The following is a 72,089-nucleotide window of genomic DNA, read 5'->3' as shown; positions in this document are numbered from 1 at the left end:
TGCTGGGCTGCTGGATAGGTTGGACATAAGACTTTTTTTGCATGCTGTCTTTATTCAAACAATTTGAGTTGTCATAGGCAGTAGCTCCATACAGTGTGTTCATATGAGGTGCAGATTCCAACTGACTCATTACACAGTGCTGCCACCAGAGGCCACTGTCATACCATGGCGGTCTGGAGAAAGTGGTGGGAGAAGGACTCAGCCTGTGCTGAGCAGCTGGAGAGGAAGGAGTGTACTTTATTTATTTAGGGATGGATTTCACATAGTTTATTTATTACAATGCTTCAGAACACTCCCTCTGGCGTGCTTAGGGTCACACTACATAGCCTACAGACCTGCAGACTACTCATAAATCACAGAAATAATGCAGTGCACTGATGTTCAGATACGAAAAAATTTCGTAAATTGTCAAAATCATGCATGTAAAACACTCTGCAGACACGCTTACTAATTGTAAATTACCTAAATAAAATATAGCACAGCCTACAGACCTGTACACGAAGTAACGCAACAGATACGTTCAGTACACGTACAACTGTGAAAATAATGCCTACATAATGCTCTGCTAACATGCTCACAATGCTTAAACAGCCAAAAATAATGCAGTGCACAAACACTCATTGCACATATAATTGCTTTCGAACTATCATTAAGAAATTCGACCGCGACATATTAGAGGCACCAATGCATGCACACACCGACGCTGCCAACTCCGCACGTGCGCTTTGCAGGGCCAGCCAGATGCGAGTCACCGCCGGAAGACGAACGCCAGGCTGCGCGCCATCATTCTCATACCTCTGCCACCTGCAAAATGGTTCAAATGACTCTGAGCACTATGCGACTTCTGAGGTCATCAGTCGCCGAGAACGTAGAACTAATTAAACCTAACTAACCTAGGGACATCACACACATCCATGCCCGAGGCAGGATTCGAACCTGCGACCGTAGCGGTCGTTCGGCTCCAGACTGCAGCGCCTAGAACCGCGCGGGCACTCCGGCCGGCTGCCACCTGCAGCCGGCTGGTGAAAGTCACGCCTATTTTCCAGTATACACTTTGAGTGTTATACTTATGTCACAAGTCTATGTAAATAAGAGCCAAGTCTCCCTCTGGATGCACATGTTTTCACTCAACCATCGTTGCTGGCGTGATGATGCAGAGCTTTTGTACCTGTAGTCCAGCACTGAGAGAGATGTTTGCGTAGCGGTTCGTCCTCGCCGATGCAGCTAAAAGGTTCTCAGTGTTTTACTGACATCACATGTCAATGTAAATAAGAGCCAAGTCTCCCTCTGAACGCACTATAGAAATCTGTTGCAGTGCTTCCCAGAATTGCACAGGGTACATTCTCCATAGCGATCGTATTGGGACATGCGAGATGCCTCTGGCCGCATATTGTTTGCCCAGCCACCATGCGTACCTGCCAGTCCAGAGCAGACCTAATTTCGGAGTGAGAAATGTCTGCATAGCGATACACCCACACAGGCACAGCTAAAAGGCTGTCAGTGTTATACTGATGTCTTATGTGTATGTAAATAACAGCCAAGACTGCCTCTGGATGTGCTAATGAAATCTTCTGCAATGCTTTCAGAAGCTGTTAACGAAAATAGTCCAGAATAACAACTAATGTATTCTTCCTGATGCTCCTAATGGTGGTGCCCATCCATCACATATCAGACCCTTACAGAAATCGTTAAGTGTTGCAGAAATAGTTAACGGTCGCTTTTCTAGTTGTTGTAGGAGCTTTCGTGATTTCTCAGTTTGTCTGCATGGAAATTCTTGCCCTAACCAGAGCTGTTTAAGGAAATAGCTCAGAATAATACCGAATGCATTTATCCAGATGGTGCTAATGAGACATCCCATGCTACCCTTCCTGGAAATCGTAATGCCCTGCTTTCAACATACGTCGCAGAAATGCTAAACATTCCCACCACTATGTAGAGAGCCCTACGTCCCAGCCGGCCGCGGTGGTCTCGCGGTTATAGGCGCGCAGTCCGGAACCGCACGACTGCTACGGTCGTAGCTTCGAATCCTGCCTCGGGCATGGGTGTGTGTGATGTCCTTAGGTTAGTTAGGTTTAAGTAGTTCTAAGTTCTAGGGGACTTATGACCTAAGATGTTGAGTCCCATAGTGCTCAGAGCCATTTGAACCATTTGAACCCTACGTCCCAGCGCTAAGGACGTCTTGTGAATGACTGGAGCATTCTGATTGGTTCTTACTGAATTAACCTGTCATACTGCTGCCGCTGCTGCTGCTGCTGCCAGTGTGGGAGCATTGTCCGCCATTTTCTTCCTGCAGACTAGACTTTCAGCAGCAGAACTATTTTGTACAGATCGCCACTTTGCACTCACAATAAAACCCTGCAAAAGTGGTCTGCAGATCGTCAAATACCGAAAGAAACTTGCTCAATTACACTTCGCTGCTCCTGGGGATGAAAGCTTGAATATTACAGCGTGAAACCGATCTCCAACCTGGAAATAGATCACCGTGTACCTTGTCGATGTAGTAAACATACAATTCGTATCCTGCGCCATACAAAATCCCCCCTTGTGCATCATACATATAGCTATTGACCGCCAGACACTCATACATATACCACAAAGACAGAGAGCATAAGTACATGCTCCGTATATACTCCTCGCAGCAGTAGATATTTCCCGCGAGGTCAGGCAGTCATCCACCACATTCTATGGTGACAAGTCATCTACCCCTGACGTGTGACCACAGTTCCCTCAGCAGACTGAAGTCACTCTCTGATCAGTTGTACAAAGTCGGGACAGGTTCTCCTTGGCACAAAGGCGCTACTGTTTCTGGCCCCGTTCTGCTTGCTTGCATGCTTGCTTTCTACACCCATTTGGATTACAAGAACACATGTCATTTCATATGGTTTGCCAGAATATCATACATTTTCAGGATTCTTCTCGATATTAAGCACATAACAATTTTTCTTCCATAGCAGTATCACCTGCACATCATAATTCTGAAGATACAGACCAGAAATTATTTCTCTAGAAACTTGAAACTGTACCGAGGTTGAGCGTTCTGTAAACCGCTGAGTAACTAGAAACTTTCCTCGTATGTGAAAACCTTTACGCGAAACCTCTGAAAAACATAGAGGACAGTGATATTTCCACTCGCGAATACCAATGTTGGTGGTATAACTGATTTCAATCATCCTTATAATTTACAAAGCCAACTGAACCGTGATTTATTTTCAAAGAATATTCTTAAGAATTTATTTTATTTACTAGCGATTCATCAAGAACATTAACACATTTAATCACACTATGTAAGCGTGGAAGTAGTTGCCCGGGAGTAACTGATGAAATCATAACCAAATTCCTTTTAACAAATGGGAATTTTATTCACTTTAATAGTGCATAAAAGCGTTTTTTAAAAGAAACAGATTTAAAATTAGAAAGCACCCTCTAAATATCAAAGTTACAATTCATTCAGATGCAGAAAGAAACAAGTTTTGACTGTATGAGCTTTCGGGCAGAGAACCTTGCCACTCCCTTTTGACACAACCGTAGTTATGACTGCTCACAACAACCTCTGAAAGACTACACTGGTGCAGATCTGCAGCACACCAGATAACTTTAAACTAAGAGTTTAACAATTTGCACAAGCACACAAACTATGCACCCCCCGTAGGAGGGATGGGAATGGTACAAAACACTAACAATTAAAATATTAACCTTGCCACCGAAGGTACAACTTGATTTTAACTTCTAAGAAAAGTGTTACGGTGAAAGCCCATAAAATGCAATCTTATCTAAAAATTTTACAAGGGTGTCCAAACAATAGTTAAGAAGATCTACAGTACACAGATACCGCCTCTCAAGATCATAGGCAATAATATCAAAGTTTCCAAAGATCAAAACATATTCAGGTATTAGGCCGTTACACTCCAAGCAATAAATTCGTTAACACACCAAATCCGACAAACATGACAGAGGCAGCTAGTAACTTACGGTAGATTGATAGGGAGATTACCGAACAACCCATACCGCAGGTTGCTCTAACCTGCCTCTACTCCACAAGGGAAAAACGGACCACCCAATTTATAAACAACCACCTTCCCGCGGGTGGGCAAACGGAGAAAAATGGTGGGACAACCCCAAAGCAAAAGGCCGGCCGAAGTGGCCGTGCGGTTAAAGGCGCTGCAGTCTGGAACCGCAAGACCGCTACGGTCGCAGGTTCGAATCCTGCCTCGGGCATGGATGTTTGTGATGTCCTTAGGTTAGTTAGGTTTAACTAGTTCTAAGTTCTAGGGGACTAATGACCTCAGCAGTTGAGTCCCATAGTGCTCAGAGCCATTTTTTTAACCCAAAGCAAAACGGCTGGTGACCTCACCAAGAAAACAAGTAGAATTTAACAAGAGTAAATCACACAACATATCACCAATCACTTAACTTCTAATAAACTGCGATTTCTCGAGAAGGCGTGGCGCAGCACCCCCGAATCGCTCTCCCGAACCGTCCGCTGCCAGCCGCTTCAACGGACGCTGGAAGGCGCGCCGACCTCCCGTCTCACGGCGTCGCAGCTCGCACCGGCCAGACTGATGTCGTGGGTTGACTCCTGTTGCTCTCGTGTCGAACGCGAAGTCACTACCCCTCGCTATACGCCGCGGCCCACTGGACTCGCGTGGCGACCTCACATGCGCCGATGCTCAAGACGGAGAAGTCATCTTGTGTCTCAGTGCGCGACCGACCGGCCGAACGATCCAACAGCCAATGACCATTGCCTGACCAAACTCGAACAGTCTGGCGGCCTAATGTGCAGACTCAGATACAGGAACTAAGCCCCGACAGGGGGACCACTCGCTGAGTTCTCTTACTGGCGGAGTGGAAAGACTCTCATTTTGCCGGCCTTTAAGTTGATCCGAACGACAGACATACTAGCACTCCGAATGACTAGAACTGCCTAACAAATGCCGACGAGAGACAGACTAGCAACCTGGGGACGAGAGACTGACTCTCTGGCGAGCTCAAAAATGGCTCTGAGCACCATGGGACTTAACATCTGTGGTCATCAGTCCCCTAGAACTTAGAACTACTTAAACCTAACTAACCTAAGGACATCACATCCATACCCGAGGCAGGATTCGAACCTGCGACTGTAGCAGTCCCGCGGTTCCGGACTGAGCGCCTAGAACCGCTAGACCACCGCGGCTGCCTGGCGAGCTCATAGCGACCCTTAAATGCACGTGAACAGCAACCTTTCCCCTTTCTCAGCAGAGGGAGACACCAAAGCTGCGTTTGCCACAGCGGCGCCACCGCCAGAAACGGAGGGCGACTGCTTCACACTACAACCTGCAGCGCCCTCTTCAAAACAGCAATTTTTACTACGGCTCACTAACTAAAGCGTTTCTCATATCTAGAGACTCAGAAACATGTCTTACACCTGTCCTTCACCTGCTACATGCACACAACACACACCACAATCGCTGCTCTCTCTGCCAACTTAAGATGGGAAACGTGCAGAAGCACTCAACTGGACAATTTACATGGAAGGGAATAATGGTCCAGCGCAAACATACTTCCATATTGAATCTTGTCAAATTTCCACCGAAAACACACGAGATCACGTAGGCTGCCCAACACATACTGAGTATTAATTCCCTATTCAGCCGTCTAGAGAACGACACGGTTAGGTCAAGTACATTCCTACATCCCAACAGGCATTTCCATTTGGACAGCTCCTGCCGTTAGCGGCAGACGTGAATCATAGCCGCCACAAGCCACCGCCCCCGCTCGCCACTCGCCCCGAGACAAAATCGTTCTAGGAAACTGGCTACATACATATTTTATCACTGTACTTCAATTAACGAGCGCGGTCTCAACTGAACGACATCCGACAATGAGTGAAGTATCGTTAATACACGCTGCTGACGGCGGTGGCTTTGGAAATAGAAATACCTGTACCATTCTTATGACTTGATATACTTTTCCCTTTGCTATCACAGTATTCCACGTCAAATCCATACCTCCCCTACGACTGGACATAGTCATTTCCTCTGCACATGTCGGAACACACACACACACATACTTCATAAGCCTGATGCTCAAGGCGAACCTAACACGCATCCCCCACTATTAAGTATAAAACTTTGCCAGTAACTAGTTGCTCGAGATACGAAAAAATACCGACCGAAAATCAGCGATGGGTGGACATGTCTCATAGGTTTTTCTTGCGAGTGGTACCACTGCATCTATGAAAGAGAAACGTAATCCTCTTACAAATGGCCAGATGTTAAAAAAACATAATCGCAACAACTACCGCATGTTACTGTCACAAGCGGTCTTGGTTCTACAGGTGCTCACAAGCATCCATGTTAAAAACTATACTGGCTTTATGAATCGAGGTACTGCATTAACTGCAAATGAGGTGGTTTCTCCATACAAATTTCGCGACAGTGAATATAGACCGGTTATCACTGTAGTGTATATTATCAGACCAACAGTGTGGTTACACGTCCCCGACGATGCGACCTCGTAATAAAATTTAGGAAGTGATTCGGCTAAGGAAACAGATCCGAGTCCCTCACGGGCCATTCTCGCCTATCACCCCAACATTTTATCATCGTTATGCTGTACCATCCAACAGAGAAAAATTACGAACTATAAAAGCTCCACTAACTTCATCCGATAGAGAACTCGATTAGCTTTTTACATCTGTCTGCTCTCATATACTGAAAACAAATACTGTCTGCATGACGGCACATGAGACGATCCTATTAAATACACAAGTATTGATCCATTCCACAGACCAGTATAAAGTTGCATCGCCTGTACTGTAGGAGGATGACTGTATCCCACAAACTATACTATAAGCCGCCAGAGACGCTCCCTGTGAGCCTGTGTCGTTGTTTGAAACATTGTTTTTTTTTCTGCTGTAACACGTTTTGTACACTGCCATACATTTTGTTACTTCTCCCACGACTTTGAGGTCTGTGTCAGGTTCTTAACTGACATTAACACGTACTGATTCATTGCTTCTCACAGAAAACTAGACGTCGCACAGTTTAAATAATGTTGTTGCTGCTGCTACCATAACACTCCACACACGCTGGATGATTTTAAATAAAAGACAGTTACAACATATGGAAACTGGAAGAGTTTGTGGGCGTTGTGGAGTGTATCCAAACTGTTGTCCGAAGGTAATTGACGACATCTACTTTTAAACTTACCTGTCACAGTGACGGAATGGCTGATGGCTCTGCATTCCGTTTCGACTGATTTCTCTTATTGCAGTCATGTACACTATCACCGTTTCTGTCCTAGCCATCCCCAGAAGGTGTTTCCCCTCCACCATAACTCTTTCTCCATCTCAAACAAGCCATTTCAGTCGATCATTATGTGGTAACCAGCAGCGTACAATTGGACGGACGCGATGGAAAAGACATGGTCAATTTACTGTAGTAATAAGCATCACGATTGATAGTGAGAACAATTTTAGCACCTTTACAGTAATTTCAACACCGACCAATGATGCGACAGCATGTTTCCCAACTTTAGTATGATCGCTAAACCGCCCCTTTTCTACTTCGCGAGTATCATTCCGAATGTTGATAGATGACTGTGCAGTACGTCCATTCATTACTAATTCTCGAAGATATACATCATAAAAGTACCATATACCAGACAGCAATCTATATATTTCTAGCACTCGAGCATAGTGCATAATGATCTATTTCATGTGGATGGGAGTCGCAGGGAATGCTCGCAGTCTTAGGATAAATTTAGAGACTAAAAGACCCCCTCGCACTGTCTTTGACCAATCTGTCCTGCAGCACAGTTATCGATTTAATCTGCCGCTGACTAGAAGTAGACCACTACATTCCATGTCTTATGAACGAATGGACCTTGCCGAGTCCTCGCCAATTCAAGTTCACAAGATTTCTCCACATTCTCCCTTGTGGAGGAGGTTAGCGCCCCTTATTCGTATGTAGTAACAGGTTTGAAAGTGTTGTAATAGCTGACGATTAGGAAAAACAAGAAACGGGTGGTTTTTGCTTGATGGAGCTCAAATACATGGTGTTCGAAGCATTTTACGTAAATCAGTTACGCTATCAGTTTTAAAGTATTGTTCTAGTGTTTGGGATCAGTACCAGGAGGGTATTGGTAAGAGAGAACATAAAGACACGCACTCCTAGGGCTACACCGTCCTGCACTTAAAACAGGCTACAATGTTAGATCGCTTCAGTATCCGACCTGTCAGCCGTGTGGAATGCAGCGCTGTTAATATACCACTGTAAGAAATATACACTCCTGGAAATGGAAAAAAGAACACATTGACACCGGTGTGTCAGACCCACCATACTTGCTCCGGACACTGCGAGAGGGCTGTACAAGCAATGATCACACGCACGGCACAGCGGACACACCAGGAACCGCGGTGTTGGCCGTCGAATGGCGCTAGCTGCGCAGCATTTGTGCACCGCCGCCGTCAGTGTCAGCCAGTTTGCTGTGGCATACGGAGCTCCATCGCAGTCTTTAACACTGGTAGCATGCCGCGACAGCGTGGACGTGAACCGTATGTGCAGTTGACGCACTTTGAGCGAGGGCGTATAGTGGGCATGCGGGAGGCCGGGTGGACGTACCGCCATGTTTGCTCAACACGTGGGGCGTGAGGTCTCCACAGTACATCGATGTTGTCGCCAGTGGTCGGCGGAAGGTGCACGTACCCGTCGACCTGGGACCGGACCGCAGCGACGCACGGATGCACGCCAAGACCGTAAGATCCTACGCGGTGCCGTAGGGGACCGCACCACCACTTCCCAGCAAATTAGGGACACTGTTGCTCCTGGGGTATCGGTGAGGACCATTCGCAACCGTCTCCATGAAGCTGGGCTACGGTCCCGCACACCGTTAGGCCGTCTTCCGCTCACGCCCCAACATCGTGCAGCCCGCCTCCAGTGGTGTCGCGACAGGCGTGAATGAAGGGACGAATGGAGACGTGTCGTCTTCAGCGATGAGAGTCGCTTCTGCCTTGGTGCCAATGATGGTCTTATGCGTGTTTGGCGCCGTGCAGGTGAGCGCCACAATCAGGACTGCATACGACCGAGGCACACAGGGCCAACACCCGGCATCATGGTGTGGGGAGCGATCTCCTACACTGGCCGTACACCACTGGTGATCGTCGAGGGGACACTGAATAGTGCACGGTACATCCAAACCGTCATCGAACCCATCGTTCTACCATTCCTAGACCGGCAAGGGAACTTGCTGTTCCAACAGGACAATGCACGTCCGCATGTATCCCGTGCCACCCAACGTGCTCTAGAAGGTGTAAGTCAACTACCCTGGCCAGCAAGATCTCCGGATCTGTCCCCCATTGAGCATGTTTGGGACTGGATGAAGCGTCGTCTCACGCGGTCTGCACGTCCAGCACGAACGCTGGTCCAACTGAGGCGCCAGGTGGAAATGGCATGGCAAGCCGTTCCACAGGACTACATCCAGCATCTCTACGATCGTCTCCATGGGAGAACAGCAGCCTGCATTGCTGCGAAAGGTGGATATACACTGTACTAGTGCCGACATTGTGCATGCTCTGTTGCCTGTGTCTATGTGCCTGTGGTTCTGTCAGTGTGATCATGTGATGTATCTGACCCCAGGAATGTGTCAATAAAGTTTCCCCTTCCTGGGACAATGAATTCACGGTGTTCTTATTTCAATTTCCAGGAGTGTAAGTTGTGGGTAGCAGTAGTTAGCATTAATTCACCAACTAGTAATCATAGAAAGCAAGACCGTGCTCACTCTTACACACTACTGGCCATTAAAATTGCTACGCCAAGAAGAAATGCAGATGATAAACGGGTGTTCATTGGACAAATATATTATACTAGAACTGACATGTGATTACATTTCACGCAATTTGGGTGCATAGATTCTGAGAAATCAGTACCCAGAACAACCACCTCTGGCCGTAATAACGGCCTTGATACGCCTGGGCATTGAGTCAAACAGAGCTTGGATGGGGTGTACAGGTGCAGCTGCCCATGCAGCTTCACCAAGAGTATTGACTGGCGTATTGTGACGAGCCAGTTGCTCAGCCACCATTGACCGGACGTTATCAATCTTTGGGAGAACTGGAGAATGTGCTGGCCAGGGCTGCAGTCGAACGTTTTCTGTATCCAGAAAGGCCCGTACAGGACCTGCAACATGCGGTCGTGCATTATTCTGCTGAAATGTAGCGTTTCGCAGGGATCCAATGAAGGGTAGGGCCACGGGTCGTAACACATCTGAAATGTAACGTCCACTGTTCAAAGTGCCGTAAATTCGAACAAGAGGTGAACGAGACGTGTAACCAATGGCACCCCATACCATCACGCCGGGTGATACGCCCGTATGGCGATGACGAATACACGCTTCCAATGTGCGTTCACCGCGATGTGATCAAACACGGATGCGACCATCATTATGCTGTAAACAGAACCTGGATTCATTCGAAAAAATGACGTTTTGTCATTCATGCACTCAGGTTCGTCGTTGAGTACACCATCGTAGTTCTGTATGTGATGCAGCGTGAAGGGTAACCGCAGCCGTGGGCTCCGAGCAGATAGTCCATGCTGCTGCAAACGTCGTCGAAGTGTTCGTGCAGATGGTTGTTGTCTTGCAAACGTCCCCATCTGTTGACTCAGGGATTGAGACGTGGCTGCACGATCCGTTACAGCCATGCGGATAAGATGCCTGTCATCTCGGCTGCTATTGATAAGAGGCCATTGGGATCCAGCACGGCGTTCCGTATTACCCTCCTGAACCCACCGATTCCATATTCTGCTAACAGTCATTGGATCTCGACCAACGCGAGTAGCAATGTCGCGATACGATAAACCGCAATCGCGATAGGCTACAATCCGACCTTTATCAAAGTCGGAAACGTGATAGTACGCATTTCTCCTCCTTACGCGAGGCATCGCAACAACGTTTCACCGGTCAACGCCGGTCAACTGCTGTTTGTGTACGCGAAATCGGTTGGAGACTTTCTTCATGTCAGCACGTTGTAGGTGTCGCCACCGGCGCCAACCTTGTGTGAATGCTCTCGAAAGCTAATCATTTGCATATCATAGCATCTTCTTCCTGTCGGTTAAATTTCGCGTCTGTACCAACAGTTACAATCCTTATCGTTAGATGATTCAGTACTGAGATGTTACACTGTACTAAAGTTGGGCATGACAAGATTTATGACTTAACTGACATACAAATGCCACAAACAAAATTAAATAATACTACATATACATTTTTTTACTCGCATTTATGGAAAAGTATTAGATTCCTTTAGTGGCAATAATATTCCAAATATCTTTCTAATATGAAAAGAATATGGTGGGGACCCATAAATTGATACTGTCTCACTAGTCAAACTCTATGATTATTTCAGAAACAAAGTTCAATTCAACCAAAGTTAATGCTTAACCCCACTTGGAATAATTTATGTTTTCATCCTTTAAAACAAATTATTTAACACTGACCGTGAATAACATCAAAGTAAAATAATCGTTCATGATAGCAATCAATGCTAAATTTAGTTTCAAATAAATTTAATTTATGTGCCTTTTTCATCACCTGTGAAGCAGGTATTTTAGACAGTGATATTTACACACCCTGGGATTGAACTTTTCCACATTTAGTAAACAGAAACAAATCACTATTTTGTTAGAAACGGGATACTCGGTTTTCTGCACACTTAGGAGGATATCCTGCATCGGTCCATGATTGGGATAATGTTACTGTTCAAAACACAGGTGTATAGCACTTGGATTATTATTGGAAACACTCACACAAATTGCCTGGTCCATGCTATAATACATATCTGTGTGCGTAAAGTTGGTGGAGCAGTGGCGAAGTAGTGGTGGGAAGCGACATGGCGGGCTAACTGTACTCGCGGCTCTTGATGTTGTTGAATGCTCTTCATAATTTCTTCTTGGCGACGGATTTGTATCGTATTAGAGCCATTCCTTATGGCCAAGAGCACCATGGAATAGCCAAATCCACATCCGAGGCAAAATTCCGCAAAACGCCTTCCAAATAACTCCCTTGGCACCCTCGATGTATACCGTACAACGGCTACCCACTGACTGCGTACCATTCCACCAAGTAGCCGCCCAGATCGATCGCCAAAACGACCGCTTACTTCGCGCCAAGCCACATCCGTTGCGGAGGGACATCCCTACAGCTCTTACTTTTCACAATTTTTTTTTTTTTTGGTCATCAGTCTACTGACTGGTTTGATGCGGCCCGCCACGAATTCCTTTCCTGTGCTAACTTCTTCATCTCAGAGTAGCACTTGCAACCTACGTCCTCAATTATTTGCTTGACGTATTCCAATCTCTGTCTTCCTCTACAACACTACAGCTCCCTCTAGTACCATGGAAGTCATTCCCTCATGTCTTAGCAGATGTCCTATCATCCTGTCCCGTCTCCTTATCAGTGTTTTCCACATATTCCTTTCCTCTCCGATTCTGCGTAGAACCTCCTCATTCCTTACCTTATCAGTCCACCTAATTTTCAACATTCGTCTATAGCACCACATCTCAAATGCTTCGCTTCTCTTCTGTTCCGGTTTTCCCACAGTCCATATTTCACTACCATACAATGCTGTACTCCAGACGCACATCCTCAGAAATTTCTTCCTCAAATTAAGGCCGGTATTTGATATTAGTAGACTTCTCTTGGCCAGAAATGCCTTTTTTGCCATAGCGAGTCATGTAACCTCCCCCTCACTTATCGACCTTAATGACAGTGAAAAAGTAAACCGCGTGTACCTAATGGAAATTTGGGAAAAAGCAATCGTCACCGAAGTTAATCTGTCGGTAAAGACGGAGGAAAGGGTTACATCTAAATGAAAGGAAAAATGCAAATGAAACTGGTGGAAATTAATTTTGAAAAGGGGTAAAGTTAATGAAGAAAGTAAATGTGCGGCCGTTACGTTAACAATTAACTAGCGGTAATTAGATATTTGAGATTTGGAGGAAATTACGGTCGCCAGTCCTAAGGACAATTACTATAGTAACTGAAAAAGAAAGGTAATTACACATATAATTAACACTAGAAGCGTGGCAACTGAAGGTTGACACGTGTAGTGTGAAAACTGAAAGTTTGTCAGAAGTAATAACTTTCGCTGCACTTACTTAATTTAGCAAAAGAATTAATAAAACTGGAAATTGAAAGTTAATTTAGTGACTGAAATTAATAAGAAGCTTTCTTTCTGAAGCACATCGAAATTCAGTAAAATACGGTTAGTCTTGGATTACCTCAACAATCATTTCAAAAGCTACTTGAATCTACGCAATTTAGAAATAAGAGATTTAACTTTGAACTTGAATTAAATGATTCTGAACAATTAACAATAGTAAAATTTAGTACGAACCAAGCTGAGCTGCAGTCACAGGTAAGCTAAAATAAGGTAACAAAACTAGCACTCTTAATTTGTGCTTGTGTAATCTAAGTATTGTAGCCAGCTATGAATACTTAAAGTGAACTTTGAAATTAAAGCAGTGAAATGGAATTATGCTGGCGTTTGAATTTCAACGACACTCGGGTTCATTTCGGAAAAGGAAGGGACCCTGCTTGGCAATGCAATTGGGACAATGAGCAACAAAGGTTCATGCTACGTTGCTGTAATTTTGTGATTTGAACAGTTTGAAAAGCTGAGGTCTGCCATACAGTTCTGAAACTTTACGTGCTTTTAGTCTTCCTTGTTGGTTGACTGAAGGTTTGAAGCCGTCGATCGAGGACGTGGCGACAGTCACTCATTGTCGGCCGTCGCTGTTGCAGAAGCTGGATGTTGGCGCGCCTTCTTCTCAACACGGTCACCAGACGAAACGGGCTCTTGATGTGCGCCAGCTAATGCTTCCCGTCCGCGACACCATGTCAGAAACTATCATCGCAAGTCGAGCGCAATTACATGCTGCCAAACCCCGAAAGCGCGGCAACTCGCGGGAGCTTCTGACAACACACCTGCTCCACTCGCTACCCCAGCCAGACTCCCTCTTGCTCTGCCCGCGCTCCACGCGGCAGAGTTAACACTACCAAAGATCCTACACACTTTGATTCTTCACACGACCTATCGATGTAATCGTTCGATAGCAGTTTTCCCTAGGCAAGACCCAGCGTAAAAATACAAATAATCTTTACACAACAAACCAATTATACATCGACATAAATGCATAAATATATATATATATATATATATATATATATATATATATATATATATATACTAGTAGTAAAACAATTACAGTATGTAAAGACACAGTAATATCATATATTCAGGTAGCAAAAATAAGGAAAACAAATTATAGTACAATAGATGGAAGTAGGACGATATGCATTTCCGGCGTTACAGTCTGCTTTTGATGTCCTCCTTGCTCCGTCCATCATTGGTTATTGTACTGCCTAGGTAGCTGTATTCCTTAACTTCATTGACTTCGTGACCATCAATCCTGATGTTAAGTTTCTCGCTGTTCTCATTTCTACTACTTCTCATTACCTTCGTCTTTCTCCGATTTACTCTCAAACCATACTGTGTACTCATTAGACTGTTCATTCCGTTCAGCAGATCATTTAATTCTTCTTCACTTTCACTCAGGATAGCAATGTCATCAGCGAATCATATCATTGATATCCTTTCACCTTGTATTTTAATTCCACTCCTGAAACTTTCTTTTATTTCCATCATTGCCTCCTCGATGTGCAGATTGAAGAGTAGGGGCGAAAGGCTACAGCCTTGTCTTACACTCTTCTTATTACGAGCACTTCGTTCTTGATCGTCCACTCTTATTATTCCCTCTTGGTTGTTGTACATATTGTATATGACCCGTCTCTCCCTATAGCTTACCCCTACTTTTTTCAGAATCTCGAACAGCTTGCACCATTTTATATTGTCGAACGCTTTTTCCAGGTCGACAAATCCTATGAAAGTGTCTTGATTTTTCTTTAGCCTTGCTTCCATTATTAGCCGTAACGTCAGAATTGCCTCTCTCGTCCCTTTACTTTTCCTGAAGCCAAACTGATCGTCACCTAGCGCATTCTCAACTTTCTTTTCCATTCTTCTGTATATTATTCTTGTAAGCAGCTTCGATGCATGAGCTGTTAAGCTGATTGTGCGATAATTCTCACACTTGTCAGCTCTTGCCGTCTTCGGAATTGTGTGGATGATGCTTTTCCGAAAGTTAGATGGTATGTCGCCAGACTCATATACAGGGTGTTACAAAAAGGTACGGCCAAACTTTCGGGAAACATTCCTCACACACAAAGGAAGAAAATATGTTATGTGGACATGTGTCTGGAAACGCTTACTTTCCATGTTAGAGCTCATTTTATTACTTCGCTTCAAATCACATTAATCATGGAATGGAAACACACAGCAACAGAACGTACCAGCGTGACTTCAAACACTTTGTTACAGGAAATGTTCAAAATGTCCTCCGTTAGCGAGGATACATGCATCCACCCTCCGTCGCATGGAATCCCTGATGCGCTGATGCAGCCCTGGAGAATGGCGTATTGCATCACAGCCGTCCACAATACGAGCACGAAGAGTCTCTACATTTGGTACCGGGGTTGCGTAGACAAGAGCTTTCAAATGCCCCCATAAATGAAAGTCAAGAGGGTTGAGGTCAGGAGAGCGTGGAGGCCATGGAATTGGTCCGCCTCTACCAATCTATCGGTCACCGAATCTGTTGTTGAGAAGCGTACGAACACATCGACTGAAATGTGCAGGAGCTCCATCGTGCATGAACCACATGTTGTGTCGTACTTGTAATGGCACATGTTCTAGCAGCACAGGTAGAGTATCCCGTACGAAATCATGATAACGTGCTCCATTGAGCGTAGGTGGAAGAACATGGGGCCCTATCAAGACATCACCAACAATGCCTGCCCAAACGTTCACAGAAAATCTGTGTTGATGACGTGATTGCACAATCGTGTGCGAATTCTCGTCAGCTCACACATGTTGATTGTGAAAATTTACAATTTAATCTCATTGGAATGAAGCCTCATCCGTAAAGAGAACATTTGCACTGAAATGAGGATTGACACATTGTCGGATGAACCATTCGCAGAAGTGTACCCGTGGAGGCCAATCAGCTGCTGATAGTGCCTGCACACGCTGTACATGGTACGGAAACAACTGGTTCTCCCGTAGCACTCTCCATACAGTGACGTGGTCAACGTTACCTTGTACAGCAACTTCTCTGACGCTGACATTAGGGTTATCGTCACCAGCACGAAGAATTGCCTCGTCCTTTACAAGTGTCCTTGTCATTCTAGGTCTTCCCCAGTCGCGAGTCATAGGCTGGAATGTTCCGTGCTCCCTAAGACGCCGATCAATTGCTTCGAACGTCTTCCTGTCGGGACACCTTCGTTCTGGAAATCTGTCTCGATACAAACGTACCGCGTCACGGCTATTGCCCCGTGCTAATCCATACATCAAATGGGCATCTGCCAACTCCGCATTTGTAAACATTGCACTGACTGCAAAACCACGTTCGTGATGAACACTAACCTGTTGATGCTACGTACTGATGTGCTTGATGCTAGTACTGTAGAGCAATGAGTCGCATGTCAACACAAGCACCGAAGTCAACATTACCTTCCTTCAATTGGGCCAACTGGCGGTGAGTCGAGGAAGTACAGTACATACCGACGAAACTAAAATGAGCTCTAACGTGGAAAGTAAGCGTTTCCGGACACATGTCTACATAGCATCTTTTCTTTATTTGTGTGTGAGGAATGTTTCCCGAAAGTTTGGCCGTACCTTTTTGTATCACCCTGTATTCTACACACCAACGTGAATAGTCGTTTTGTTGCCACTTCCCCCAATGATTTTAGAAATTCTGATGGAAAGTTATCTATACCTTCTGCCTTATTTGACCGTAAGTCCTACAAATCTATTTTAAATTCCGATTCTAATACTGCATCCCCTATCACTTCTAAATCGACTCTTGTTTCTTCTTCTATCACATCAGACAAATCTTCACCCTCATAGAGGCTTTCAATGTATTCTTTCCACCTATCTGCTCTCTCCTCTGCATTTAATAGTGGAATTCCCGTTGCACTCTTAATGTTACCACCATGGCTTTTAATGTCACCAAGGGTTGTTTTGACTTTCCTGTATGCTGAGTCTGTCCTTCCGACAATCACATCTTTTTCAATGTCTTCACATTTTTTCTGCAGCCATTTCGTCTTAGCTTCCCTGCACTTCCTACTTATTTCATTCCTCAGCGACTTGTATTTCTGTATTCCTGATTTTCCCGGAACGTGATTGTACCTCCTCCTTTCATCAATGGTTCAAATGGCTCTGAGCACTATGGGACTTAACATCTGTGGTCATCAGTCCCCTAGAACTTAGAACTACTTAAACCTAACTAACCTAAGGACATCACACAACACCCAGCCATCACGAGGCAGAGAAAATCCCTGACCCCGCCGGGAATCGAACCCGGGAACCCGGGCGTGGGAAGCGAGAACGCTACCGCACGACCTTTCATCAATCAACTGAAGTATTTCTTCTGTTACCCATGGTTTCTTCGCAGCTACCTTCTTTGTACCTATGTTTTCCTTCCCATCTTCTGTGATGGCCCTTTTTAGAGATGTCCATTCCTCTTCAACTGTACTGCCTACTGCGCTATTCCTTATTGTTGAATCTATAGCTTAGAGAACTTCAAACGTGTCTCGTCATTCCTTAGTACTTCCGTATCCCACTTCTTTGCGTATTGATTCTTCCTGACTAATGTCTTAAACTTCAGCCTACTCTTCATCACTACTATATTGTGATCTGAGTCTATATCTGCTCCTGGGTACGCCTTACAATCCAGTATCTGATTTCGGAATCTCTGTCTGACCATGATGTAATCTAATTGAAATCTTCCCGTATCTCCCGGCCTTTTCCAAGTATACCTCCTCCTCTTGTGATTCTTGAACAGGGTATTCGCTATTACTAGCTGAAACTTGTTACAGAACTCAATTAGTCTTTCTCCTCTTTCATTCCTTGTCCCAAGCCCATATTCTCCTGTCACCTTTTCTTCTACTTCTTCCCCTACAACTGCATTCCAGTCGCCCATGACTATTAGATTTTCGTCCCCCTTTACATACTGTATTACCCTTTCAATATCCTCATACACTTTCTCTATCTGTTCACCTTCAGCTTGCGACGTCGACATGTATACCTGAACTATCGTTGTCGGTGTTGGTCTGCTGTCGATTCTGATTAGAACAACCCGGTCACTGAACTGTTCAAAGTAGCACACCCTCTGCCCTACCTTCCTATTCATAACGAATCCTACACCTGTTATACCATTTTCTGCAGCTGTTGATAACACCCGATACTCATCTGACCAGAAATCCTTGTCTTCCTTCCACTTCACTTCACTGACCCCTACTATATCTAGATCGAGTCTTTGCATTTCCCTTTTCAGATTTTCTAGTTTCCCTACTACGTTCAAACTTCTGACATTCCACGCCCCGACTCGTAGAACGTTATCCTTTCGTTGATTATTCAATCTTTTTCTCATGGTAACCTCCCTCTTGGTAGTCCCCTCCCGGAGATCCGAATGGGAGACTATTCCGGAATCTTTTGCCAATGGAGAGATCTTCATGACACTTCTTCAATTACAGGCCACATGTCCTGTGGATACACGTAACGTGTCTTTAATGCAGTGGTTTCCATTGCCTTCTGCATCCTCATGTCGTTGATCACTGCTGATTCTTCCGCCTTTAGGGGCAATTTACCACCCCTAGGACAAGAGAGTGCCCTGAACCTCTATCCGCTCCTCCGCCCTCTTTGACAAGGCCGTTGGCAGAATGAGGCTGACTTCTTATGCCGGAAGTCTTCGGCCGCCAATGCCGATTATTTATCAAAATTTAGGCAGTGGCGGTGATCGAACCCAAGACGTTTTGATTATGAATCAAAGACGCTACCCCTAGACCATGGGTCTTCACAATACAAGTTCCATAAGCATGGAGAAACCAGATGGCAGTTATAAGAGTCGAGGGGCATGAAAGGGAAGCAGTGGTTGGGACGGGAGTGAGACAGGGTTGTAGCCTCTCCCCCATGTTATTCAATCTGTATATTGAGCAAGCAGTAAAGGAAACAAAAGAAAAATTCGGAGTAGCTACTAAAATCCATGGAGAAGAAATAAGAACTTTGAGGTTCGCCGATGACATTGTAATTCTGTCAGAGACAGCAGAGGACTTGGAAGAGCAGTTGAACGGAATGAACAGTGAAAGGAGGGTATAAGATGAACATCAACAAAAGCAAAACGAGGATAATGGAATGTAGTCGAATTAAGTCGGGTGATGCTGAGGGAATTAGATTAGGAAATGAGACACTAAAAGTAGTAAAGGAGTTTTGCTATCTGGGGAGCAAAATAACTGATGATGGCCGAAGTAGAGAGGATATAAAATGTAGACTGTCAATGGCAAGTAAAGCGTTTCTGAAGAGGAGAAAATTGTTAACATCGAGTATAGATTTAAGTGTCAGGAAGTCGTTTCTGAAAGTATTCGTATGGAGTGCAGCCATGTATGGAAGTGAAACATTGACGATAAATATTTTGGACAAGAGAAGAATAGAAGCTTTCGAAATGTGGTGCTACAGAAGAATGCTGAAGATTAGATCACATAACTAATGAGGAGGTACTGAATAGAATTGGGGAGAAGAGGAGTTTGTGGCACAACTTGACAAGAAGAAGGGACCGGTTGGTAGGACATGTTCTGAGGCATCCAGGGATCACAAATTTAGCATTGGAGGGCAGCGTGGAGGGTAAAAATCGTAGAGGGGGACCAAGAGATGAATACACTAAGCAGATTGAGAAGGATGTAGGTTGCAGTAAGTACTTGGAGATGAAGAAGCTTGTACAGGATAGAGTAGCATGGAGAGCTGCATCAAAGCAGTCTCAGAACTGAAGACAACAACAACAAGCATGAACCAGCTTCCAGTATACAAATTTTTCTTTATGAAGATACATACATTAAAAAAATTCTCTCCAAAGGTCTCTCTAATTTTCCTGTAGGCAGTATCTATCTTACCCCTAGTGAGATAAGCCTCTACAGCCTTACTTTTGTCCTCTAGCCATCCCTGCTTAGCCATTTTGCACTTCCTGTAGATCTCATTTTTGAGACATTTGTATTCCTTTTTGCCTGCTTCATTTACTGCATTTTTATATTTTCTCCTTTCATAAATTAAATTTAATATTTCTTCTGTTACCCAAGGATTTCTACTAGCCCTCGTCTTTTTTCCTACTTGATCCTCTGCTCCCTTCACTACTTCATCCCTCAGAGCTACCCATTCTTCTTGTACTGTATTTCCTTCCCCCATGCCTGTCAATTGTTCTCTTATGCTCTTCCTGAAACTCTGTACAAAATCTGGTTTAGTCAGTTTATCCAAGTCCCATCTCCTTAAATTTCCACCTTTTTGTAGTTTCTTCAGTTTTAATCTACAATTCTTAACCAATAGATTGCGATCAGGGTCCACATCTGCCACTGGAAATGTCTTACAATTTAAAACCTCGTTCCTAAATCTCTGTCTTACCATTATATAATCCATCTGATACCTTCTAGTATCTACAGGATTCTTCCATGTATACAGCCTTCTTTCATGACTCTTGAATCAAGTTTTAGCTATGATGATGTTATGCTCTGTGCAAAATTCTACCAGACAGCTTTCTCTTTCATTTCTTACCCACAATCCATATTCACCTACTATGTTTCCTTCTCTCCCTTTCCCTACTCTCGAATTCCAGTCACCCATGACTATTAAATTTTCGTCTCCCTTCACTACCTGAATAATTTCTTTTATCACATCATACATTTCATCAATTTATATATCATCTGGAGAGCTAGTTGGCATATAAACTTGTACTACTGTAGTAGGCATGGGCTTCGTGTCTATCTTGGAGTTCCCATTGCTGTTTGTAGTACCTTACCCGCACTCCTATTTTTTTATTCATTATTAAACCTACTCCTGCATTACCCCTATTTGATTTTGTATTTATAACCCTGTATTCACCTGAACAAAAGTCTGCCACCGAACTTCACTAATTCCCACTGTATTTAACTTTAACCTATCCGTTTCCCTTTTTAAATTTTCTAACCGAACTGCCCAAATAAGGGATCTGACATTTCACGCTCCGATCCGTAGAACGCCAGTTTTCTTTCTCCTGATAACGACGTCCTCTTGAGTAGTCCCCGCCTGGAGATCCGAATGGGGGACTATTTTACCTCCGGAATATTTTACCCAAGATGACGCCATCATCATTTAACCATACAGTACTGCTGCATGCCCTCGGGAATAATTACGGTTGTAATTTTCCCTTGCTTTCAGCCGTTCGCAGTACCAGCAAATCAAGGCCGTTTTCGTTAGTGTTAGAAGGCCAGATCAGTCAATCATCCAGACTGTTGCCCCTGAAACTACTGAAATGGCTACTGCCCCTCTTCAGAAACTACATGTTTTTCTGACCTCTCAAAAGATACCCCTCCGTTGTGGTTGCACCTACGGTACGGCCATCTGTATCGCTGAGGCACGCAAGCCTCCCCACCAACGGCATGGTCCATGGTTCATGGTTCAAGAGCTCAGATGGAAACCCAGTCCTAAGCAAAGAAGGGAAAGTAGAAAGGTGGAAGGAGTATATAGAGGGTCTATACAAGGGCGATGTACTTGAGGACAATATTATGGAAATGGAAGAGGATGTAGATGAAGATGAAATGGGAGATACGATACTGCGTGAAGAGTTTGACACAGCACTGAAGGACCTGAGTCAAAACAAGGCCCCGGGAGTGGACAACATTCCATTATAACTACAGACGGCCTTGAGAGAGCCACTCCTGACAAAACTCTACCATCTGGTGAGCGAGATGTATGACACAGGACAAATACCCACAGACGTCAAGAAGAATATAATAATTCCAATCCCAAAGAAAGCAGGTGTTGACAGGTGTGAAAATTACCGAACTATCAGTTTAATAAGCCACGGCAGCAAAATACTAACACGAATTCCTTACAGACGAATGGAAAAACTGGTAGAAGCCGACCTCGGGGAAGATCAGTTTGGATTCCACATAAATAATGGAACCCGTGAGGCAATACTGACTCTATAACGTATCTTAGAAGAAAGATTAAGGAAAGACAAACCTACGTTTCTAGCTTTTGTAGACTTAGAGAAAGCTATTGACAATGTTGACTGGAATACTCTCTTTCAGATTTTAAAGGTGGCAAGGGAAAAATACAGGGAGCGAAAGGCTATTTACAATTTGTACATAAAGCAGATGGCAGTTATAAGAGTCGAGGGGAATGAAAGGGAAGCAATGGTTGGGAAGGGAGTGAGACAGGATTGTAGCCTCTCCCCGATGTTATTCAATCTGTATATTGAGCAAGCAGTAAAGGAAACAAAAGAAAAATTCGGAGTAGCTATTAACATCCATGGAGAAGAAATAAGAACTTTGAGGTTCGCCGATGACATTGTAATTCTGTCAGAGACAGCAAAGGACTTGTAAGAGCAGTTGAACGGAATGGATAGTGTCTTGAAAGGAGAATATAAGATGGACATCAACAAAAGCAAAACGAGGATAATGGAATGTAGTCGAATTAATTCGGGTGATGCTGAGGGAATTACATTAGGAAATGAGACACTTAAAATAGTAAAGGAGTTTTGCTATTTGGGGAGCACATCGAGTATAGATTTAAGTGTCAGGAAGTCGTTTCTGAAAGTATTTGTATGGAGCGTAGCCATGTATGGAAGTGAAACATGGACGATAACAAGTTTAGACAAGAAGAGAATAGAAGCTTTCGAAATGTAGTGCTACAGAAGAATGCTGAAGACTAGATGCGTAGATCACATAACTAATGAGGAGGTACTGAATAGAATCGGGGAGAAGAGGAGTTTGTGGCACAACTTGACAAGAAGAAGGGACCGGTTGGTAGGCCATGTTCTGAGGCATCAAGGGATCACAAATTTAGCATGAATACACTAAGCAGATTCAGCAGGATGTAGGTTGCAGTAAGTAGTGGGAGATGAAGAAGCTTGCACAGTATAGAGTAGCATGGAGAGCTGCATCAAACCAGTCTTAGGATTGAAGACCACAACAACAACAACATCAATGACCTTAACTAGCAACGAACAGACACACCTTTACATAACATAAACTTACAATCGATACTGGTGTTACAAACCGACTCAGCCTTTGTACAACAGTCTTCGTGGTATATGTAAGAGCACTCCGTCTTCAGGCAACAAGTGGCCCATCGGGACCATCCGACCGCCGTGTCATCCTCAGTTGAGGATGCGGATAGGAGGGGCGTGGGGTCAGCACACTTCTCTCATATGTAAGAGTGTCTCGCAAAAATGGCATGATATTCTGGGAGACCACGTGAAATTATATGTGTTCTTGTAATCCCAGAGTCTGGAGATGGGTGTAGAAAGCAAGCATGCAAGCAAGCAGAACGGGGCCAGAAATAGTAATGCCCCTGTGCCGAGAGGAGCCGACCTCGACTTTGTACAACAGTTCTCAGAGTGAGTTTGGTCCGCTGAGGGCGCTCTGGTCAAGTGTCGGGAGTGGATGACCGCCCGACGTCGCGGGAAATATCTAGTGCATCGAGGAGCATACCTATAGTGCATGTGCTTATGCTGTCTGTCTTCGGGGTATATGTACGAGTGTCTGGCGGTCGATGCATGATGCAAAAGAGGCGATTTTATATGGAGTAGGATACGAATTGTATGTGTACTACATCGACATGGTATGCGGTGATATACACTCCTGGAAATTGAAATAAGAACACCGTGAATTCATTGTCCCAGGAAGGGGAAACTTTATTGACACATTCCTGGGGTCAGATACATCACATGATCACATTGACAGAACCACAGGCACGTAGACACAGGCAACAGAGCATGCACAATGTCGGCACTAGTACAGTGTATATCCACCTTTCGCAGCAATGCAGGCTGCTGTTCTCCCATGGAGACGATCGTAGAGATGCTGGATGTAGTCCTGTGGAACGGCTTGCCATGCCATTTCCACCTGGCGCCTCAGTTGGACCAGCGTTCGTGCTGGAAGTGCAGACCGCGTGAGACGACGCTTCATCCAGTCCCAAACATGCTCAATGGGGGACAGATCCGGAGATCTTGCTGGCCAGGGTAGTTGACTTACACCTTCTAGAGCACGTTGGGTGGCACGGGATACATGCGGACGTGCATTGTCCTGTTGGAACAGCAAGTTCCCTTGCCGGTCTAGGAATGGTAGAACGATGGGTTCGATGACGGTTTGGATGTACCGTGCACTATTCAGTGTCCCCTCGACGATCACCAGTGGTGTACGGCCAGTGTAGGAGATCGCTCCCCACACCATGATGCCGGGTGTTGGCCCTGTGTGCCTCGGTCGTATGCAGTCCTGATTGTGGCGCTCACCTGCACGGCGCCAAACACGCATACGACCATCATTGGCACCAAGGCAGAAGCGACTTTCATCGCTGAAGACGACACGTCTCCATTCGTCCCTCCATTCACGCCTGTCGCGACACCACTGGAGGCGGGCTGCACGATGTTGGGGCGTGAGCGGAAGACGGCCTAACGGTGTGCGGGACCGTAGCCCAACTTCATGGAATCGGTTGCGAATGGTCCTCGCCGATACCCTAGGAGCAACAGTGTCCCTAATTTGCTGGGAAGTGGCGGTGCGGTCCCCTACGGCACTGCGTAGGATCCTACGGTCTTGGCGTGCATCCGTGCGTCGCTGCGGTCCGGTCCCAGGTCGACGGGTACGTGCACCTTCCGCCGACCACTGGCGACAACATCGATGTACTGTGGAGACCTCACGCCCCACGTGTTGAGCAATTCGGCGGTACGTCCACCCAGCCTTCCGCATGCCCACTATACGCCCTCGCTCAAAGTCCGTCAACTGCACATACGGTTCACGTCCACGCTGTCGCGGCATGCTACCAGTGTTAAAGACTGCGATGGAGCTCCGTATGCCACGGCAAACTGGCTGACACTGACGGCGGCGGTGCACAAATGCTGCGCAGCTAGCGCCATTCGACGGCCAACACCGCGGTTCCTGGTGTGTCCGCTGTGCCGTGCGTGTGATCATTGCTTGTACAGCCCTCTCGCAGTGTCCGGAGCAAGTATGGTGGGTCTGACACACCGATGTCAATGTGTTCTTTTTTCCATTTCCAGGAGTGTATTGTCGGGTTGGAAATACGTTTCACGCCCTAATATTCAAACTTCCGTCCTCTGTGGCAAAGCAGTGTAATTAAGAGCCTTTCCGTATTTGACGATCTGTAGGCCACTTTGCAGGGTTTGATTGTCAGTGTAATATGGTGATCTATAGAAAATAGTTTTTTAATGCTGAAAGTCTCATCTGCAGAAAAAAAAGGCGGACAGTGCTTCCACACTGGCTGCACCAGTAATTTGGAGAGTAAATTCAGTAAGATCCAATCACAACGCTCCATTCATCCACAAGACGACCTTCATGCTGAGGCGTAGGAGCGTCTACAAACTGATTCGAACAAGATGGAGGCAAGGTATCTACGGAAAGTTCTGAGAAAGCAAGTGTTTAATGATAAGTGGCAGCATACCATCCATCTCTGGTGGAGATGACATCACTCATCCGCCTCTGTGGCATTAGGACATCTCCATACCAGTAGCTGTAGTACACCAAAAATTCAAGCCATTTTTCTCTTCTGTAGGACAGTGCTTCGAATTCTGTTTGTGTAATTGTTTTGATTTTCCCGTCTTCACTTAGACAGTGCTCTCTTTCCAAAGAACGGGAATGCTTTTATGATTAACGGTGTCTTCGCGAGTGTGCAAGGACATGATGAGGGCTTTTAGTGATCAGAACGTTTACCGTTTCTGAGACGTATATTGAAAGCAGGACGTCACGATTTCGGAGAAGGGAATAAGTGATGTCTCGTTAGGACCTCAGGAACAATGCATTCGGTGTTATTCTGAGCTATTTTCGTAAACAGGTCCTGTTAGGACAAGAGTTTCCATGCAGACAAGCTGAGACATCACAATAGCTGCCCGCATCTCGTGGTCGTGCGGTAGCGTTCTCGCTTCCCACGCCCGGGTTCCCGGGTTCGATTCCCGGCGGGGTCAGGGGTTTTCTCTGCCTCGTGATGGCTGGGTGTTGTGTGCTGTCCTTAGGTTAGTTAGGTTTAAGTAGTTCTAAGTTCTAGGGGACTGATGACCTAAGATGTTAAGTCCCATAGTGCTCAGAGCCAGCCACAAAAGCGATCGTTAATTATTTCTGCGAAACTTTACGATTTCCGAGAGGTCGACTTGGCTCTTATTTACACAGCCATGTGACTTCAGTAAAACATTGAAAACATTTTAGATGGTGAGTCGCTTTGTGAACGGTTCGCGGCGATGAGTCAGCCACGCTGGGGAGGTAAATGTGTGCATCTCACGTGTCCCTTTAGGATCGCTAGGAACAATGCACCCTGTGCTATTCTCGGAAGCATTAGAACAGATTTCTGTAGCGCGATTTCTGTAGTGACGTCAGTATCCACAGGTAGAGAGGTATCGCGGCAGCAACTTTATCTACATGGCCCAGAGATGTGTCGCTTATGAGAGTGGCATGAACGCGCAGAGGGCGACTTGGCTCTTATTTACATAGACATGTGACGTCAGTATAACAGTCGAAGAACTCTAACTGTATACCCAAAAATAGACGCGACTTTCACCCGCTTTCTGAGGGCTGCAAAGCGCCTGTGTGGTGTCGGCGGTGTCGACATGTGCGCGCGTTTTAACAGTTGCCTGATACGTCGTGGCTGACAATACTTTGAAAGCATTTTTACATGCGCTGAGTGTTTGTGTACAGCATTAGTTTCGATTGTTTAAGCGTTGTGAGCGTGTTTGCTGGGCGTTTTACTTGCACTATTTTGACAATTTGCGAGATGTTTGCGTGTGTGGACATCAGTGTACTGCATTATTTCGGTTATTTACGTGTAGTTTGCAGGTGTGTATGCTGCGTACTGCATTATTTTGGTAATTTACGAGTTGTTTGTGTGGCTGTATGCTGTGTATTGTCACCCCAAGCACGTCAGGGCGAGTGTTTTGTATCAGTGTAATAAATATACTATGTCAAATCGGTTCCTAAATAAATTGTCCCTAAATAAATAAAGTACAGTCCCTCCTATCCAGCAGCCCAGCACAGGCTGAGTCCTTTTCCGGCCAATTCCTAGGAAGAGGTGGCGGTCAGATGACTTAGGTTAGTGGAGGTTGCCCAATTGACCTATCTTCCCGCCAAAATTTTTACTTCACGCCATAACGTGGTTGCGACGTTGCCATATGTATCGCCGCCACCTTGGATTGACCATCTTGAATAAATTTGGCAACACCGGAGACTGGGGTGACACACGCATTGTTCCACTACTTGTGTACAGTAGATACTTGTGCACAGTAGATTGTCTGTAGGTTACCTGAGAATGGCAGTAAAGCCAAAAGAGCTGTTGTAAAAGATATTAAACTTATTACAGCTAGTTTGGACCCTTTATTTCCAATGTGCATTGTTATGAGGTATACTATGCTGTGGGCCCAATCGAACGAAAAGTTCAGCCTGCTCTGCTCCTCCAGAGATCGATAACTCTGTAGACAACGGTGCTCAGTCTGATGCCGTGTTCCTTGTCTCCATGAAGGCATTTGACACCGTCTCAGCCCGCTGTCTAGTGAACAAGATGTGAGCTACCGAGTATAGGACCAGCTTTGCGACTGGGTTCGAGATATCCTTGCATACAGAACTCAAAATGTCGCGCCTAGTGGAACAAAATCGACAGATGTAAAAGTTAAGTTTTGGAGTACCCTGACGAGATGTTGTTCCACCCTTACTGTTTACAGTGCACATAAGAGATCTAATAGAAAGCGTCAGAAGACCTTTAACACTGCTGACAGGTGACACGTAAGGCGTTCGCCGTAGGCTGTACATAAGCAGAACAGCCTGGGTATAAACAAACGAACTAATTTTATGTGAATAGACCGAACAAAATTCAACTTAATAGTGACAAATCTTGGATATCGTGAAACAGACTAAACCTGTTGATTAAGCACCTACACTGTTTCAGCCCTTCGAACGCGAAAACAAAGTTTTGGAGTTCGAAACTGTCTTACTAAAGGAAAAACCCAAATGAAGTTGAGCCGTGACAAAAATTGCTGTTTTGAAGAGCGCGCCGCAGCGCGTAGTGTGAAACAGGCGCCCTCCGTTTCTGGCCGTGGCGCCGCTGTGGCAATCGCAGCTTTTGTGGCTCCTTCTGGTGGAAAAGGGGAAAGGTTGCCTGTTCACGTGCATTTAAGGGGTGCTATGAGCTCGCCGGGGAGTGAGTCTGGGTCAGTCTCTCGTCCCCAGCTTGCTAGTCTGTCTCTCATCCGAATTTGTGAGGCAGCTAGTTTCTGTCTGTCGTCCGGAGTGCTAGTATGTCTTTCGTTCCGATCAATCTTTAAAGCTGGCAAAATGAGAGTCCTTCCACACCGCCAGTAAGAGAACTCAGCGAGTGGTCGCCCGGTCGGGGCTTAGTTCCTGCATCTGAGGCCGCCAGTCTGCTCCAGTTCGCTCAGGCAATGGTCATTGGCGGTTGGATCTATCGGTTGGTCGGTCGGGCACTGAGACACGAGGTGACTTGTCCGTCTTGAGCGTCGGCGCATGTGAGGTCGCCACGTGAGTCCAGTGGGCCGCGGTGTATAGCGAGGGGTAGTGACTTCGCGTTCGACACGAAAGCAACAGGAGTCAACCCACGACATCAGTCTGGCCGGTGCGAGCTGCGACGCCGTGAGGCGGGAGATCGGCGCGCCTTCCAGCGTCCGTTGAAGCGGCTGGCAGCGGACGGTTCGGTAGAGCGATTCTGGGGGTGCTGCGCCAGGTCTTCTCGAGAAATCGCCGTTTATGAGAAGTTAAGTGATTGGTGATATGTTGTTTCATTTACTTGTTAAATTCTACTTGTTTTCTTGGTGAGGTCACCAGCCGCTTTGTTTTGGCGTCGTCCCACCATTCTTCTCCGTTTGCCCAACCGCGGGAAGGTGGTTATTTATGAACTGGGTGGTCCGTTTTTCCCTTGTTGAGTAGGGGCGGGTTAGAGCAACCTGCGGTTGGGGTTGTTTGGTAATCTCCCTATCAATTTGCCGTACGATAATAGCTGCCTCTGTCATGTTTGTCGTATTCGGTGTGTTAACGAATTTATTGCTTGAAGTGTAACGGCCTAATTCCTGAAATGTGTTTTTATCTTGCCTATCATCTTGAGAGGCGGTATATGTGTTCTGTAGAGCATGTTTGGCCAACCTTGTATAATTTTATGTAAGATTGCATTTCATGGGCTTTTATTTAAATGGTCATTTTAGTATATAAAGTTGCCACCGTTCCACTGTAAGACCTTTCTTAGAAGTTAAAATCAAGTTGCGCCTTCGGTGGCAAGTTAATCTTTTAATTTTAGTGTTTTGTACCATTTCCATCCCTCCTAGTTTGTGTGCTTGTGTGAATTGTTAAAACTTTTACTTTAAGGTAATCTGGTATGTTGCAGATTTGCACCTGTGTAGTCTTTCAGAGGTTGTTGTGAGCAGTCGTGACTACGGTCGTGTCAAAAGGGAGCGGCAAGGTTCTCAGCCCGAAAGCTCATACACTCAAAAATTTGTTTCTTTATACCTCTGAATAAATTGTAACTTGATATTTAGAGGGTGCTTACTGCTTATATTTTGAAATCTATTCTTAAAAAAAAGGCTTTTAGGAATAAAATTCCCATTTGTTAAAAGCAATTTCATTTTGATTTCATCAGTTACTCCCTGGCAACTACTTACACGCTCACATAGTGTGATTAAATGTGTTAATGTTCTTGATGAATCGCTGGTAAATAAAGTAAATTCTTAAGTAAAGGTTTTGAAAGTAAATTCACGGTTCAGATTTATTATGAGTAGTACATAAAAGTAGTTCAACTGTCTGGTAATGAGGAAAAAAAGTAAAAGTTAGGAAAACAACCGTATCGTAAGTACTTAAGACACTTCAGATAAATAGTGTCGGCGTAGTTCTTGAGACACTTAGAAAAATAAGTTCACAAACCTTTTAAGATAATGACGAAGTCCGACAGGAATCCTAGACCTGACAACACAGTCCGGCATGGAACAGTGTCTTAGTCTGAAAGAAGCGGCGAGACCGAAAAATAGGCCGTCACAAAGATATTACGAAATTGAGAATCCAGTCGGAGCTGCTTCTTCTGAAGAGAGGCCACGCTGCAGGATCCAGGACGAGGAGGCTGGTCCGGACGGCTATCGCAGCGCAGCGGCGACCTGGAGTGAGCTCCTGACTGTGGGAATGCAATAAGCAGTCGGCGGCTGGCCCAGTAACATCGCTCGGCAGAAACCGGCTGCCCAGGGTCCGTGCGCCGCCCTGAATGTAGCCTCGGTGCCGGGATGTATTAAGTCATGCTTCCTGTCACGTGGCTGGCTGCAGAAAGAGTTCCGTGGCGCCAGCAATCTCTGCTGACGCTTTGGTCACCGTCTGGTGGTGGAGTGTGACGTGGCACCTCTCTAACACCTTCTGCATGAAACTTAAAACTTCCTGGCAGACTAAAACTGTGTGCCGGACCGAGACTCGAAATCGGGACATTTGCCTTTCGCGGGCAAGTGCTCTACCAACTGAGCTACCCAAGCACGACTCACACCCCGTCCTCACAGCTTTACTTCTGCCAGTACCTTGTCTCCTACCTTCCAAACTTTACAGAAGAGCACTTGCCCGCGAAAGGGAAAGGTCCCGAGTTCGAGTCTCGGTTCCGGCACACAGTTTTTATCCGCCAGGAAGTTTAATATCAGCGCACACTCCGCTGCAGAGTGAAAATCTCACTCTGGAAACCTTCTGCATGGACTGAGGCTGCCCGTGTCACGTGGCTGTGGTTTACGTTGCAGTCCAGGTAAGCGTAAGGCCTACTCATAGCAATGAGGTTGTCTACTGCAAAGCAGCAACACCAGAAGATAGTATCGATTTCTAGGACGACCTGAAGAGGATGGTTGACTGGTGCAGGCTTTGGCAGTTGGCCTAGAACGTAAATAAATGTTACGTATTCCGGATACATAGGAAAAGAAATCCACTTTTGTATAACTACACTGTTGCTGACAAATTTCTGGAAGCAATATCTACCGTAAAATATACGGGAGTAATGATCCTGAGACACGGTAAGTCGAACGACCACTTGAAACAAAATAGGAAAAGGAGATACCATACAGACATTCAAAGGAAGAATCTTAAGAAAATGTTGCTCAGCCACGAAAGAAGTGGCTGATAAGGCGCGTGTTCGACCGATTCTTGAGTATTGATCATCAATCTGGGACCCTTATCGGGAAGGACTGGCAGATGAAGTTGAGAAGATCCAAAGAAGAGAGACGCGTTTCGCCACGGGATCGTCTGGTTGGCGCGAGAGCGTTACAGAGATGCTCAACGAAATCCAGTGGCAGACAGGAGAGCCGTTGTGCTTCACGGAGAGGTTTACTACTGAAATACTAGTTAGTACTTTTCGGGAAGAGTTGGACAACGTATTACTTCCTCCCGCAGACAATTCGCGAAATGAACACGACGAGAAAATTCGAGAAATTAGAGCCAATACAGAGGCTTACCAACAATCAGGCTTTCCATGTGAATGGAACAGAGAAGGGGGATCAGTTATCTGTACCATAAGTATCCCCAGAACAAACCGCATTCAAGAAAAACGTCCAAAAGTACCCGGAAACGCATTTAATTTTAACTACATTAAATTTCCTACGTAAAGGCCTTATTCATTGTTTCTGTAGGTGTAATAGTTTTCATGTAGAGAGCGCGCGAATATGAAAATCTCGCGTGTGGTCTTTGAAGGCATTGCGTGTTGCATAAAACCCTTAGGTAAGGGCACCTAAATCACTCAACTTTTCAGTCAGAGTCTTTTAAATAAACAGGAACATATTCGCATTTCTTGTGCCCCGACAGGAACTTTTTTCCTTTGGTTCTCTTCTTTTTCCTGCATATTTCCTCGTATGAAAAGAATTGTACTGGTCAGTAAAATTTAGATAGTTCACCTATATGAAACTAAAATAACGCAAATCTAATTTTATACCTCAGATGAAAGATTACGTGCAAAAAATTTTGCATGTGCTTCAGTACTACAGCATGGGATTCCCAGATGATTACGGAGATACTAGATAGCAAATTTCTCCGCGCTACGTTACTTTATAAGCTACCTTTTCGTCTCACCTGGGACTTTAGGTGCGTCTTTTACGCGTAGAAATAGGGTAACTTAGAACCTCTGTACCTTGGAAATCGATAAAGATATGAAGGAAAATTTCAAAGCCCTTCGAGATCGAAAACTTCTGAATACATCGTAAATAATACAGCCATTTGCTGTGAATGGCAGTTTCGAAATCCGCAGCTGAATTTTGGTACAAAAAGAAAATTCACGAGGTATTTATCGATAGCGGAAAAAGACTTTTAGAAACGGTATGACGGTTCTTCTAGATAAGTGCATAGAGAATATACCGTTGCAATTTGAGGAATTTTCTCTGATTGTTTATTACTTAGATTTCGCCTCATACCGGATTTTACGTGTGAGAAGTAAGGTAAATTTGAATATTTGTATCTTGGAAACGAATGAAAATGTGAAGATAATTTTAAAGGGTGTTCTAGATTAGGATCTTAGGAATGGATCACATGGATTCCAGTCATTTTCTGTTTGCACCCGTCTTGAAATCTTCGGCTGTATTTTGGTCCGCTGTTGATGACGAAAATATAGTGAAAACACTTTTTTGGGGTTTCCGAGGAACCGCCCGTAAACTAACGGTACCTCCACAAGTCCCATCAAGCCTACCGTAGACCACACCAAATGCAAAAAGTACTATCAGGTTTGGTAAGAAACAAAAGACGAACACACTCTGTTGGCTATTACACCGGTCAGAGAGAATTTCAACACTACACCAAGATCTACATCTACATCCACATCTACATAGACACTCCAGAAGCCACTGTAAGGTGGCGTGGAGGAGGGTATCCTTTACTACTGCTTGTCATTCCCCCTCCTGTTCCACTCGCAAATAGAGCGAGGGAAAAACTACTGTTTGTACGCCTCCGTATGAGCCCTAAGTTCTCGTATCTTATCTTCGTGGTCCTTACGCGCGATTTATGTTGGTGGCAGTAGAATCTTTCCGCAGTCAGCTTCAAAGGCCGGTTCTCTAAATTTTCTTAATACTGTTTCCCGAAAAGAACGTCGCCTTCCCTCCATGGACTACCATTTGAGTTTTCGAAGCATCTTCGTAACACGTTTTGTTCAGCCTACCGGTAACTAATCTAGTAGCCCTCCTCTGAGTTTCTTCGATGACTTCCTTCAGTCTCACCTGGTACGGATCCAAAACACTAGAGCAGTACTCAAGAACAGGTCGCACCAGCGTCCTATATGTCTCCTTTACAGGCGAACCACTCTTTCCTAAAATTCTCCCAATAACCCAAAGTCGACCATTTGTCTTCGCTACCACAGTTTTCACATGTTCATTCCACCTCACGTCGCATTCTAACACTACGCTCAGATATTTAAGTGACTTGACTGTGTTAAGCTGGACACTGGTAATACTGAATCGGAACATTACAGGTTTGTTCTTCCAACTCATCCGCATTAACTTACATTTTCCCACATTTAGGGCTGAGCCGTGGTAAAGTTCGCTGTTTTGAAGAGCGCGCCGCAGCGCGTAGTGTAAAGCAGTCGCCCTCCGTTTCTGGCAATCACAGCTTTGGTGTCTCCATCTGGTGGGAAAGGGGAAAAGTTGCCTGTTCACGTGCTTTTAAGGGGCGCTATGAGCTCGGCAAGAGCACGATTCGAGGGTTGGATTCCCTCACTTCTTCAACGAGGACTCGCACTGCCTGAGCTACTCTCAGGGTGTATCTTCGACGTAGAAGAGCCCCACCGTCTGCTCGCCGTCACTACTGCTCGCCGCCGCCGCCACCTGCCGGTGCTTGCCGCCGCCGCCGCCGCCGCCGCCGCCGCCGCCGTTCGGTCGCTGCCTGCTGCCGAAGCCTGGTCACCGCCGCCGCCGCCGCTGCCGCCGCCGCCGCCTGGTCGCCGCCTGCCGGTGCTCGCCGCCGCCGCCGCCGCCGCCGCCGCCGCCTGATCGCCGCCGCCCTTCTCGCGCGCCGCCACCATGTCCCAACCCACCATCACTATCATTTTCACCTCTCCCTCCGCTGCTCCAACCACCATCACATGGAGCTCATCCTCCACCCCCCTTCCCGTCCTTCCTTCTCTCCCTGTCCACCCCACCCCTGCGCCACTTTCGGCTGTAACCACCCGCAACTCCTCCTCCCCTATCACTGTCGCCCCATCGACAGCTACTGACTTTCCGCCGCTCCCTGCACCGCCTCCGACGGGCTCCAAGCCAGCACGGATTTCGGCTCGACGTTCCACAGTCTCTGTGACACCCACGCCCCCTCCGTCTGCGTCATCCGCTGCTCGGGGTCGTCCTGCCCCTCGCCATCTCCCCATGCAACCCGTCCCCCAGCCCCCTCTCCACCAGGTCGTGACCACAAAACCTTCAAAGCACCTGAATGTTGACCCTTCCCCCGATATCTCCTCCAAAAAACCCCCAATCCCCGTGACCCATCCACCCCCATGGACGCGACCCCGACCCTGACCCCCGCCCCCGCCCCCGCCACGCCTGCCACCCACACCTTTGTCCTCTCCAATCCTGACCCTCAATTCCTTGATGCCTGCTCCCTCACCCTCGCCATCCGGAAATACTACCCCAATGCCCCGATCTCCCTTCTGATTCCTCGCAAGGACTCGGTCCTCATTAAATCCCCCAATGCTTCCTTCCACACTGATCTGCTCTCCCGCATCCCCCATATCCAATTTGGCCAACGTGCAACCCTCACCCCCTACCACACCCCGTCCTCTCCCCGCCAGCCTCAACCTCCCCGACATCTGCCAACCTTCACCGCTGTGATCACAAAGCTTAGCCCCATGATCATGGAGGCTGAGGTGTTGGCGGAACTCAACTCCCGGCCCGACATTGAAATCCGCTCGGCCCGTCACATCTTCAATTATGCCGGGCCGACTTTTCTTATGCGGATATTCACCGAATCCTCCTCCTCCATTGACCGCCTCCTCACTGAGGGAGCCCTCATCTACAATCGCCATCATAAGGTGGACCGCTCCCATTCCCCAGTCCAATCCTACCACTGCCAACGCTGTCTCACATACAACGACCACATTACCTCTGCCTGCAAGAACCCCCCTACTTGTCCCCACTGCAAAGCTTCACGCTTCCTGAAGAATTGCCCCAACCTCACCTCTCCCCCCTCCTGCAACACTTGCAACAACCACATCCTACCTACTCCTCGAAGTGTAAAGCGAAACCTCCACCAGTCACCCCTGAGCTCACCGTCCCTGTCCGTCCTGTTGATAAACCCATCCTCCCCAACAACTCGCTCCACCCTCCACCTACTGCCTAGGACATCATCCGTTTCATCACCATTGCGCTCCAAAACATCCACCCCTTCCAGCGCTCCCACAGTCTTTCCCAAATCGCCCTCGCTGCCTGTTCCATCTTCCATCTTACCACCTATGCCACATGCTCCCACAACCTGGCCCACTTCACCTTCACCCCCCTCACCACCCTCGTCTAACTCTCCCCTCCTATGGTACAACAACCCTACCATCTCCTGTACCACAACATTCGCTCCCTGCCCACACACAAACTCCTCTTCCTCCACACCCTCCGTCAGCACCGCGTGGATGCCTTCGTCCTAAATGAAACCTTCCTTCAACCCCGTATCTCCATCTCCATGGCTCCTTACACCCTTCACTGCACCGATAACCTGTACCCTCTGGCATGTGGCGGAGTTGCTATAGGCCACCTCAAGCATCTCCCTGTACGGACCCAACCTCTCCTTAACAATCCTGCCGAGCATCTCACCCTCAGCCTCTTCTTCCCCACCCTTACCATCACCTGTGCCACTATTTATGTCCGCCCTCGCACCCCCATTCCATACGATTTCCTGGCCCACATTGACCGCACCTTCTCCACCTATGTGATTGCCGCCGACCTCAATATCCACAGCCGTGATCCTGCCGACCTCCAGCGGTGGCATCAGTTTCTCACCACCCTCCAGGGAGACCTGGTTCCCCTGCCTCAGCACAACTGACCCGAATCCAACACCACTCCTGATGTGGTCCTTGCCTCTCCCAATCTCCTTGGGTGCATCACCGCAGATGTCCTTGACCTCATTGGCAGTGACCATGCTCCTGTTCTCCTCACTTTCTCTAATGGTCGCCATCCCCGCAACACTCCTCGCCCTGACGTCCCTCCTAAACTTGTCCATGATTACTCCCGTGCCAACTGGGATGCCTACCAGGACTCCATTCACACCCAGGTTGATGGCCACGACCTTACCCTCCAATCTCCTGATGACATCTCTAGAACTGCTGCCTTCCTGCACCAGACCTTGTCTGACGCCGTCGCCACCCATATCCCCACCAAAGCCATCCACCCTCACCGCCCCGACCTGCCTCCACAGGCCGTCCTTCTCCTTCGAGAGTCCCGCCGCCTCTACCATTCTTTTCTCCACACTTGTGACCGGGATACACTTACCCACCACCGGCAATTACGACACATCCGCAACCTGCTTACTGCGAAGAAACACCGTGCCTGGCGCCAGACATGTACACAACTCAACACCACGCTCCCCATAAACTCTTCCGAGTATTGGTCTGCTTTCCACCGCCTTACTGGGAACTGCCCCACCCCCCAGTACCTTCTCCTCCTTAATGACTGTCCCTTTCCTGACAACCTCAGTACGGCCAACCACTTTGCCTCTCACCTCTCCGATGTTTTTCCCATCCGAGATGATCCCCACTTTGATTATTCCCTCTTCCCTGACATCATGGACTGTGCGAATACCTCTGTTCCTCCCCTTGCTCCTAGCTTCCAGTACTTGGGCCACACACCACCATCTGAACGTAATACTCCCATCACTACACAGGACATCAGCCTCACACTCCGCACTAAACGCAACACTTCTCCCGGCCACGACTGCATTACCTACCGCCACCTCAAACACTGCCCTCCATCCTTCCTTTCAATCCTTGCCACCCTCTACAATGTCATCCATGCCACTGGCTTCTATCCCAACCTGTGGATAACCTCCCATATCCTGATGTTCTCCAAACCCAACAAGCCTCAATCTGATGCCTCTTCCTATCGTCCTATCTGTCTCACATCGGTGTTCAGCAGGCTCTTGGAATCCATCCTTTCCCGGCGCATCCATCACCACCTCCGCCGAAACCACCTCCTCCCAAACACCCAATGTGGCTTTCGACCTTCCTTCTCTGCTGATGACCAACTCCTCTGCCTCACTCCTCTCCCTCCAGCTTAACTCCCGTCGGTCCGCAATTGTTGTCTCCCTTGACCTCGAAAAGGCCTACGACCGTGTCTGGCTTCCCAGTCTCCTGTTTAAACTCCAAACCTACGCCCTTCCTATCAACTACATCCGTCTGATGGCCTCCTTCATCTCCCACCGCCCCTCCTATGTTACCATCCATAATGCCAATTCCCACACCTTCTACCCCTCTGCAGGTGTGCCCCAGGGCTCTGTCCTCTCCCCTCTCCTCTACCTCCTGTACACTGCAGATATGCCCCAACCCCCCCCCCCCTCCAGTACACCTCTTGCAATATGCTGATGACACCACATTCCTCGCCCTCGCTCCTACCCTCCAATGGTCCCAACGCATTCTCCAGAATCACCTTGACCTTTTTGCTGCATGGTGTAACTAGTGGCTCCTGAAAATCAATCCTTCCAAGACCCAGGCAATCATCGTAGGTCATACTACTCACTCCTTCCGGCTCCTGGATTTCTCCCTTACTGTCTGCACCCATCCTGTCCGCCTCACCCCCACCCTCACCTACCTTGGCCTCACCATTGACCATCACCTCACCTGGATCCCTCATCTCCGCTCCATCCAATCCAAAGCCCACAACCGCCTCCAACTCCCCAAACTCCTCTCTGGCCGGACATGGGGGTTGCACCCCTCTACCATCCTCCACACCTACAAATCCTTAATCCGTCCCATCCTCTGTTATGCCAGTCCTGCCTGGATATCTCCCCCCCAAATTCTATGAGTCCCTCCAAATCCTGGAGCATCATGCACTCCGTCTCGCCTTCCGTATACGCTCCCGTCCCCCATGCGGATCCTCTATGATCTCATTCCTTTCCCCCATCTGCTCTTATTCCTCGAACATATCCGCAGCCTTTACACCTCCCGCCGCCGTGAACCCCCTCATCCCCTGGTTGCTCCTCTCCTCTCCCACCCCCACCCCCTGCCACGTCTTCACTGTTGCGTCCCCCCTACGCTCCATCTCTACACCCTTCATCCCCTTTCCCAAGGTGGCTTCCATCAACTCCCCCTCCCGGATGATGCCCTCTCTCCCTCCATTTATCCCTCCTATCAACTATGATCCTCACTCCCCCATCCTTTCCTCTGTCCTTTTCCCGGGGTCCCTCTCCCCCCCTTCCATCCTCTTTCTTCCCCACCTCCCCTCTCTCTGTCCCCTTCTCTCCCCCGAGTCCTTTTGCATTTCCCTCCTCTTCCTCTTGTCATTCCCTCTCGCGTCTGCCCTTCTCCCCCTTTATTAGTCCTCTCCCTCCTTGATTCCCCCCTTTTCGTTTTTTCCTCTCCTCCCTCCTTGTTTTTCCCCCTCCTCCAGGTCCACCCCTCCCCCCCCCCCCATCTGCCTTGGCTCGGGAGTGTCATCTTTGTGCCGCCATTTTCGTGCAGTGTTTTACAGTGAGTGCTTTACAGTGGGTGTTCTGTGTTGTGTCTTTTGGGAAGTGTTGCAAACGGCCATCATACTGTCGCTGGGTGTGATTGTTTTATCTCTTGCGAACAGAAACCAGACCGTCGCCATGTTTTTTAATTGTGTGTCTACTATGTTACTTGTCTGATTCCTGAGTCTTTTATTAACTTTGCCAACCCCTTTTGCTTTCTGTTTTAACTTTCCGCATTTTTCCGCCATTTTTACACTTTAAGTCACCGTTTTATCGCCTGTTTTTTTTTTTGTTTCTTTTCTTCTTCCGTTTTTTAAAAAAGTCTGTAGGCTGTAGACCAGCGTACTAAGCTGCTGCCAGCCCGCCCCCTTCGGGGGGAATTGAAAATCAATAAAGGAAAAAAAAAACCGGCAAGAGGTCAGTCTGTCGGTCAGTCGGAATGAGGTCAGTCTCGCGTCACCAGTTGCTGGTCTGTCTCTCGCTTGCATTTGTGCGGCAGTTAGTGTCTGTCTGTCGTCCGGAGTGCTAGTATGTGTTAGGCCGCTAGTCTGCTCGAGTTTCTTCAGGCGATGGACATTGGCGGTTGGATTTATAGGTAGGTCGGTCTCTTCGCGGGGTAGGGATGTCGGGTAGCCTGAGGGCATGTTTCCTCTGCAGGGGTGGGTCCGACTGAGTGTATCGCTTAGTTAATGTCGGTCTGCCGTCTAGAGTCCCAGGATGTCTGTCGTTTGGATCGACCTTTAAGGCCGGTTGGATCGATCGATTGGTCGGTCGTGCACTGAGACACAAGATGCCTTGTCCGACTTGAGCGTCGGCGCATGTGAGGTTGCCACGTGAGTCCAGTGGGCCGCGGCGTATAGCGAGGGGTAGTGGCTTCGCAGCCGGCACGAGAGCAACAGAAGTCAACCCACGAGATCGGTCTGTCCGGCACGAGCTGCGACGCCGCGAGACGGGAGATCGGAGCGCCTTCCTGCGTCCGTTGAAGCGGCTGGCAGCGGACGGTTCGGGATAGTGTTTTGCGGGTGCTGCGCCAGGTCTTCGCCAGACATCGCAGTTATTAAAGGTTAAGTGATTTGTGATATGTTGTTTCATTTACTTGTTAAATTCTATTTGTTTTCTTGGTCAGTCTCTCATCCCCAGCTTGCTCGTCTGTCTCTCGTCCGCATTTGTTAGGCAGTTAGTGTCTGTCTGTCTGTCGGTCTGCCGTATGTTAATAGCTGCCTCTGTCATGTTTGTCGGATTCGGTGTTAACGAATTTATTGCTTAAAGGCCGAATTCCTGAAATATGTTTTATGTTGCCTATCATCTTGCGAGGCGGTATATGTGTAATGTAGAGCATGTTGTACATTTTATGTAAGTCTGCATTTTATGGGTTTTATTTAAATAGTCATTTTAGGTTATAAGGTTGACACCCTTCCACCGTAAGAGTCCTTTAAAAAAATTGCACTTTCGGTGGCAAATAATTTGAGTGTTGGACCATTTCCATCCCTCATACGGGCTGCATAATTTACGTGTTTGTGTGAGTTGTTAAAAATTTTTAGTTTAAAGTAATCTAGTGTGTTGCAGATTTGCACAAGTGTACTCTTTCAGAGGTTGTTCTGAGCGGTCATAACTGCGGCCGTGTTGAAAGGGAGCATGCAAGCTTCTCAGCCCGAAGCCTCATACTGTTAATATTGTTTCGTCTGCCTCTAAATAAAATTGTAACTTGATATTTCGAGGGTGCTTTACTGCTTATAATTTTAAATCTGTTTTTGAAAAAGCTTTTAGGAATAAAATTCACATTTGTTAAGAGTAATTTCATTTACCAACAGTTACTTCCTGGCAACTACTTCCACGCTCAGCTAGTGTGATTAAATGTGTTAATATTCTTGATGTATCGCTAGTAAATAAAGTAAATTCTTGAAGAAAATATTTTGAAAGTAAATTCGCAGTTCAAGGGCTAGCTGTCATTCATCATACAAACTGGAAATTTTGTCTAAGTCGTCTTGTGTCCTCCTACAGTCAGTCAATTTCGACACCTCACTGTACACCACGCATCATCAGCAAACAACCGCAGACTGCTGCTCCACCTGTCCGACAAATCATTTATGTATACAGAGAACAGCAGCAGTCCTATCACACTTCCCTGGGACACTCCTGATGATACCCTTGTCTCTGATGAACACTCACCGTCAAGGGCAACATTCTGGCTTCTGTTATGCAAGAAGTCTTCGAACCACTCACATACCTGTGAACTTATTCCATATGCTAGTACCTTAGTTAATAGCCTGCAATGGGGCACTGTGTCAAATGCTTTCCGGAAATCTAGAAATTTTCAATCTGCCTGCTGCCCTTCATCCATAGTCCTCAGTATATCACGTGAGAAAATGGCCAGCTGAGTTTCACACCAGCGATCCTTTCTAAAACCATGATGATTCGTGGGCATTAGCTGCTTAGCCTCAAGAAAGTTTATTATATTTGAACTGAGAGTGTGTTCAATGACTCTGTAGCAAACAGAACTTAGGAACAATGGTCTGTAATTTTGCGCGCCCGTTCTTTGGCCTTTCTTATGTACTGGAGTCACCTGAGCTTTTTTCCAGCCGCTTGGGACTTTTTGCTGGGCGAGGGATTCACGATAAAGCTACGTAAGGGGCCAATGGGGTAGAGTACGCTTTGTAAAATCGAACTCTCATTATTTACACGCCCTTTGATTGTATGTACACATATGAAAATACACTGATATCCACCCGTGTCTTCTGGGTGCTTTTCAATGAAAAGAAGGAAGAAGGAAGCAAAAGCTTTTTTTAAATCTGTACCCTAAAAATTTATAAATGGTCTTCCGTTAGAGCCAAATCTCGTACGATGTCGCTTTATCTACCAAGTCTATGATTCTTTGCTGAAAGTGTGAGGTCATTGAGCCCGTAGCAAGGAAATGAAGCACACTCATATTTTATGTCGTTGGAGAGAAATGTCTCCTCGCATTTCATCAGCTGCGTACACTATAGGTGTTGCAGGTATCGCACGGTATACGTGGAATTGGTTCAGAAACTGAAGTGTTTCCTGGATAGGATACTTGGCGAAACCAAGTTAACAATAATTAAATGTTAAAATATTTCTGTGTGTGCAATTCAGTCACATCGATACTCTAAACAAAAGCTAAATACAGCACTCTTTCTGCTGAATGGTAATATGCAAAAAGAAAAAAAAAATTCAAATGTGTGCGAATGCCTATGGGACCAAACTGCTGAGGTCATCGGTCCCTAGACTTACACACTACTTAAACTAACTTATTCTAAGGACAACGCACACACACACACACACACACACACCCATGCCCGAGGATAAGACTCGAACCTCCAGCTGCAGTGGCCGCCCGATTCGTGACATGGCGCCTCGAAACGCGCGACCACTTCGCACAGCGATATACTAAACTATTTCCTTCTATTAGACACCGTTTTTGGGAAGTGTGACGCCACGGTTTATGTATGTGTAGATTATATCATGGGAAACAACACTCAGGCAGCAATTTCGCTACACTTTTTTACTATCATAAAGCAACATTCTCACAGACATAGTCAGCTGGTATACATATATGAACATAGTATCTGTTCTTTCGAAAGAACAGATACCACCGGTGACCATGCAGCTCGTTAGAATGAAATTACAAATAAATCAGTACAAGGAAATGAACACCCTTAGCTGCATACAGGCGTTGATATACGTCAACGGGGACAGTTGAAAATGTGTGCCCCGAGCGGGACTCGAACCAGGGATCTCCTGCTTACGTGGTAGAGCTCTATCCATCATTTTTTAAATCTCATTTCTGTTCTTTATATTGTTCGTTGAATTTGTTCGTGGCAGACGTCCGATGACACTCGTTCAGGTTGTTCGTTGATCCGTTTAGTGTTTTTTTTTTATTATTACAGAGGGTAACTAAACCCTCTGCAGGGACTTATCTTTGGCACGCCTCCCGTGAGACCCACATTCTCAGCTTATTGTCCCGCACTATATTCGTAGTACCACTGCCCATTATACTCATTACTCCCGGCTTTACCGATTCCCCTAAGAGTTCGGGCACTGTTTGTGCATCCGCACAGATGATGGTCAAATGGCCGGTGAGACTCAACTATATATATATATATAATTAGTAATGGGCAGGAATAAGTTGGGAATTTGAGTCTCACGGAAGGCGTGCCAGAGATAAGTCCCTGCAGTCGCACTCTCCTCTCTGTCCTCGGTGGCTCAGATGGATGCCATGTAAACAGGAGATCCCGGGTTCGACTCCCGGCCGGGGCACACATTCTCAACTGTCCCCGTTGACGTATATCAACGCCTGTAAGCAGCTAAGGGTATTCATTTCATTGTATTGATTTAATTGTAATACTCAACTAGAACATACGTCCTTAGTTTATGATGTCTTTGATTTGTATTTTTAGCTGTAAATTTGAGTTTGTGCTGATTAGCTGTGTCAGTTTAAATGTTCCAGCAGTCAGCTAACATGGCTGCAGTTAATCGATCCTGAAGATCTGAGTTCATAATCGACTTGTCCTGGTGAAAGTGCAGCTGACGTAACCTAGGCTCTCGGACAATGACATGTTGAAGGGCAGGTATTTGTACATACTAACATTCTTCTGCACAACACTCATAAAATCAGCAGATATATAATTTCCAAAGATGTTGGCTGCGCCACGCATGAAGGTATTTTTGTAGTATGCTTTGAAAGTCGCTGTCCGCAATGATCTTCGGTTTTTTTTTTTTTTTTTTTTTTTTTTTTTTTTTTTTTTTTTTTTTTTTTTCCCATCTATAACTTCACCTGATCTCCGTAAACTTGAAGCTCAGGTACCGAAACAACCTGAGGCTGTCTAGCACCTCTACGAAAATCTTCATAAGGACCATGTTTATACAGTAACATGATAATTTCGTTGCTTTCAACCAACGGCAATTGAAGAAAAGTTTTAATTCCTCTGACTAATCGGCCATTACTTCTTTCTCTCTGCCGTCCCGCTTGATGGATCCTGCCTGTATTCCCACGAGAGTAGCGATTACTTCCAAATCGCCACAGATACTCCAGTTGTATTCGGGATGGCGTATTATTTTCAAGAAGTGGTGACGCGCTTTCGTCCATCTCCTTCAGGTAGACATAATATCCATCCAGTACTGATGCATGTCTCTTTCTTGTGCTTAGTCGTGCTGCCTTCAGATTAATCTTAGACTGATCGATACACAGTGTTCCATCCCGAGGCTTGACATAAAACCTTGAGGGAGCAAGAGGTAGCAAGTAGTGCTAGGTACACAGTGCAATGAACTGCACAAGTTCTTTGATTCTTTGTTGAAAGTATGACGTCACTGTGCCCGTAGCCGGGAAATGAAATTGCGGAAGACGTGAGCCGAGTAGGTGTGCTTGGTCTTCCGTTAGAGCCAGATCTCGTACGCTGTCGCTTTATCTACCAAGTCTATGATTCTTTGCTGAAAGTATGTGTTATTGAGCCCGTAGCAAGGAAATGAAGCACACTCAGATTCTGTGTCGTTGGAGAGAAATGTCTCCTCGCATTTCTTCGTCAGCTGTGTACACTAGAGGTGTTGCTTGCATTGCACAGAATACATAGAATTGGCTCATAAACTGAGGGACTGTCTGGATAGGATACTTGGCGAACCCAAGTTAACGATGATTAAATTTGAAAATATTTCTATGCGTGCAAAACTCGTATGCGGAGGACGGTTTTACTGCATTTCCAGCCAGAGTGCTAGTGTTGACTGGAAAGTAACCAGAAAAAGATAAAAAAATTCCGACGAACGGTATTTCGTGAAATATTATAAACTTTGTTCAGTATCTTAAAAATTAGAACTGACACAGCAAAACGATTTTCGGATTGTGTCATGAAAAACACCACCACGAAAATTAAAAATTAAGTCAGTCACTTACAGTTTTCTTAGCAATTAATCACTGCTGTTAATGAACGCAGTTTCCTTCTCACAATTTCCTGATGCTAATCTTATCATACACCTCACATCAGATCTACAGTCTTTTAAAGAACGGAAAAAGTAGAACGGAACGTTGGACTCTTACTTTTTAAACTTTAGGTCAAAAACACGCTTCGACCATCGTAATTTACGTTTGTTGTGTTTTTAGATAATTACATGTAACTGGCAGTAAAACTGAACAATCCGTAGGTATCCTTACGAATTTTCCTTAAGCATTTTGGTCATTTCTCTCGATAGCTGATGGCTAAGCTTAGCCTTAATTGTTGGTACAAAATATAATGTGGTTAATGTTGTTCTTAATCAATTCTATCACATCGCACGATGACCATTCTAGCAACGACAGAGGAAATAAAACGCGATACCTCGTCAACAAAAGAGAGGTAGGCTTCCGCGCCGCAAGTTTGAAGCAATCAGACGAGAGGAGAAAGGCTGCCCCATTTTCATGCTTCCCTGCGGGATGAACGCTGCGCCCATGCCACAATTCAAAGAAGAATACCTGGACTGGAGAACGGCGAAAGCTGAACAAAGAAGGCAGCAACAAAACATCTGCTGGAGTTTACAGAAAGAGTGAGACCCACCAGTCCGCCTGACGCACAATTTTTCTCAGTCAGAAGTTCACAAACAAATTAACGTCTGTTTTCGTCGCAGTGGTTGTTCCTTTCTTTTTCGTTCCTTTTAATTCGGCAAACTTCTCCTTACTTATCGCGAACGAAGATTTTTCAGAACAAAACTGTGTCTTGCGACCAATTCGTTCCTATCGCGAAGCTGTGAGCCGAAGAAGCACATTACGGCAATGACCTTTTCCTTCTTTGGTGTTTAGAGGACCGAATGGCAGTGATATCTGTAGGAAAGCACTCGCAATAATTACCTGGCTCTACTATGGACGAGTCTGCAGTTCGTCATTCATGTACACGGACATCGAGCAGTTACTTCCATCTGTTTTCAGCGCTGTCCCGCTCACTTCGTGGATAACCAAACAAATAGGCCTGAAGCTAACTAAAACATCACTTAAAACCAAGCCTCCAGATGTCAGACATTCAGATCGGTACCGAACGTTGCATGTCGATAGAGAATCAACCAAACCACCGATGTAGTTCGTGCTCTGTTCTGTTGTCCTGTAGAAGATGCGTAAACGGCAATTAAAAGTAACACCAGTACTACGGGGCATTGGAGAATAGAATCTGTTAGTGACTGATTCGTGGGTGAGATGGTACGGCGTGCGGTCGTCGTATTAACGTCCTGCGATGACAATTTTTTTTTTACCTATTTACACATGAAACTTATGTGGGAGGACATTTTCCTGACATGTGAAAAGACTTTTCGGAGTTTGTGGCGGTGTCGTTTGGGCAGTCTGCTTTTGCTTCTAGTTCAAAAAATGGCTCTGAGCACTATGGGACTTAACATCTGTGATCATCAGTCCCCTAGAACTTAGAACTACTTAAACCTAACCAACCTAAGGACATCACACACATCCATGCCCGAGGCAGGATTCGAACCTGCGACCGTAGCGGTCACGCGGTTCCAGACTGAAACGCCTAGAACCGCACGGCCACACCGGCCGGCTACTTCTTAGTTGAACGTTGTGTAATTATTATTGATTGTATTATTTTGTTTATTATTACTTCTATTATTATTAATATTACTTCTGCACGTGTAATGCAATTTTTCTTCATTCTTCTCTTCTGGTTGTATATTCTGTGAAACTACAAATTTACTCTATATGTTTACTACTTTCAAAGAAACGAATCGAAGACAAACTACCAAGAGCAAAAAAAAAAGTTAATAGTCGTAATTCGGGTTTGAACCCAAGACCCTTTGTCTCATGATCCAAAATTCTAACAACATCCTTTTCTTTTTTTTTCTTTTTTTGGTTCGTTATTGCTCGTTGTATTCGGTCGTCGGTCGTAGCAGACCTCACATGCCATCCGTTGAATTTCTTTGTTGATCCCTTCACTCAGCTCTTTTTTTTGTTACATAGACCAGCCTGCCGTCAGACCGAACACGTTTTCCCTGTGCTCGGTAAATTTGGTGTTACTTTTAATTAACGTTTACGCCCGTTTAGCTGGCCGACAGCATATAGTACGAACTAAATCGTTTTAGTTGATACTCAGTCGTCACACGACGTTTGGTACCGATCTGAGTGTCTGACATCTGGAGGTTTAGCTGTTAACATACACGAATAAACTCAAGCCTCTGGTGTAATCAATTAATTTTGGGAGCCCGTTCTCTGATTTGTCTTAGTGCGTCGGTACTGTCTCTTATTTTTCTCGTGCATTGAGCCAACTCTGAAAAGTTTGAAGAAATCACTATCTTCAGACTTTAAGCTTTGAGTTCACAAATTACTAGGAGGCCGGTTTTAATGCCCTTAGAAATAATCCTATCAACGAAATCTGACCCAGAAGTAATCAATAACGCGAATATAACTACCTTGTATCTTCTATTTTCAAGTAACAGGGACTTTCTCTTAGAGCAAAGGAATGCTAAGAGTGGGAGAATTAACATAAGCTAAACAAGAGAAACTGAAATTACAATTTTTTCAACGAATCTGATCTATTTGCTGTCAGTGCACGGGAATTATACCTTACAGATATAATTCATGGAAGACACATATATGTGCACTCTGTCTCCTACAACAGTTAATAAACTGGGGCGAGTTCGTATGGTAGGTAAACATCCACATCTTCGTCATGACAAATACGTGTCTTGAAACTCCACTGCGATGAACACCTACATTTTGACCAGAAAATTGCACTGAAAGACAAAGGCGCGTTCTGCTGCAGGCAGATCACTCTTCTTCTTCTTCGTGAAATAAGACTAAATTTAAATATCCCGTGAACGAAGTTCTCAATGCGGTACATAATTGGATTTAAACTAAGATCAGAGGAGTAGAAATTAACTTCCTACAACTGGCAAGTTACCAGAAAACAGAAAAGGAATACAGATCCTTTTACTTTATATACAAGTGCCCTTCAACGGATCACGTGATATTACATAACTATAAATTTACAAAAGAAACAAGAAAAACAGTACTATGTTCATAGTAATATCCTTAATATTACTTAATGGGATAATGTGCTCGCAGGCTCGCATGAATGAATGAATGGCCAACGGATATCAATTCCCTCGTGTTCCATCCAAGCTGTGAAGCCGAACTAAGATTTAACACTGTCCAAATGAAAAGTGTATCACTTGAATATATGTGTAAACCACGTAACGGATAATTACGCGAAGGCAGCGCAAGACAGCAACTATCTCACCAAAACGCTGGACGACATCGCTTCATTGTGTCGATTTTCACATCACAAGACAGATGTCTTAGTCGCAAAGTTCGGTACGTCCAAAAATGAGACGTGGCACCTTTGCTCCAAAGGCCATGCGAGTAGGGGGACAACCTTCGTATCAGCGCATGTTGCGTTGTTGCCAAATTTATTCAAGATGGCGGCGATGACGTCATCCAAGATGGCGGCATGTAGATTTGGCAACATCGCATGACGTCATCCAAGATGGCGGCTTTTGGCGGGAGAATAGTCCAATTGTGCTACTTCCACTAACCTAAGCTCAAGAAAAAATGGCAGGAAGTTTGAATATTGGCGGGAAAATAGTCCAATTGAGCTACGTCCACTAACCTAAACCTCCAGAAGGAAAAAAAATGGCGGGAAGTTTGAATTCCAACAGGATAATGCATGCAAAGACCTTACTTGTCATTATTAACATTCATTAACATTCATTATCATTTATTAACATTCAATATCATTCATTGTCATTCATTATCATTTATTATCATTCATTATCATTTATTATTATAGGCCTGCCTCCACTAGAAAATTGCGCCAAATTCAAATTCCAACACGATATTCTCTCGAAAACTGTACTCCTATGTATTATTATCGTTTATTATTTATTCAAGATATCCGATTTTCTCGGCTAGAAACCCATTCTCCTTACATCCATAACAAAAATCTATCACAAGTTCAAGTCACCAACACCATTACTGATCACATGTACAAGCTTTCTCCGTCACTTATCTGTTTTCACTGGTAGCCTATCACAATCATGTCAAATAGTAAACTGCACTTACAGTAACGTAATTCACTTCCTTTGATTTTGCACGGGGGAAGGGACTAAAGACTTAATTACAAGTAGTACTGTCGACCGCGTGCCGTACAAATGATACGTTTGGCGCCAGAGTTTGACCGACAGTGGAATCCACCATGACCATACAACAGCGCGCTTGCTCATCGCGAGAACGCTCGCTAATTCACTCTCACCATGCCGCTGTATTAAATAATTCCATTTACAATTTCATATACATATTCAAACGTGTTCAACTCCCTAATATCAACTACTTTAAGAGGATCAGAACGCCACCACCTCCTCCTAGGAACCAGTGCCAAGTTTGAAATCTGCCAGTAAACAAAGCTCACTTGCGCTTCCGCCACCAACCTAAGAAAATTGTTTCAAACTAAGCCACCAGCACTCAACCTCTTCCTACATGTTTCTGGTAAATGGACTCACCCTGCACTAGGTCCATGGACCGAGGAACGAATTTACTTTACTTAGGAATGGAGTATATATATCACACTGACATGTCTCACATCATACAGACCTGCAAAACACTCCTACATAACTCATTTATAATGTTCTAGACACACGCTTGCTAATTGTAAACAGTTAAAAATAACTCATAGCACAGCCTACAGACATGCGAACCGCTCGTAAATAATGCAAAACATTTACCTCCAAATAGCCAAACAACTGCTAATTTCCGCAAATAATTTCAGTGCATAGGCTGATGGAAGGAAGAACAAGTGTACTTTATTTATTTGCTACATATCTTTTTCAAACTTTTACTTCTCGTAGGTTTCGATATGTAAGGCTGACATAAGGCAGTTTCTGAACTCCAGTAGTGCATTACACTTGGCAACACAACCACACCCATCAAGATATTCATTCCATTCCAGACCTGTAACTCCTCTACAGATAAATTTGTCCAGTTATTTGTCTACTCACTCACATTCTGACCAGATTGCCGTTATTGCGCAAAAACAGCTCAGACTGTGCTGTGTTGTTCGGGGAAGTAAGGAATTGCTGCACTCTATTTCTTTGTCGCCCTTTCATTTAGTCGTGGAGTATATTTGTCACAAAACACCCGCACTGATCCGACTGTGGTCATCTGACACGGGCCACAAACACGTAAACAATTCCTAATTTCACCACACAATAGCAAACAGCTCTTAAATAATGCAGTACACAATATCAGCAGATGAGTTCTGTACTCTTAAACTCTCCAATGCAAAGGTGCTGTTATATAGTCATGGCGGATTCCACTGTCGAGCAAACTTTGCTGCCAAAAGTGTAGCACTGCGTTCTCGCTCGCACAGGGACACGTGGCGAACGGCTGTGTGAGGTCGGCATCGACAGGTTTGAACGTGGCGCCGAAAGTGTTGCAGGGAAATGGCCGACCGTTGTGTGATTCAGCTTGGAGGGAGACAATTTTGGCGGGAAACGTGTAGAGGCGACGAATACACGTGGTGAATGGACAAGGGGCTGCTGTGACGTCAAACTCGACTAGTTCCAGCGTGTCCAGCGAAAACATGTTTACGACGTGGGAGCGATTGCTGGGCTCGCCCCCCGCCTCACGTGACAGGCGTAGCCAGTGTCTCCGCGCACTGGCCAGGGGGTGGCAAGGATTTGAACTAATTCAGTTGGAGTGCGTACGTCATGGTGACTGCACTGTGATATCAAAGGTGTGTGTGCTGACTGTGTTGGAGAACAAGTGATGACCGTATTGCTTGAAATAAAGTCTTCAGTCCCTCCCCCCCCCTGCAAAATCAAAGTAAGTGAATTACGTTACTATAAGTGCAGTTTATTATTTGACGCGATTATGATAGGCTACCAGTGAAAACAGATAAGTGACGGAGAAAGCTCGTACATGTGATCAATTATGGTGTTGGGGATTTGCACTTGTGAAAGATTTTTGTTAGGGATGTAAGGAGAATGGGTTTCTCACCGAGAAAATCGGACATCTTGAATAAATCGTAATAATACATGGAAGTACAGTTTTCGAGAGAATATCGTGTTAGAATTTGAATTTGGCGCAATTTTCTAGTGAAGGTAGGCCTATAATAATAAATGATAATGAATGACAATGAATGATAATAAATTATAATGAATAATAATAAACAAAAGTAAGGTTTTGCAGCCATTATCGTGTAGGAATTCTCTAGTGGAGGCGGGACAATAATAACAAATAATAATAAATAATAACAAATGACTATGAATGACAATGAATGATAATGATAATCAATAATAATAATAAAGACAAGTATGGTCTTTGCATGAATTATCCTTTTGGAATTCAAACTTCCCGCCATTTTTTTTTTTTCTTCTGGAGGCTTAGGTTAGTGGACGTAGCACAATTGGACTATTTTCCCGCCAAAATTCAAACTTCCCGCCATTTTTCCTTGAGGTTAGGTTAGTGGAGGTAGCATAATTGGACTATTCTCCTGCCAAAAGCCGCCATCTTGGATGACGTCATGCGATGTTGCCAAGTCTACATGCCGCCGTCTTAGATGACGTCATCGCCGCCATCTTGAATAAATTTGGCAACAATGCAAAGTGCGCTGACACGAAGTTTGTCCCACGACTCATGCAGGCCTCTGAATGAGCTCTGTGTTAAGTAATTGCATTGGATTACCAAACTCAGTGCTTAACTAGCGTGCTTGAGATATGGCTCTTCGATTCTTAACCAAAGATGTTCTGGCAGACAGAACAATGACTGTAAGTTCTTTGAGACATACAAGAACTTTATGATACACGTATGAACACGCAGTATGAAGGACGTTTCTAACAAACGGCTTTCAAGGTCTGAGTTTCGTTTTCCTTTGCGATCGCTGAAGTGCTGTGGTATTTCACGGTTACGCACGATCTTACAGACTTCCAATGGTGTCAAGTTCTCAGTGGTCTCTTATAACAGTTTGTACATTCAAATGCATTTTAAAAAGTCTGTGACATGCATATCTATTTGTAACGTTATGTTAATATTACACTAAGGCTGAGACAAGGTTACAGTACGCCACACATCGTTGTTGAGATCTACTGTTATCTTTAGATACCAGCACATTCTGAACGGTCACTACATATCGTGGAGTCGAGAGAACCCCTAGTCACTGAAGATCTGTTCAACGTATGCCACCTGACGCACAAAACGTCACATTTATCCTTATTACACTACTGGCCATTAAAATTGCTACACCAAGAAGAAATGCAGATGATAAACGGGTATTCATTGGACAAATATATTTTATTAGAACTGACATGGGATTACACTTTCACGCAATTTGGGTGCATAGATCCTGAGAAGTCAGTACCCAGAACAACCACCTCTGGCCGTAATAACGGGTTTGATACGCCTGGGCGTTGAGTAAAACAGAGACTGGATGGCGTGTACAGGTACAGCTGCCCATGCAGCTTCAACACGATACCACAGTTCATCAAGAGTAGTGACTGGCGTATTGTGACGAGCCAGTTGCTCGGTCAGCATTGACCAGACGTTTTCAGTTGGTGAGAGATCTGGAGAATGTGCTGGCCAGGGCAGAAGTCGAACATTTTCTGTATCCAGAAAGGCCCGCACAGGACCTGCAACATGCAGACGTGCATTATCTTGCTGAAATGTAGGGTTTCGCAGGGATCGAATGAAGGATAGAGCCACGGGTCGTAACACATCTGAAATGTAACGTCCACTGTTCAACGTGCTGTCAATGCGAACAAGAGGTGACCGAGACGTGTAACCAATGGCATCCCATACCATCATGCCGGGTGATAACGCCAGTATGGCGATGACGAATACATGCTTCCAGTGTGCGTTCACGGCGATGTCGCCAAACACGGATGCGACCATCATGATGCTGTAAACAGAACCTGGATTCATCCGAAAACCCAGGTTCGTCGTTGAGTACACCATCGCAGGTGCTCCTGTCTGTGATGCAGCGTCAAAGGTAACCGCAGCCATGGTTTCCGAGCTGATAGTCCATGCTGCTGCAAACGTCGTCGAACTGTTCGTGCAGATGGTTGTTGTCTTGCAAACGTCCCTATCAATTGACTCAGGGATCGAGACGTGGCTCACGATCCGTTACAGCCATGCGGATAAGATGCCTGTCATCTCGACTGCTAGTGATACGAGGCCGTTGGGATCCAGCACGGCGTTCCGTATTACCCTCCTGAACCCACTGATTCCATATTCTGCTAACAGTCATTGGATCTCGACCAACGCGAGCAGCAGTGTCGCGACAGGATAAACCAATCGCGATAGGCTACAATCAAACCTTTATCAAAGTCGGAAACGTGATGGTACGCATTTCTCCTCCTTACACAAGGCACCACAACAACGTTTCACCAGACACCGCCGGTCAACTGCTGTTTGTTTATGAGAAATCGGTTGGAAACTTTCCTCATGTCAACACGTTGTAGGTGTCGCCACCGGCGCCAACCTTGTGTTAATGCTTTGAAAAGCTAATGATTTGCATGTCACAGCATCTACTTCCTGTCGGTTAAATTTCGCGTTTGTAGCACGTGATCTTCGTGGTGTAGCAACTTCAATGGCCAGTTGTGTACATTTTAAGTTCACACAGTCAAAGATGAAGAACAATCAATCCAGTTTTTCTTATGAACTTCGTGGCCTCTTTCCTGGCAACCAGAATGATTTCAGAGTATTTAGCTGTTCCAGGAATATCTCGAATTAAATGTTTGAGGTACCACTGGAAGATGGCGAGTACACTCGCGACCCCCAACGAAGTCTATTGTACCCATAAAGTGCAAAGGGCTTAATGACTAACACTTCATGGGATTTGGCGTCCCATTAGAGCTGAAGATCTGTGTCGCAAAGGTTAAGTTTCGCAGGAACTTCGATGGGCGTCGCCCATATTCTGTTGCAGACTGGCTTCAAGATACCCTCACCTTGAAGATGCTGAATTTCGAGACTAACGTGTCTTGAAGAGAAAGCGGCGTATTCTGTGGTTAACGAACTTTTTGGACTGCTCTGGGAAACAGGGTGACACGTGCCACTAAATCAGTGACCCCAGTGGAAGGAAACTTGGGAAAGAGTACAGAGGTATATGTACTGTGACCTAAGGTGTTGATGGCTGTTTCAGCGTCGTGAATTTTCAACACATGGGCCATATAAAATTAGAAGCTCCAAGGACAGCTTCTACAAGGATACTGACTGTGGCCCACGAGATCCTGTGATTACTATGAGATTACTGCTGAAGCTTCCGAGGGCCACATCGAATGGCTGGAACGAAGGTGCTCCCGTCTTTTGATATGTCGGCCAGTTAATAATAGTGGTTCGTAGCCAGTATCAATATGTATTTCAACAGCGACCCCGCCCTACATTACAGTGATCAAAATTAACTTATTGGAATGTGGAAGCATTGACTAAACAAACTACACGTCGTGAACGTCTGATTCCTCGACTGCAACACCAGGGTCCCAAAAATCCATTTTCGTCCAATCGATGGAAGTGGCCAAATAGGAACGACAAAACCGCTGCTTTGTGGCCACGTTTCCGACACGCAGTGCATTTCGTCTGTCGGTGTCCACATTGTGGCTGTTGATGACTGGTCTAAGCACTGGCTACAGGAGTGAAGTTGGTGAAAGTGTTGTGAATATCGTGGATCTTTATCAGACTTCCGGGATTGGTTGACTGTGGAAGAGCCACCGTGGGAAGAGCGGGAGGCTAAGACAAGCGCTGGATGCTGCAGCGTCAACAAAGAACGTGACGACTGTTCAAAAGCACAGATAACAGGGCGGCACACCTCCAATAGGGGCTCTTGAGCTTAAGCAAATCATAGCGTAAAACCTTGTCTGGGGAGCAGGTCAACACTATGTCTCTGATGAGGGAGGATGCTTAGGACTGTCTGCACTGGCCATTGGCGGAATGGAAACGACACTCTCGAGACAACCCACGCAGTGAATTCCCAATAGTGTTGGGAAACAGTTTGTGACCAATTAAAATTTTGTGCTTGGCTGCTGCCGAGTGGGCCTGGAAATCAAAATAGTCTAAAAGACTCGCTGTCAACATGGCGTAAGGGAGGCCATGCGGCTCAGCTTCTCGATGTAATTACTCGATCAACTGGTAGACAGAAGGCCCCTCCGTCACTGGCCAGCAGGAAAGCACTCTGCTGTGCGTCACCTACAACGTCGTGGACGAGGAAGAGTTTTTCCATTCTGGCGACGTAAAAGGACCAAGATTCCCTTTTGTGGTCGAACAGTTGGACGGGCTGTTGCATCCACCAGATGTTGCAAACAGAGGAGTCAGTCTGTGAGAGGTGCCTGTGGAATTATGGAGCCAGTTGGGTGATAGTCTCCAGCCGTTTGAGGAGGAATCCATTTGTGTATTCTCTGCAGTAGAATGATCACTAAAAGGGTTAAGTCCACTGGGTCAGCAGTGGTTACCATTTTGGAAATTGTCCTCCGAATATAGACTACTTGGAATGAGACACGTGGAAAAAAATGACCTTTTTAGATGCTCGTCGCCGTCTGATATGTCTGGTTCCTCGGAGATATCCACTGGGGAGCAAGATAGACACAATATAACAAGCGCATTTCTCAGATCCGACTACGAAAAATTCTTGATTGTATTACGGAAGGAAAACTCCTTCAAAACAAAAAAAAAGATCATCAACTCGCGAAAATAATCAACTGATGAGTGTGAAAACAAAACTAAAGGCGAGCGAATTCGTGAAGTCTGAATAAAGTTAAAGTTCGAGATAAAAGAAGTTTCTTAAATGTTGGGTTTGAAAATAAACGAAGTCTGCCCTCTACCTTAATTCGCAGAAGAAAACACTTTCAAAATATCTTATAATCATACTTCACAGGAGAAGTTCTGACACTCAAACAATGTAGAAAATTTCTAAGTCATGGAAGGACAGAAGCACAAACAAAAGTCTTCGTACCATCTTGTCAGTGAAGTAAAACAGTAGAATTTATACCACGCCCCAGCTAGCAAGTCGCTGATCAGAGTCCAGACGGAGGGGGTTACCTGCTGGAAAATGGTGACAGAATCCATAGCACGGCGTTGCTGAAATCTTCTTGGTTGCTAGCTGTCATGGAACTGTTTTGGCAAGCTCGTGTAGTAGCCTAATAGCTGCCTCGTTCTAGGATACATGTGGGCCTACTTTTGGCATGTGACACTGCGGATGCAGGAAGACGTGCGGCACGACAGTGACTTCTACAGTCAGCATGCACGGTGAATGGTGGCCTGGCCAGTTCACTGTTGTTGCAGCCTGCTGCTCTCGCCACTGAGTTCTGGAACTCAGATTTCCCGCGGGGTATCCTCCGCAGGAGTAGAGTCCATGACACACAAACTACTTAGACACTGCAAATGTTGCTGTGGACACCTGATATCTAGGGAGCCAGGGCAGCATGAATCACTGGTATAAGACGAGGAGAACTGGAGAACGCATGGGCTGCAGTTTACAGTTCATCCTTTCTTCCAACACCAGGCAGCGTCTGACTCTACAAAATGGTTAATCCAGTTTCATTTGCACTACTGCTACTGTCTGCTGGACACATGAGGTTTTACAGACATCTTCTTTTTTCTTGGCCATCAGTCTACTGACTGGTTTGATGCGGCCCGCCACGAATTCCTTTCCTGTGCTATTCTCTTCATCTCAGAGTAGCACTTGCAACCTACGTCCTCAATTATTTGCTTGACGTATTCCGATCTCTGTCTTCCTCTACAGTTTTTGCCCTCTACAGCTCTCTCTAGTACCATGGAAGTCATTCCCTCATGTCTTAGCAGACGTCCTATCATCCTGTCCCTTCTCCTTATCAGTGTTTTCCACATATTCCTTTCCTCTCCGGTTCTGCGTAGAACCTCCTCATTCCTTACCTTATCAGTCCACCTAATTTTCAACATTCGTCTGTAGCACCACATCTCAAATGCTTCGATTCTCTTCTGTTCCGGTTATCCCACAGTCCATGTTTCACTACCATACAATGCTGTACTCCAGACGTACATCCTCAGAAATTTCTTCCTCAAATTAAGGCCGGTATTTGATATTAGTAGACTTCTCTTAGCCAGAAATGCATTTTTTGCCATAGCGAGTCTGCTTTTGATGTCCTCCTTGCTCCGCCCGTCATTGGTTATTTTACAGCCTAGGTAGCAGAACTCCTTAACTTCATTAACTTCGTGACCATCAATCCTGATGTTAAGTTTCTCACTGTTCTCATTTCTACTACTTCTCATTACCTTCGTCTTTCTCCGATTTACTCTCAAACCATACTGTGTACTCATTAGACTGTTCATTTCGTTCAGCAGATCATTTAATTCTTCTTCACTTTCACTCAGGATAGCAATGTCATCAGCGAATCGTATCATTGATATCCTTTCACCTTGTATTTTAATTCCACTCCTGAGCCTTTCTTTTATTTCCATCATTGCTTCCTCGATGTACAGATTGAAGAGTAGGGGCAAAATACGAGCACTTCGTTCTTGATCGTCCACTCTTATTATTCCCTCTTGGTTGTTGTACATATTGTATATGACCCGTCTCTTCCTATAGCTTACCCCTACTTTTTTCAGAATCTCGAACAGCTTGCACCATTTTATATTGTCGAACGCTTTTTCCAGGTCGACAAATCCTATGAAAGTGTCTTGATTTTTCTTTAGTCTTGCTTCCATTATTAGCCGTAACGTCAGAATTGCCTCTCTCGTCCCTTTACTTTTCCTAAAGCTAAACTGATCGTCACCTAGCGCATTCTCAATTTTCTTTTCCATTCTTCTGTATATTATTCTTGTAAGCAGCTTCGATGCATGAGCTGTTAAGCTGATTGTGCGATAATTCTCGTACTTGTCAGCTCTTGCCGCCTTCAGAATTGTGTGGATGATGCTTTTCCGAAAGTCAGAGGGTATATCGCCAGACTCATATATTCTACACACCAACGTAAATGCCCGCATCTCGTGGTCGTGCGGTAGCGTTCTCGCTTCCCACGCCCGGGTTCCCGGGTTCGATTCCCGGCGGGGTCAGGGATTTTCTCTGCCTCGTGATGGCTGGGTGTTGTGTGCTGTCCTTAGGTTAGTTAGGTTTAAGTAGTTCTAAGTTCTAGGGGACTGATGACCATAGATGTTAAGTCCCATAGTGCTCAGAGCCATTTGAACCATTTGAACCAACGTGAATAGTCGTCGACATCTTACAACAATCTTAATACACTGCCAGTACTTCACCCAGTTAAATGCTGAGGTACGGAGAACAGAAATTCCACATGCCCTACGCATGTATCGAGTATGACTGTGACGTTTCAAGATAAGATCCAGCCTAGGATATCCGGCCTCATCCTGTTCACATGGATGTTCAATACCAAATTTTAACTGATTTAGAATGAAACCATAACACTTTCCGCCATTGTTCTCAGTACGGGAGCACCTTCCGAACTTAGGTGGTATTGCATAAGAAGATGAGACTTTATCCTCTTTGTTTCAATTTTCAAGACTAACTGGGGCACAGTGAAAGTTTTTTCCACCCTGAGAGCACCAATTTTTCCTGCTCAAAGTTCCATTGCTTGTACCCTGCTGATGTCGTCTCACTGACTTCTTCTGCTATTCGAGCGTAGTTCGGCATATTTCTGGGCTTTCTGATAAAAATGTCGATTAATATTGGAGATTTTGACATTATGGTCTAATGTTCCACTAGGAGTCGACAAAAGCATGTTCTCGCTTTTAAGGCTACATACGGAACAAAAACGAAGCCTCACTAACAAACTTCAATATATTTTAAAAACATAGAATGTGGTTAGCATGTTGTTGTTGTTGTTGTTGTTGTTGTTGTTGTTGTTGTGGTCTTCAGTCCTGAGACTGGTTTGATGCAGCTCTCCATGCTACTCTATTCCTGTGCAAGCTTCTTCATCTCCCAGTACCTACTGCAACCTACATCCTTCTGAATCTGTTTAGTGTATTCATCTCTTGGTCTCCCTCTACGATTTTTATCCTCCACGCTTCCCTCCAATACTAAATTGGTGATCCCTTGATGCCTCAGAACATGTCCTACCAACCGGCCCCTTCTACTTGTCAAGTTGTGCCTCAAACTCCTCTTCTCCCCAATTCTATTCAGTACCTCCTCATTAGTTATGTGATCTACGCATCTAATCTTCAGCATTCTTCTGTAGCACCATATTTCGAAAGCTTCTATTCTCTTCTTGTCTAAACTTGTTATCGTCCATGTTTCACTTCCATACATGGCTACGCTCCATACAAATACTTTCAGAAACGACTTCCTGACACTTAAATCTATACTCGATGTGCTCCCCAAACAGCAAAACTCCTTTACTACTTTAAGTGTCTCATTTCCTAATGTAATTCCCTCAGCATCACCCGACTTTATTCGACTACATTCCATTGTCCTCGTTTTGCTTTTGTTGATGTTCATCTTATATTCTCCTTTCAAGACACTATCCAATCCGTTCAACTGCTCTTCCAAGTCCTTTGCTGTCTCTGACAGAATTACAATGTCATCGGCGAACCTCAAAGTTTTTATTTCTTCTCCATGGGGCCAATATTTATATGGCTAAAGCGTGATTATGACTTAAGTTCCACTTTCAAATACTGTAATAAAACTACTCCTCAGAATGAGGCCAAATTTGAATTGAATGAATGGAGGAAGGGGGAATTTTTAAGTAAACAAAAACTTAAAGAAAATTTTAGCATTAGATGGAACTGTAAGCATGAGTTCGGTTACAAATGATAGATGAATCGCAATACGACGGCTACTGTCTGAGTTTCACACCAAACCAAACAATATGCGTGACCGATAAAGTTCGGTAGTTAGGTAAGCCTATCCACCATGGATAGGAAAATCGATGTTTAGTTGCCCTGAGGCCAAAAACCGCATAAAAAAGCAACAATGAAATAAGTTTTTAACGGTCGTGAAACTGGCGCATGTTCAGTATGCTGTCCGCCGTTTTCTGCCACAAGTTAAAATCGGGAGCAGGATACTCCAGAACAAATGGATGTGTCTCATGGGGTCACGTTCAGAATGCGTTGCGAAGTGCTTGGTTTCAAAAAAATGGTTCAAATGGCTCTGAGCACTATGGGACCCAACTTCTGAGGTCATTAGTCCCCTAGAACTTAGAACTAGTTAAACCTAACTAACCTAAGGACATCACACACATCCATGCCCGAGGCAGGATTCGAACCTGCGACCGTAGCGGTCTCGCGGTTCCAGACTGCAGCGCCTAGAACCGCACGACCACTTCGGCCGGCGCTTGGTTTCAATTCAGCAACGTTTGTAATCGGAGGCCTGAACGCAGCATCCTTCAGATAACCCCACTGCCAAAAGACACCCGAATTAAGAACAAGTGATCTGGACGGCCAGGCTGTAGGGAAATGGCACCTGCTAATTCTAGCATTTTCAAAATGCCTCTGCAGCAGCCTCTTCATTGCCTGTGCAATGCGCAGAGGAGCGCCTTCTTGCTTGCCCACAGAAAAATGAGGCCGTACGATATTTGATGCCGTCAGTCCATACAACGAGATGCCTTTGCAGAACAATGCGGTACCGGTTGAGGTGCAAGTGGAACGCAATTTCGTTATTCATACACTGCAATTCCGTGTATTGACATATCCTTCGAAAGGGTTTCGATTGTCCAGAGAATGTTCCATGGCCATTCATTGTCCACTTCCACGCGAGCAAGAAATTCTAGAGCAAACATTTGTCTTTCTGTCAGGTCAGCAGGAAACAACTTCTGAACACGGGTAATTTTGCATGGATACCAGTGTTGGATGATTCGTAGAATTTTGTGCACCGTGTTCATAGGCGTGTCCAAAGCCCGGGCAGCTCCACGCTCGTTACATGTCTCCACACCCCCTCTCGCCCTCCCCTCCAATGCTGTGGCCACATCTACAGATGTCGGATCATTTGTTTTCCTTCCTCGGCCACACCGCAAGATTAAAATTTTTTTTCTATAATGGATAATATTCCGATCAAAGTTTACGTCATTCTGAGCTGTGGATCCTGCTTTACATCTAAAACTGGAGTTTTTGTTACAATGATCCCGTGTAATTAAACTGCAAACAACTATCTCCAAAAGATTTGCGATGTGCGGAAACAAATTTTTACTCCCTTCACTTAGATGCAATTATGCAATAAACTGAACACACACGAACAAGTTTTCAACTATGGTGCTGTTTCACATTTGATTTCTGAGGTGGCAGCTATTACAAGTACACTGAACCTCACTAAATGGATTTTAGACCTTAGTTGGTATTTGTAGGACCATGTGTGAAAGTGTCCAAACGACCTCGATTAGGGATCGCACGATTTCTATGCAGTCATCAAAAGGTTGGTCCTCTAACCACAGTCATGTGACTACAAAGTGGTGAATCTCACTAAATGGATTTTAGACCTTAGTTGGTATTTGTAGGACCATGTCTGAAAGCGTCCAAATGACCTCAATTAGGGATCGCACGATTTCTATGCAGTCGTCAAAAGGTTGGTCCTCTAACCACTTGGCGGTACAGTCAAATGGTTCAAATGGCTCTGAGCACTATGGGACTCAACTGCTGTGGTCATAAGTCCCCTAGAACTTAGAACTACTTAAACCTAACTAACCTAAGGACAGCACACAACACCCAGCCATCACGAGGCAGAGAAAATCCCTGACCCCGCCGGGAATCGAACCCGGGCGTGGGAAGCGAGAACGCTACCGCACGACCGCGGTACAGTCATGTGACTACAAAGTGGGGTTTTCCCCATGAAGAAAAATGTGTTCGAAGATAAAGTTACAAAATGAAAAAAAGGAAAACAAAGAAGAAAGAGAAAAAATCTGAAGGAAACATTCGGAAGAAATAAAAAACATTGTTCTTTTAAAGAATTCATAGTTGGATGTTGATGATGTTAGATGACAACTTGAGTGGTACGGATTTACCAACGAGAAAAAACAAAATCGACGATGAAGATGCAGCGTAACTTTTCTGCAAAAGACGATTTTGAAAAATTACAGTAAAGGAAAGCTGAGGAAAATGTATATAATGTACGACCATTGGCCACGTAACAATTCTGATGGAAGCAAAGCGGGTATCTGTGCCTACGACGTTTGGAAATAGAAAAAACGGAAACTAACGGGTTTTATAAGTTCAAAGTTTTAAAAGTGTTTTGGAATATTATTGGATTAATAAACTGATATTCGTACAGTCAGGTCAGTTCCCTTATTTTTCCGAAAATTTTTAGGCGTTAGTCAAAATTTAGTCCAAATAGAAAAGTACCATATTGTCATCCTCGGAAAATTATACTACAGACATAAATTGATTATTTTTTACTACGCCGATTCACATAAAACTAAAATAAAATCATTACATTTGAGATTCAACAGAATCTTCACAGTTTTATAACTGACTAGCTGACAAACCTGGCACTGCTCTGGTATTCATGTTGGTAATTTCCTATTAGAAACCATGTTTGTAGTTTGTATCGAAAACATTTCACTTCCATGTATTCTAGAAAACACCTTAGAAATTGTGAAACAGTCTACAAAGAAATATGCATAATGTACAAATGCACAAATATAGTATCCAAATTAAGGAAGTTTACGCTGGGCGTAGCTGCTTCGCGTGCCTACAACCACCTACTCCCACGCGATTTTGAAAACACCTCTATGGGACGTTTGCGTCTCTATGGCCGTTTGCGTTTCGTAGCTGAAAGCAAAAGCTCTGTCACGGATCAGGGATTTCCTTAAGTTGACTCGACTTTAGAAGTGTCTTAGTAGTAAATAATGAAGGTATCATAACCGCAGTATCATAACTTCATGCATGATGCGGCATTTTCTCACACGTATTAGTGTTTACAGCGTCATGTCTGTTGATCTATGTCGTCATACATGACGCATTTGTCCAGGTACATACGGTGGTATACATGGATACTGTATGCTAGATAAGTTACGAGTAGTGTTAGTATCAAAGACGTAATAGATTTAAACCTCATGTATGATGTGGCAGTTTTTCACGCATCTCATTGTTTGTGACTCCACGTCTCCTCAACTACGAAAGGTAGGTGTTTCTTACCCCCACAGCGATTGATGCCTGACAGAAAGAGATAAGTTAACCAAGTTTGTCTGAAATCGGTCCAGTGGTTTAGAAGAAGACGTGGAACATACACAGTGACATAGATACAACCATGCATTTTTATAATATGTACGAGATTTACATGACATGCAGGTGAAAAAGAAATTGGTAGTCGAAATGTCGACCTTTTCCTCTACTCAGAATCTTTACTCATATTGATATATTCTTTCTCTCTCTCTCTCTCTCTCTCTCTCTCTCTCTCTCTCTCTCTCTCTCTTCCGCCCCCCCCCCTCTGCCACACACACACACACACACACACACACACACACACACACACACACACACGGTGTTCCCCACAAATACCGTCAAGCGCATTTTCTCTCATGTTTTTGCAGTGTGTGACTGGAATCCGCCGAAACAAATGCCGCGCGTCAGCCTTTCATAAGACGCCCAGCGTCGACGAAAAGCGTCGGTTAGTTTCCCGTTACAAACAAAATGATTTTTATAACGAAATTTTACGTGTCAATTCGACAGAGCGGTCCAAAATTAGTCTAGTGCGATATTCGTTTCATTCATGTGTGTTAACAGGAACATTGAAACGATGAGTAACCAGTACAGAAGCAGCGCAGCCGCATCACCGTAGCAGTCGGCGTGGGCAGTGGCGGCGCTAGAATACTCGTTATTCTTCATGTATCGCTGTCCCTGTCAATAATTCTACGTATCCATTAAACGAATAGCCACTAGACTAATTCCGGACGCTCTACCGAATGGAGACGTAAAATTCCGAAAATTAGTTTTGTTTGTAACGAGAAACAAACCGACGTCTTTCGTCGTCACTTGGCGCCGCGTGAAAGATGCGATGAGCAGAATTTGTTTGCACTGGCGCACTGCAACAACGAAACTGCATGTATCTGTCGGAACACCAGAGAAAGTGCGCCTGACGACTCTTATAGGGGCCGTCTGTAGGCTTTTTCTCTTTCTTTTCTTTTTTTATGTGTGTGTGTGGTGGTGGTGGTGCTGAAGTCTGATCAACGTCGTTGATTTTTACTTCTGTAGGGAATGGAATGGGTAAAAATTTTCGCTTTATTTATTTATTCTTCTTTCAGCTTCAGTATGGGCACACAGAAGGGTCCTATAACTCGCTGCTTTTGGTGTGTGTTTGAAAACATGTGTGTAGAACAGCTAAATGACTTTATGTCCTTAAATTATGGAGAATTACTTAGGGATATCATTTACGGAGGCTCAAATACTATCGCCTTCGGTACTTTATATTTGTGGTTGCGTAAGGGTTCTACCGTACCTACTGTGGTGAGTTGTGGTGTACTGTCGCATATCATGTCCAACTTCCGAAATAAGGTGCGTGCTTCCTCCTTGACTTTGTCTGAGAGATAAGATTCGCTTAAAGCTCGATGAATATCATGAATCCGGATCCGCCATTGGGCTCCAGTGATCCATCGTAGGCATCTGCTTTGTATAACCTGTAACTTCGTGTAGTTAGTGGCACACGTAGTACCCCAAGAGGTCGATCCATACAAAATAGATGGTTCGACTGTCGCATGGTACAACTGGAGTTTCGTGCGTTGGCTGAGGTACGAGTTCTTCAGAAACGGGAGGAGAGCTCCCAGCATTTTGAGGCCAGACGTCTTCTTCTCCATAATGTGATGACTATACAGCAGTTTGGTGTCCAGATGAACTCCAAGGTATTTTACAGTTGTTGCCCAGGGGAGTGGCTGGTCTGATAGCCGTAGGCGTTCATTGACGATGTGTCTCCAACGTGTGAAGAAAATAACTTTGGTTTTCTCTGCATTGACCGTTATTTTGTTCCTGTGGGTCCAGTGGTCCACTGTATCGGCTCGAACAAAAATTCGTATTTAAACGTTTGTACACAGACCCATTTCACATTTCTAATCACAACTGGACGGCGTGTTATTATGTTGCTCTTGGTTTGTACACAACATCTCTTGCGGTCTTGGAGGAAGGGAAGTCAATACGCCAGTCAATCAGTTGGCGCAGCAAGTAGTCGACGCCTTTATTATACTTGTATCGGTATTGTCATACACATGCAGCAAAAATCGAAGAAACATGTGACGCCCTAGTTGTCCAACGTAAGACGACATAGGAGAGGATGGTGACATCTCCGCAATGTCTTTGGTGGATCTCATTATCCAGGAACACGAATATTCATTTGAGCGCTCAACTGAATCTATGTTGGATGGGATAATGGATGACGAAAACGACTTTATAGACCATAACGCGAATAACAGTGATCAAGATAGTCGTTCTGCTGGCTGTGGCGAAAACTACTCGTCAAAAAGTAGCTAACAGTTACGGTGAATGTGAAGCTTCACCAGAAAAGAAATCCAATACTGTCAGTATTGCAACAAAATTTTCTGAATAATGTCTTGAACGTATTGTGATGATTGTCGTGTACCTCCATGTAAAGTTACGTCGTACAGCTCGTTACTCAAGAGATAGCTGTCTAACAAGCACATCTATTATCAAAGTAATATTTGATTATGTCTTGAAAAAAGGCGTAATGAACATCCATTACGAGGAAACAGAGCAATCAAAGAACTGGAGATAAAAAAACACCTACACAAATTCGACATAGCAAGCACTGAAGGGAAACGTGTTCGTTGCTGGCACCTGAAATTTTGGAGAATGCAAAATGCGAGAGAAATTGGGCACACAAAGTTTAAATGTTCTGCAGCTTTCATAGCGAGTCTCAGCAGAGAATTAGAATGTGCTGCAGATGCATCACTTCTTTCGTGACAGCCAGAGATGTACAGGAAGACCTAGTTGCTCACCACTCTGGGACTGAAGGAAGTAAAGCAGAAAACTGCAAGCTTCCATATACAGGCACACTGCATTTGGAACATTGACCAAAGTGGATTTAAATATGAACTAATTTCTGGTGCGACACTATCTAAGAAAGGGGGACATCAACAATTGTCTTGGTCCAGTTTGTACACGATGCAACTCATACAACAAATGTTGTACTTTCAGTGAGTGGTGACCTAACAAAAAAGAAACTGTTTGTTCGTCTTCAGGAAAAAACTTTCGGCCCGAACTTCTATAAGGACCCTCTGCAGTCACGTCGACACCAAATTAGAATTTTCATAATAAAAATGCATTCTCTTATTCTGCTCCAGTCTGTCAGCCTATGTTTCAATATTTCTGGCATCCGGCGGAGTACAATACTCCCGCTCATGTTGCAAAATGGTTCAAAATGGCTCTGAGCACTATGGGACTCTCCTTCTGAGGTCATCAGTCCCCTAGGACTCAGAACTACCTAAACCTAACCTAAGAACACCACACACATCCATGCCCGAGGCAGGATTCGAACCTGCGACCGTAGCGGTCGCGTAGTATCAGACTGTAGCGCCTAGTACCGCTCGGCCACTCCGGCTGGCCACATGCTGCAGAAATCAAGAATGTGATGCAAGTGGTATTTGATTTCGCAGCCCAAGAATGTGCTTCGAAGATTGTTCAGATACTGCTTCGGCCAAATGTGCCTATTGTGGTTCTGAATATTGTTTCAGGCATTTCGTTGAGGAATCTAATGCACATTTTAAAGTGCAAAGTAAGAATAACACAATCGAATGCTTTTACCATCTTAATCGCAGTGGTACGTACAGCTTCTAAATAGAATTAGAACACTGAATTCCTGTTCGAGCAGAGAGACTTACCTTGTTAGGAGGGTCACTCTTTAGGTGGGGTGTCCCAGGAGGGATGGTCCATGTTCAGGGACATGACAGGAGCGATCACTCGAGGCAAGAAAGTCCAGTAAACATGAGCTCTAAAACTTACGCCTTATGAGCTGCGAGCACTTTCTCGCCTTCCCTACTGTGAGACGTATCTCTTCTACTGAACACGTGCTCACTGTTCTTAATGCATCCATTTTGGCAGCACAATGCACCTAATATGGAAAACATATGTTTTTGGGGGTGTCCGAATACTTTTGATCACATAGTGCACGCAGTAGCTCAGCGTTAACAACAATCCTCACGTGTGAACGGTATAATGTTTATCTTCAACAGTTCCTTTGGTGTTGGCGATTCACCCATATTGACAACGAGTTTGGTCTTTTCCGTACCTATGGATCTCTTCCTTCCTTTTCTCCATGTCTCTTTTGTTTCCAGTGAGCTATGTCCTTTTCAAACTCGTAAACAATGTGGACCTGTGACTACAACGAAAAGCGATACTAAGATTCAGTAATGCTTCTAAAGCTTTTTTATTTAGTTATTATTGGTTTTGGCATACATACTTTTTACCATCACAAATTTAAATCAGTTTAATTGATTCAGTGTACTTGATGCAACATTTAATATTATATTAACGAAATACAGGGTGCGTCAAAAAATGTATAGACACTTTGAAGCGTCATAGAAAATTTATTTCCCGTTCTACAATGGTAAATTTATGGAAATGGAAAGCTTGAAGTCCAATTGGAAAAATAAATGTACTTTGCAAATCTGATTAATGTTCAAACTGGTGGCCTTCAGCATCGATACATTTATGAGTACGAGTCACCACTGATTCCGTACATCGTACCAAAGTGTCCAATGAGATTTCTGCGCACACCGCCTGAATCTCATTTCAAAGTGATGTGTTGGTAAATGTGCCAACACCTTGTATATAGAGGAGGCCGAAATGGAAGCTATCTAACGCAGACGGGCGTGAATTCTGGAACAGGATAAGTATTGAATTCTCATAAGAAAAGTATGCAGCTCCTCGAATACTTAACTTTTATTTATCCTTGTTGTGAATACAGCATTCTGGATGAGACATTTCATACGATAACTATCAAACTATGTAAGGCTAATGGCGCCTTGCTAGGTCGTAGCCATGGACTTAGCTGAAGGCTATTCTAACTGTCTCTCGGCAAATGAGAGAAAGGCTTCGTCAGTGTAGTCGCTAGCAAAGTCGTCGTACAACTGGGGTCGAGTGCCAGTCCGTAACTCGAGACCTGCCTTGTGGTGGCGCTCGGTCTGCGATCACACAGTGGCGACACGCGGGTCCAACATGGACCAACATGGACCGCGGCCGATTTAAGCTACCACCTAGCAAGTGTGGTGTCTGGCGGTGACACCACACAAAGTGTGTCCAGGTTACGTGGTTTACGTTTGTACACCTCATGTTTTACTGTGCCCCATAAGAAGAAATCCAGCAGCGTGAGATCTGGAGAGCGTGCAGGAATCTCCCCTGCGCCTATCCACTGGCCTGGCACATTGTGATCCAGGTATTCTCGTACGTCCCTATGATAGTGCAGCGGGGCGCCATCTTGTTGGAAATAAAACTCATCATTACCGTATAATGCACGAATGGCAGGGAATATGGAGTCCGCAAGCATTGTTAGGTACGTTTCTCTAGTAACAGTACCTTCAAAGCGGAAAGGCCCAATGAATCCCCTTGCAGGCAAACCACACCACACATTTACACGAGGCAAATTCACAGCCTTTTCAACTGTAATGTGAGAATTATCTTCAGCCCAGTACACACAACTGTGCCAATTGACAGTTCCATTGAGTTTGAATTGGGCTTCATCCGACCAAATTATGCTACCCATAAATCCCGGTTCACGTCTCACCAATCTCCTGAACCCATTCACAAAATTCTAACCTTCGATCTGGATCGCCGTCACTTAGCTGTTGCACCAGCCTTGAAATGCACACACGATACTTCACTTTCTTTAGATGCGTAGCACACTACTAGCACTTACATTACTCTCACGTGCCGCTTGCCTTGAAGATTATTTGAGGCGAGCGCTGAAACAGTTCCAAGACCGCAGTTGTGGAATCATCACTTGTAGCTGTACGAGGTCACCCTGATCGACGTTTTGCACATCACACACTGTTCCATGAATTTCCAATTTGGCTCGCAGACGTGTAATTGTTAACCTTGAAGGTGGTTCTGTGCCATACTCACTTCTCCACTGTCTTCGAACCGCAGCTACATTCTCAAACTTCCAGTACCACTTAATTATCTGCTTCCGCGCTTCGAAGCTCAAACGCACGTCCGCCATGTTGCAGTTACTTCCTTGCCACTGCTGCCACCTGTTGAAGAAACATACACAGATATTTAACCTTGTAGAACGGGAAATAAATTGTCTTTGACAGTTCAAAGTGTGTATACATTTTTTGACGCACCCTGTATTTTTGAACCTTGTTTCACGATGCTAAAACAGCTTTTCGTTTATTTAATGCAAATCTAAGGCATTTACAAGTACAGAAAATTAACATTTGTCACCTTCATACATACACTTTGAAGCACACGTTCTGAAATTTGGCGTTCTGTTGCAATTGCTATAAAAACGCAACTTTGATAATTGATATAATCTGATAACTGACAATTTTTTTTGTATTTTTAAATATTTCACTGACCACTATCATTAAACTGAACGGTCGTCTTTCTGTATAGATTTCTTATGCCTTTTTGTGCCGTAAACCTGGCTGTGGCGTCATATGAACTCCTGATTGTATTCCTAAAAAGTACGACAGTCTCAAGTAGTAGTCAGTGATGCTGTATGAAATGGTCGCTGCTTTTCTCTTAGCGCTTACGCTGAAGAACGGTGTGATTTATGTAGCGCTGTGTCGTCACATCGACAGCGAGGCGTCTACGAAGTGACGATTTTATGAAAGCAGGTGGAGAAACGTCCGTGACTGAGGCGCATTCTCGCAATCGACATTCTTATCTCTCTTGATCTTCTGCGCATGAGCCGCTGCGGAATTTTAGAGCTTTCGCTTCTTGCTTTTTCGCCTTTCGTTTCATGCTTTCTTCCACCAGAAAATCGCTTACTGTTTTATTTTCAGGAAATAATCTGTGTATAGGGGTTTCATGTCCATATGTCTCCTAGTCATAATTGCACGTTTCGCTAGTTCATTTGCTGTCGAACCCTGTTTAATGACAACATGTACGACATGACACACGAATTGTCAAATTTTACCTTCATTCTTTGGTTTAAGACACTATTTTACTACATTCAGAATGTGTCCTTTTTTATTTTTTTTTCAGTTTCTGTAACTGATTGATCTGAGAACACTTTGTGAGTCAGTGGTCGTTACTGCCTCCACAAGTGTGTTACAGCTACAAATACGGAAGAATCACCTGAAAGTTGAAGCTTTGTTTCTCCAGTAGTTTTCGAATGGATAAAAACCCTATCCTTCGTGATTTTCGGTACCTTCTTTTGATACGACTGCTTATACAGGGAGATTTAAAAGTCGTGTCCCATAGGACAAAGTCTACCACTCTTGGCCCATAGCAGAAAGCGGTGTTCAGCGGTATGAGAGGAACGATTATTTTAAAAAAAAAATTCCGGTAAGCATGGACTCTAAAATGCATACGTTATGAGCTCACTTGTCCAGTAGATGACATTTGTTTAACAGTATCGAAGATACGGATTTTAGAGTACATCTTTACTAGACTTTTTACTTTGAATGGCCGTACCTGTCATATCGCTGAATACGACTTCGTCCTGTACGTCAAGACTATTGAATCACCAATGCAGATCCTTTCGTGCGGGACATGACTTCCGAATCATACTCTATTTGGTTATAGCCTGTCCGCTTTTTTCCAGGTGCGATGTAGGCGAAAACTATCCAGTTCCTTCTCTTTTGCTGAAACAGTCTTTATACGTTACAGAAAAATGTTGATAGGTGCTATGATAAATTGGAGCATTAAAAGTTCCTCAAGCCGATATATTTTATTTTTCTGATATTTTTAGCGTTTCTACTTCTTGATGATACGAAGGTGCCTTTTACTCGTATTCCCGTAAATGCGATTTTCTAGAGCAGCTCACACTTTTTTATTAGTGTATAGTAAGTATTTGCCATTCTCTGTAGAATAAAGCGATCACACAGCATTTTTCTGCGAATAGGTAGTTGCTTTTCAGTTGCTTCCCGGAGAAGGGCGTTTGCGGAAGAAGGAAGCATAGCTCCGAGTCACATACGTAAGGTTTCGTACTGCAATTTTCCTGCAGTGCTAAGGAGTTTATATCAGTGTTGTGATACACCAAGCATTTGTAAACCGTAAGTGAATGTAAAAGCCAGTGACAGGCAAAATTTTGGGGTGAGCTCCAAACTACACTCTTGTCGCTGGTCTCATAAGCTTCAATGAATTTTCGCATGAACTGACCACATTTTTCATCAGTCACCAAGTAAATTTGTATGAAATTTTTCTAAACTTTCGCTGGGTACAAGCCTGAAATTTATTGAGCGTTTTACGATGAACGTCTCTCGTTTAGACGAAGGAGTTCCATTAAATTTTTGTAATGCGAAAAAATTATATATGATTCAGTTAATTGAGCTAGGTCATCGTGGAAGCGTCAAGCATGAGCTAACCCTCCGAGGGACAGATATGACCTTCGATCACTCTTTGGTGGTAGTCAAACCACGTCTGGAAACTAACCTCCAAGTGGCAAAGTAATACTGGAAGGATAAACTGGAAGATCTAGAAGTGAGACAGCGTTGTCAATATCAAGTTGCAGAGCAACTCACAACATCGAAGGATCCTAACAATGTGGACTGTGCATAGTTGGCGTTTGGGAATGCATTTTTAGTGAGCGAAAATTCAGAGCTAGTTTGCCATGGAAAACGCCGAAGTAAACCTTGATCCGATGAAAAATGTAAGGAAGCCGTAGAGGCAAGGTCAGTGAAGAGGCTAAAACGGCTAGAATTACTTTCCGAAGACGCACGGATAGCTCATTAGGGGACGAAGCGTAACACGGATCAGCTCACAAGGAAGAGAAAACAGGAACACCATAAAAGTCTGTTGATACCAGTCGATGAGTCCAAGTCGCCACGCTTTTTTTCCGGGCCAAGATTGCTAGAGCTATCTACCGACAGCATGCATTGGTTCTAACAAATAAGGTGAAGTACCATTACACCAAGCAAACCTATTTTGGAAATACAGACTCATTACATTCTAATAGTTGTGATAACACAGATGCGGGTCCAGTTTGACAGGGAGGAACAAACACTGCTATTAAATCGCATGAAAACGTCGGCCGAAGAAAGTACAGGCAATCATCAACGCGGATTCGTCCATGGACGGTCGACTTTACCTTGACGCACTTGACAGGAATAATTTACATTTTCGGACGGGAATTACACCTTACCTTCACCGATTTTAGACAACCTGATGACAGCATTGACCGTCTCTTCTTACGGAGGACGTTAGAGGAATTTCATATCCCATCGAAATACACCCGACTAATTGCAGGTTGCTACTCTCAATCAACTTGTCGAGTAGGGTTCGCAAATCAGGTATCGCCATCGTTTAGCATTCGAAACGGACTGAGGCAAGGAGATTCACTGACGCCAGTACTCTTCAGTTTAGTCTT

This window comes from Schistocerca americana, chromosome 7 (assembly GCF_021461395.2).
Source record: "Schistocerca americana isolate TAMUIC-IGC-003095 chromosome 7, iqSchAmer2.1, whole genome shotgun sequence".
NCBI classification, from domain to species: Eukaryota; Metazoa; Arthropoda; class Insecta; order Orthoptera; family Acrididae; genus Schistocerca; species Schistocerca americana.
This window is presented reverse-complemented; position numbering follows the sequence as displayed.